The following is a 70,562-nucleotide window of genomic DNA, read 5'->3' as shown; positions in this document are numbered from 1 at the left end:
ATTGAAAAAGAAGTTGATGTGGCTGTGCTACCAACCACAACTACAAAAATGAAAAATCTTTAATGCCAACTCTGATTCGAGAAAAAAAATCTTCTGTTGTACACAACATTGTATTTTTTTATGTAAATAACAGGATGAGATTTAAAGCTTGATTTCAATTTGAAAAATATAAAATAACCTTATAGTTTTTTTGCTTTTCTAGCTAGTTATTTGGCATATATGTGCACTGCTGTGTATAGCAAAGAGCTGTGCATAGTAGAAGGTGTTTTTCCTCTGGTCCCGACTCTCGAGGAGGTCTTGTCAAGATTTCAAACTGGATCAGACCCCATACATGGATCAAATGAACCAGAATCACATCTCGGTCTTGCCCAATTTTGGTTTAAATGCTTATGGTTTATGATTTATTATGAGCTACTGGTCTGATGTTCCAATAAGTACCACAATAGTTTAGGAATGACCGTTACGATACATAAAAGATCGTGTAGCAACCTCAGACTAGAGAAGTTGTCTTCCTCTTTCGACTTTTCTTTTAGCTGCGTCATTGATTGGTTTTGCATCATCTTTGTTTTGGCCAACTGCTCCTTTAAACAATTTTTTTTCCTCAAAAAAATTGCTTCAAAATGCAATGGGTTTGAAGGAAAATTTATCCTGTCCATTTCCTTATAGATGTGTGACATGTGTTTCAATATTACATCAAATGATTAAAATCCATTTATAAGTCACATTAAAGAGTTTGAAGTGGTGGTGTGTATGATGCATATATAATAATTCAAAACACCACGTGCATATATAATTAATTTAAGTAAAAAATATTTTTTTCTTTAAAATGATTTGAATAATATTTTGAGTTTTTGAGATTTAATAAAATTCACGCACTAATCAAATAAGATCCCAAATGTTTCATCGTTGTGAGTTTTTTTCGTTGGAAACCCTAGAAAACGGTTGTGGCTAGCAGCTCTGTTGCAAATAAGAATACCCGTTGGTGAATTTGGAAAGTCATCTTAGATTCGAGGAGGTTAGGGATGCAGGTCAGGGCTTCATTGCTAATCTCTTGCAACTGATTAATGAGAGTTAGGGTTAGGTTATGGCAAATTTTCTTTTTTGCTAGGGTTTTGGTGATGTGAAGGTTGTTTTTCGATTTCTCGACCAATTGCTAGGGTTTTGGACTAGAAAATCGTATGGTTTTGAGAGAATTACACACTTTAATATTTCAACTAGAACAAACCAACTTCATTACTAGTTAGCTTTCTGATTTCTCTCTCAATGTTCTCTTGGAACAACCCATGGAATCCAAATAGCTCGATCCACCATGTTCTTCTTCATATTCTATCTTTACCGAACACCAAACTAAAATGGTATGGTTGTTTCTCAAAATGTTTGGCAAAGATTTTTTTAAGTGTGAGTCCCTTTAGTAGACCATAAACTAATGTTAAGTCCCCTTATTGAAATATATTACATGTGGGTTCTAACCAGATTAACACCCGGTTGTTGTTAAGGATATTCAAATTTCAAAAGTGAAGGGACTAAAGTGCATCTTAGATTATTTAATACATTATGTTAATATATGATTTTAAAAAGAGATAATTGATCATTAAGCGTTAATTATATATGGTTAAAAATATATATATTAAAAAAAAATGAGAAAAAAAATATAATAACATAATATATTAAATAATCTAAAGAACACTTTAGTCCCTCCACATTTGAAATTTGAATATACTCAACAACGGCTAACAGTGTTAGTCTGTTGAGATACATATGGCTTAAGTAAATTAATCTCATTGACGTTGAATGAGATTAATTTACTTAAACCGTGATTTTGAATTTCTTTTACTTTCATGCATTTACCTGTGTGTAATGACCACTCTTATCTTTGACATCCATGTTCCCTTATACTCTCATTAATGATTCTGGATCATCTCCCAATTCTCCGACGTATTTTCACCATACATTATGTATGAAGCTCACGTCTAAAATTGATAAAATAATTCAGGGATGGACATTCAGTGGGTCCTATATGGCGTCACACGAACCATATAGTGAAAAAGTGTCACCTGATGGAGAGGTGATCCAGACTCCACATTGACTTATGTAAAGGGTGATGTTGCCTCCCCATAAGATCGAATTTGCCACCGCACTAGGAGTGGAAACAACTTTGTACGACTTATAGGGGGAAGGTCCCACCTCACATAGTCTGATCTAATGAAACTAGTTTGATTTAATGATGTGGAACCCACCCTACTAGTATTAGATGATCCAAATACAAATTCGAATCCTCTACCCTTGAAACTATGTCATGAAAGAACATTTAGGGTTGATAGGATTTATATGCAAGCATGACATTTAAGGTAAGCACCATAAATTTTTGGCATGGGTTGCCGGTCCACTAGAACTACTCCCATTCTAGAGAAAAGCATGGGGCATCTAATGCCAAACCCACCGAAAAGGCAGAATGTCGCTGTCCAATATTTATTTAACTATGCATACGATGCGAGGGTATTCTTGTCATTTCCTATTGAACCGCCAGGTAGCGTGTGGAACTTGTCCACTGGCCATGGATGATGATATGAACACAACACAACCTCTCCTACTATTTGGAGAGAAAGAAAAAAAGAAGAAAAAAAAGAAGAGAGAAATAAATTACAATAATAATCAATGATAATGTAAAAGCAGCGATTGCTGCTCAGTGGAACTCAACCTTTTCTGTCCTTTATGTTGTTAGTTTTTGATTTGATTATTATTATTGTTGTCTTACCAAAAAAAAAAAATTTTATTTATTATTTGCTTCCTTTATCTGTTCTTGTTCTTACTTCAAATTTGGGTGGATGGCTCGAGTTAGTGCCCGCTTGCTAGCAGACATTTCTGATTTCATTTCTCCTTCGATACTCTTCCTGTTCATCCTTTGGTTCACGATTTTTGGGTGTTACAGTGCCATGAATCCTCAGTTATTCTCTTCTTCCTCTTCTACCTCTTCTTCCTCTTCATATACACATATGCTGTTCTTCTCTCGCGTTTCTGCCTCGATCGACCCATCCATTCACAGTTAAAGAGTCAACCCATTTAACCCACATGCTTGCTTTTCATCCTACTTGATTTCAGGAATTTAAAGGACGGTAACTAAATCATCTGATAGATTCTTTTTTGGGTTTATCAATGCTTCCGTTCTGCTTCTGATTTGATAACTAAAATTTGAATCCTGCCTGCTTTTAGGCCTTTTCTCGTTGTGGGTTGTGGGTTTTACAGTTTGGTTGGCTGCTTAAATTGGGAAAGTATTAGTGTTTTACTCTTTATATCTAGGAATTGGTCTCTAGAACAGTCCTCGATTCTTTTGTTGTTTTCCTGGGCACCTGAAGTTTTGAATCACTGCTTTGGCTAGTGGGTTTTTCTTCTTTCCCTTAATCTTGGATTTTAGGGGTGTCGAGTTACAAGTTTGTTGTGTGCTCAGAGATTAGGAACCAGGAAGACTGCCTTTTTCACTTTTGTTGCAGAAAGTAGTGTTTGGTGTTCCAATTCTTCCAATTTTAGAAATTTCTTTTGGAAAAAGTTGGTATTCTTAGTTTAGCTAGATGATTCTCTAGTACAGAGTTGATGTTGGATTGTTTCAGTTTGCTCCCAACTCTTCTCCGAAGTGAAATTAAGAAGCAGTGGAAAACCCACTTCTCTTTTTACCGTTTATGGTTAACTTATTTTGGTTCCTGTCGTGGATGAGCTATCTCAATGCTCTTGGGTTAGATTTGAAGGCAACACATCTGTTTTTGACGCTATGCTGTTGCATTCTCTCTGAGATCCCCATGAGCTGGTTTGTTCACGGTGGTCTAATGAAGAAGAAGATTGGTTTTCTCGGTTATAGAGCTAAGTTATGGCTCAAATTATGGGAGAAGATCCCTGCCAGCGTGTGGAAGCTCCACCATTACTACCAATATATTTGGTCAAAAAAATTCCCAAGAAGGTGGGGGAAAAATCTTTTGATTGTCTGGGTAATTGGTTGGACATTAGTGTCGTTCTGGACCTTTTGGTATCTGAGCTCTCTGGTGACTGAAAGGAGGAAAGAATCCCTTGCAAGCATGTGCGATGAGCGCGCAAGAATGCTACAAGACCAGTTCAATGTCAGTATGAATCATGTTCAAGCTTTGTCCATTCTCATTTCAACCTTTCACCATGGGAAGAATCCATCTTCTATTGATCAGGTACGTCAGATAATCTTTATCTTCATACCTCCAATTCGCATTCAAAACCATTAAACATGTTTAGGTACTTCACTTCAGTGCCATTGCTTTTATGAGAACTTTGTTTCATTGCAGAATTTTGGTTAAAGAATATTTGTTTGCTTTATTTGACGAAAGTCATTCTCAGACTTTGAGTTTTCTCTTATACTTGACTAGCTGTGTTATAAGAATCTTTTTTCATCAACAGGCAACTTTTGCAAGGTATACAGAGCGAACTGCCTTTGAGAGGCCTCTGACCAGTGGTGTGGCTTATGCCGTTAGAGTGCTTCACTCAGAAAGGGAGCAATTTGAGGAACAACAAGGCTGGAGTATTAAAAGGATGCATACAATGGAACAAACCCAGGTTCAGGAGGATGACTATGCTCCTGAAACCCAGGATCCATCTCCTGTTCAAGAAGAATATGCTCCAGTTATCTTTGCACAGGATACGATTTCACATGTGATTTCTATTGACATGCTTTCGGGGAAGGTGATTCGCTGCTTCTTTTGCTTCTTTTTTCCCCTTGGATATTCTGGTGAAGCATCTATTTTCTCTCATGGATTGTGGTACGAGCCTCTTAAGTGACCTTTCTACAGTGTGTTGGCATAGTTTAAAGTTATAATATTCCAAGAAATAGCAACATGAAACTATTGTCTGTCAAATTTAGTATGGGATTCGCCTGCTGTTATGTTGTTGTTCTTTATTCTAAATAAAGGCATATCTGTTATCAAATATTTTTGTCCTCTTCTGTCAGGGTTATGCAAATTCTGATAAATTGTTATTGACCATATTCAAATCATCAATCTGAAAGTGGGGAACCTTGTGTTTGTACAGGAAGATCGCGAGAATGTGTTACGTGCGAGAGCATCAGGAAAAGGGGTGCTTACTGCTCCATTTAGGCTACTCAAATCAAATCGGCTTGGTGTTATACTGACTTTTGCCGTTTACAAGTCAGAGCTCCCATCAAATGCAACTCCAAATGAGCGAATCCAAGCTACTGATGGGTAAGAGTTCTCTCTACTGACACTTTTTCTAATTGTTTGATAGTTCAGAATGTTGAATCAGGACAATCCAATGCTTATATAAGAAGGAAGGGAGTGGGGTTGGGAGGCCACTTGATATCCATCTAGGATTTCCACCCAAGGAAATAATCTTGTTTGTCAACCATGTACTGCCGCTCATTGTCCAATGAAATGTTTGCAAATGTGAGGTTTAATCGAAGAATCTTATTCCATATGGGGAATTGTACCAGCTCAACTGTCAATTTTATCCAGAAGATCTCTTGTTTGTCTGTATCTATGATAAGACCTAAAGTACTAACTTGTGAATGTAGCCAAAATATGCAGTAGGATGTCTCTGTATCTTCAATCATCCTCTAGTTTGAATATTATTTAAGACATGAGTTGTATGTAAACATTTTTGATGTTTTGGATCACCATGATTCTAGATTCTAGGTTATACTCAGTTCTTAGAGATATGGTTAATAAGTGGGCAACCTTATGGAATCCCATCCTCCCCCTACCCCACCAACCTTGAGGTTGGTTATCTTTTGTGTGGGGGGGGGGGGGGGGGTTGTTGGAGGGAAAATCATGTTTTGCTTGTCTGGAATATGTAACCTTTTGTGGCTGTGACTGTGCCACCAGACTTCAACCTCACATGGTTATCCAAGTCACCCCTTGTTTTTTAAATGGCTGTTAGTTGTTTCATGTATAATTTATTTTCGGCAAGAACACAGAGAAGTGATTATGTGTACAACTTTCATGCTGGGTTACTGAGATATCCTGATTCTTATGCTTTTTAAGCCTGCGCTGTTCCAAGAATTGGTTATTTTTCCCTTCCTTTTTTATGTTTGTGTCTGTGTGACAGTATTCCGTGGCCTATCGAAATTAGTGCCAATTTCATACATAACTGTGAGTTCTAGATTTACTAAATGATATATGCCTCTCATTGGAATTCAAATGTCCTGACCACATGTAACAAGACAGAACTATACAACAACAGACTAGGAGGAATACTTAAATATTGCTACACTGCCAAGCAGGTACATAGGTGGAGTCTTTGATGTGGAGTCTCTCGTTGAAAAGTTGCTACACCAGCTTGCAAGCAAGCAAACCATCATTGTGAATGTTTACGACTCCACTAATCTCTCGCATCCAATTAGCATGTATGGTTCAGATGAAGAATTTGGTGATGAGATGTATCACATAAGCACTCTTAATTTTGGTGACCCAGTGAGGAAGCATGAGATGCATTGCAGGTAATCCATTGGATTCCTCTTTAAGAATATTGGTGTTTAGTGAAAGTAGCTGAAATGGATGTTATACGTCCCTCATTGTTGGAACCAGATTCAAGCAGAAGCCACCTTGGCCTTGGTTGGCAATAACTACTTCAATTGGTGTTCTCGTGATTGCATTGCTTTTGGGGCATATAATCCACGCAACAATAAATCGTATTGCCAAAGTGGAGGATGATTACCAAAAGATGATGGGGCTCAAGAAACGGGCTGTGGCTGCGGATATTGCGAAATCTCAGGTGGACAATAATTTTTTCCCCCAATCTAGCTTCTTCTACTCCTTGTTTATTATGACCTAAACATGGTTTTTTGTCTTGTCTAGTTTCTTGCCACTGTTTCCCATGAGATCAGAACCCCAATGAATGGTGTTCTAGGTGAGGGATAGATGATCTTATGAATTGCTACTTTATCCTATGTATATATGAATTTACTTCTGAGGAAGTTTTAAGTATTTTCATTTTCCAGGGATGTTGCAAATGCTCATGGACACAGATCTAGATACAACACAGCAAGATTATGTGAGAACAGCCCAGGCCAGTGGCAAAGCCCTGGTTTCACTTATAAATGAGGTTTTAGATCAGGCCAAGATCGAATCCGGTAAACTCGAACTGGAGGCTGTCCGCTTTGATCTGAGGGCTATTTTGGATGATGTATTGTCACTATTCTCTGGGAAGTCTCAAGACAAGGGGATAGAGGTACTAAATGTTCTATCTTTGATTCTTTTCATGGTTTCTATTCTTTGAAGTCTGATGCTCTAATTAATACTTTTGATCCCTCGACTTGTGGTGTAGTTGGCAGTGTATATCTCTGATCAGATTCCTGAAATTGTTATTGGAGATCCGGGGAGATTTAGGCAGATCATCACTAATCTCATGGGGAATTCAATCAAAGTAAGTGTCGAAATGTTCTTATTTCTTAAACATCATAGAAAATGTGATACAGGCAAATTGACAGGTTTTAAAAGTTTATTGGGTTTGAAATGCTCTATGGACGGGTTAAAAAAATTGTAATTAAAGATTCAATAAGATTCCTTTCCCCCCCCCCCCAATTTAGAACAAAGTTCTAAAAGAGATGAGTTAGAAACTAATTTTTTTATTTTAAATGTTGGATTAGTGCACTTTTCTTTTATATTCGGCTCTTGCACTGTGAACCAAGTTTTTCATGCTAATCACACGATGTCATGTTGAGCTAAAAAATAAAACAAGATAAAAAATAATTTGATCTGGTAGAAAGAATGTCAGTTGACTATAGTTGTTTACTCTTTTTTAACTGTCTCTCCTGGAGGCTGGTTGCTTATTACTAATTAAATAGTAGAATAGAGCCTCATTGTTTCTCTGTCTCACAGTTCACTGAGAAAGGGCACATTTTTGTGACTGTCCATCTGGTTGAGGAGGTTATAGACTCGATTGAAGTACAGACGGAAATGTCGTCAAAGAACACCTTGAGTGGGTTACCCGTGGCAGACAGGCGCCGCAGCTGGGAAACATTCAAGAAGTTTAGTCAAGAAGGACGTATGTGTCCACAGGCTTTCTCGTCAACCTCCTCGGAGCCCATTAATGTAATTGTATCAGTTGAAGATACAGGCGTGGGGATTCCTTTTGAAGCCCAGTCGCGTGTTTTCACCCCTTTTATGCAGGTTGGACCTTCCATTGCCCGTACACATGGGGGAACAGGTATTGGATTAAGCATAAGCAAGTGCTTGGTTGGTCTGATGAATGGGGAGATTGGATTCGTCAGTGAACCCCAGATTGGATCCACTTTTACCTTCACTGCTGTTTTCACCAACGTTAGTTCCAATTTAAATGAGTACAACAACCAGCAGAATAATCAATCCAAGTCTTTATCATCAGAATTTGATGGGTTAACAGCACTGGTTGTGGATCCTAGACCTGTAAGGGCAAAGGTGACAAGATATCATCTGCAAAGGCTTGGGGTTCAAGTTCAGATAACTTCTGATCTGAATGAAGACTTTGATAGCATGGCCTCTAGAACTGCAGTAATCGACATGGTCCTTGTTGAGAAAGAATTGTGGGATGAGGATATGGATATCTCAAAAAACTTTGTTAAGAAGTTGAGGAAGATTGAAGTAATGAATCCCCCAAAACTGTTGCTTCTGGAAAATTCCATTGGTTATACCAAAACCAGCTCCTCTGCAACATCCGTTGGGTATACCCTGACAATTATCTCTAAGCCCCTCAGGGCTAGTATGCTGGCTGCATCTCTGCAACGAGCAATGGGTGCTACAAACAAGATCAACTGCCAAAACAGGGGGGTCCCTGTTCTTTCTCTCCAGAGTCTTCTTCGTGGGAAGCGTATTCTTGTTGTAGATGACAATAATGTCAACCTCAGGGTTGCTGCTGGTGCTTTGAAGAAGTATGGAGCAGAAGTGGAGTGCCAAGACAGTGGGAAAAAGGCCATCGCAATGCTTAGACCACCTCACCACTTTGATGCCTGCTTCATGGATATTCAGATGCCAGAAATGGATGGGTATGTGTCACTCATTTTTTCTAAAGCTCCTGATGGTTGATACACAAGGCATTGATTAATTAGTCTCTTAACTAAGGAATTGATGGGCATACCTATCAAAAGGGGATAGTTGGCCATTAGCATCATAGCTTTAGGTGACTGCTTACTGTGTCATAACTTGTCTTAGTTTCATTCACCATTCTCTGAGAAGTGTGACCTAAGATTCACCGTTCACTGGCCCACTAAAAGCCTTTACCTCTGACAACTAAGGCTTCACCCGCAATCGAGTTCTCGGTCTCACCTAGCATAAAGTAAAAGAGAATCTAATCCCTTTCGTTAACCGTTGGAGAGGAATCATAAATGGAACCTTTGGTGAGATCCTTACCCACACCCGTCGGTAGAAGGTGAAGGTGAGGTTTCGTCCTAAGATCTGGCCACAACAGTCCATGGCTGCTAGAACATGCAGCACCTTATGACTTATGTTAGGAGGCATAGTGGTTGCTCCTTACACATTTGTGTTTCCTTTTCCTATCTGGTAATGATAAATCTGCTGATAGTATACTCACCTGTCTTTATGATTCCTTTTTTAAACTTATCATACTTCTAGTTTCTTTAATGCTTTGTCTAAACTGGTAAGTTCCCCAATTTACCATCTATCAACAAGGTGATTGCCCTTTTACCCAAAAAAAGAAGATTGCCCGTGCTCCTCATCTTGAAATTCGTACTTACATGTGAACATGGTGAATTTCTTCTAGGTTCGAAGCTACCAGAAGGATTCGGGATATGGAACTTGACATCAACAGTCGTATTCAGCATGGAGAAGTATCTTTGGAAGCTTATGGAAACATTTCAAACTGGCATGTACCCATTTTTGCAATGACTGCGGATGTCATTCAGGCTACACATGAGGAGTGCTCAAGGTGTGGTATGGATGGTTATGTATCTAAGCCATTTGAAGGAGAACAACTTTACCAGGAAGTTGCACGCTTTTTTGAATCGAACCCAGACGCACACCCAAGAGCATGCCCTTAAAATTGTTGTGGTGGGGATGCAAACACAATCAGTTATTCTCCTGGATGCGTTGAGATGCATAAATGGGTATTTAGATGTTATGAAGGGTAAGTTTTACACTTGAAATCCCAATTCCTTGATTGTGTCTCTGCTTCAAAGAACAAAGTTTCTTGCATGAAATCTGAGACTGCATGTACTCTACAGATTTAATCCAGCCAAGCTCTTATCCAAACTGTCTGGTTCGAGTACCAGTCCCATAGTCAAATCTCATCCCAAGTCTTGATGGAGGGGAAAAAGCACTTCTCCCTTTCCCTTGCTCAGTAAATTTCATGCTTTGAAGTGGAATCAGATCCCACCTGGGACATTTCCCTAGCAAACATGATTATGATGGATGATCTTACCTTGGATTGTCCTGTCTCTCTGCTGTCTCTCTGCTTGAGTCATCTTCTGTTGGGTATGGTCCAACTCCAAGGATATATATATATATATATATATATATATATATATTTCCCCTTAAAAACAATTTTCTATGGAGTACAAGGGAGGAGGCCCATTCTCCACTGCATGGTCTAATTGGGTCAAATATATGGGGCATCTAGAGACTTCGTTGTTGCTTTGACCATTGAATATGAAGTGTCACTGAGTACTCCTTTTGTCTATTTGCATGTGGAGAAACATTGTGACATAATTACTTGTAAGTGATTCTAGGTAATTGTAACCATTACTTGAGAAAAATCTTAAGTTGCTTGGTATCGTACACTTCTGGTCTTGTCGCAGGCCAAGTTGATGAGTTGTCACTAGAGTGTTAATCCTAATGTGCTTGGCTTGGTTGATCTATTTAAAGTTTCTAACCTTACTTAGCTGCCATAAAAAGAAGAGAGGTGGCTGTGGGGATGAGATGAGAGGGAAGGAAAAGGGAGAGAGAAAAAAAAAAAGGGGGGGGGGGAGAAGGGATGTCTGTTAGTGTTCGGTGACTCTTGTTTAGAACATTTCACTAACATGGTATGGTCTGTACTAATTCCAATAAATTTTTTTTTTTGCTTTGCCTAAAAATGAATAAATCAGCTAATTAAAGCGTTAGACTCACTTGATTACTGTTGCTGTGTTTGGTACTTTCCAGGTTTGAGAAAGAGAAAAAAAAAATGTTCATGTTTTATTTGCTGGAGAGTGTATCTGTGTGCATGGTATGCTCATTATGATGGTGACCATTCGTCATCTCGCATCCTATCTGGAATTGCAGAAGCAACTGTTTGGACTTCCATTGGGTTCAGTGCTTCATTGTCCAGATGTACAGGTGATGACCAGACTAAATCAAAAGATTGTTACTGCGAGAGGCATGTAAATAGAATTTTTTTTTGGCCTGGATCAATCATCCAAGCTTCACAATTTGTCAGACAATGCCCCCTACCCATCTGATAATGAGTTGGGTGCGTCGGGGAGATTCTTTTTGGTTTCCCCCTGAAAGTTGATAGATTTCTTTGCTGGTTTGGTTCATACAGGTATGATACATAACTAGTTTTTCAGGAAAAGAAGAATTGATCAGTGTACATCATGAATTCAATAAAAGATCATTGAGGTTTATTCACTGAACCCTGTGTGTATGTGGTGCATGTGCATGTGTATGTGTATGTGTATATGTATATCCTTCCCTGATATGTTTCTGAGACGAAAAGAAGTAAAACAACAGCTTATGTAACTTTCTGAGTTTTGAATTGAAGTATTCCCTAGGCAGCATTAAGTGTTTATGATTTGTTATTATAGGAACTCTCCCATGGTCAGCAAAGTGAGCCTGCGAGAGGCAATTTTCCATGCAGTCCACCAGATCATGGCAATGACTTTCTTATACCCATCTTTTTAGGCCCTCAGTGATCTAGCTTCTTGCAGTTCTTGAAGAAACCCTTCACTTGTACCTCTTGAGCACTGCACTGCAAGAAATATAGCGTATCTTCTAAAGTAATTTTATTGATGGACGGAAAGGAAAGATGCAGACGGATTGATGAAATTGCCAATCAAATGGAACAAAGCCTGGAGTTTGGATCAGGGTGTCGCACAAGACATTTTGGATATCACGTCAAGGGAAAAGTTGGTGCTGCGATTGATGGCTGAGTTTAAATTTTCAGTGCCAAATGACAATAACTCTAATTTGAACTGCACTGTTGATTAGGGGATCAATTCTTTTATTGATCTCACAAGCTCAGCTGCATGTAAGAAGATTGTTCCCCTCAGACTTTGCTTGTGTGTAAACTTTTGACATCGTTTCCCATTTCTATACAGACTAATCAAATAGCGGGTGACCCATTGCAGGGTTGCTTTACTGGCTGGGGTGTTGAACAATAATTACAATTTTTTTAGTACTAACAAAAAAGAAAAAGATTTTACTTGATAATATATATACATAGTGATTTTTTTTGTCTAAATTAATTTCATAATAGTTATTAGAGAATAAATAAGTAAAAATTTGGATTTTTTTTTTTTTAGTTTTAGAAATAAATTGTTTAAAAAATTCTAAAATTTACAATCAGTTTTAGTTTCAATTTTAATAACGAAATTTTGTGTCCAAGTGGTAAGCAGCTTGGTCCGCATAAGCAAGGTTCCGGTTTCGAGGTATCGAAACCTTTGTGGATGCAAAAAATTCCGGCTGGCAGACTCACCTACCACAGCCAAGTATGGTAAGGTTTCAGTATTAAATTGATGTGAAAAACGATTTAAACACGGTATCTACAATTTTTGTATGATAATAAGAGGAGTAAATGACGAAACGAAAAACTGAAACAGTGAATTACAGATAAGGTATAGTGTTTTAATTTTAAAATTACATTTATATCCCTCAATTTGGGTATGATTTTGATACATACTGACGGTATGAATACCTGAAACCAGAACTGAACCGAAGAAATTCGATTTTGGTATGTACCATACTGAATTTTGAACGATGTGCGGTTTTGGACTGTATGATTCGATATGATTAAATGGCTTTGATATGCAATTGACACCCTTAGGGTGGCCCCATTATAGTTTTGACGCTTGTTGACTGGTAATGACCACTTCTTAGTGAAATGGTCTCAGGTTCATCTTTTACTAAAATGGTAGATACCTTCATTGCGTATACAGAAAAAGTGTTTTATGGGCTGAAAAAGCAAAAAAATAATAATAATGAGCGACAATTATCACTTGAATGGCATGTTTTGAAAATTTTTCTTTACCTGGTAAAGACACTTTTAACCAACAACGTCGATATGTCCGAGTGGTTAAGGAGACAGACTTGAAATCTGTTGGGCTTCGCCCGCGCAGGTTCGAACCCTGCTGTCGACGATTTTATTTTCAGTTTCGCTCGCTCGCTCGCCATGCGATTCCTTAGAACTTTCGCGTGGCTTGTCTTCATTGCAGTTCTTACTTGATTTATCTTTTTACTGCCATTGCCACTGTTTCTGTTGGTAGATTAAAACCCTAGGTATGGCTAAAATTTAAGTTCCCAAAATCTTTAATACAGACAATGGTTATGTAACAGATAGTGAAGGACTTGGTTTCTGCTACTGTCATCCTCATCCAGTGGTGCTTTTACAGTCTATGAACCTCATATATCCCTTATTCCTCACTCAACCAAAGCTGACCTCAAGATTTCCTGATTTAATATAACATTCTAACATTTAAGCAGTCAAGCTGAAAGTGAAAAACTGGAGGAGCTTGTTACCAAACCAAGAAAAGTTGATATGTAAGCTTTGTGAAGTCTTTGAACTTCCAGTTTTACTTGTTGGATGTATGATGTATCTCTTCCTTTATGCTATTCTACACATTCTGATCATGTAAATTATTTTTTCAGTTATCTTTCTGATGGTGTTTTATCACTATAACTGCATGAAGTTTTTATCACCCATCATAGAACCATGACCTGTCTTTCAGGTCTTGATCTGTTCACATGGCTTATTCTTGACCTAAACCCTAAAACATCATGTGTCAGAAAAACTCGAAACTGTCATCTCTGGACTTTCCCTTTTAGTTTCTATCTGAGTGAACTGACAAGCAGCTAGTCCTGTTGCAAGCACCACTCTGTACTAGAAAATATTCAATTCTGATTTTCTGTATCTTTTACTGCATAGAAATGCTTCTTTAATTGGTACACTAGCCAAAAGAAAAATATAATGATAAAGAAGTATCCCAGTGCACTAATGTTCTATTGCAGGGGCTGGGAGTAGCAAATGTACACAGCCTTACCCCCTGTTTTGCTTGAGAGGCTGTTTGTAATTTTAATCCTTAAATTAATATGATTCCATATTTTCATCTCAGATATCAGGTCATGATTGCCTCCCAATTTGGTTGTGATTGTAACAACTAAAATAAATCTCTTCCTGATCAGTGGTATTGGTAATAACCACCGGATTATAACTGTAGGTAGCACGCTTAGATGTGATTTCACTGTTTCACGAGATGTTTTTTTCTGTTGTTTTCCTTGAAAAAAGAATATGAACTGTAGTAAATTTATGTCCAGAGACCATCTCTTTGTTGGAAGGGATATTAGCAAATGATTAGAAGTAGATACTTTTTGTCTTTGGTGTAGGTTCACTGTGCAGCTATTTTGATGGTTGGTCTTTTATTCTGCTGATTACAGGAGCTCACAGATAAGAACAAGCATCTTAATCTTGTCGTAGATCAGCTTTGAGAAATTATCATGGATGTTATCTTCATTACAGAGTCTTTGTTCGCTTTGATACCTCAAAGATCATGTATGCCATGGAAACTGCTTGTCATCTGTTTAGATTTTAGAGGAATTCTAAAGTGGTGGGATATTTCTTATAAAACTAAAGCTGTTGAATTTCTGAGGTGAGTAAAACCCTGGGTCTTATATTTTGGATTTTGTTTTGGTTGGAAGCATGTGAATTTATGATATATAGTTCTCTGGTTGTACTACAATCTTCTGCAATTTGAAAATGATGCAATCTAAGAGTTAATTTTATTATTATATTTCTGAGAATGAAATGGGATTTTTAGGGAATCTGCAGGAAGGGGAGTGTTATGGTTCAGGCTGAATTTGTATTCGTATCTATTTGGGCTTACCTGATACTTTTCTATGAGTGACAGAAGAAACAACGCTCTCATGCCTTTTTAATTCATTATCTCAAAAGTTGGAACGGCTTATGCTTTCTCACATCTAGGAATGGTAGAAACACAAATAATGATGGAGAAAACAATCCTTTGTGTAGATATGCAGAACTTGCTCAGAAAAACATTTAGATTAGAACATCATATGAAACTTGATACTATAAAGAAGAATTGGAGAAGGTGACCTGAACAGTCTTTCTAGACACTGGAATCAAATGTAATTGAAATTCTACCAGAATTCATGATTGGAGAAAAAGTATCTTATAGAATGAACACAATTACCTGTGAGTAAATTATGTAGGCCTTCCTTGAACTTTCTGACAATTACATAAACTTCCCTGCATTTCTGATGTTTATTTAAATCTCCCCTTACTTTACAAACTTCATGTACTCAGCCCTTGCTTGAAAGTGTGTTAGGTTGGATAATGGCATGAAACCTCTCAGCCCAAACTAGACTTGCAAATCCAATTGATCCACCCGCTTCCACTCATCAGTTTGTGCACAAGAAAGAAAATGAGTAACCTTCTCCAGTATAAGACACTAATGAAGCCCTTGGTGCTAGTTTTTCTCTTTTGATATTCTCTGGTGGTAGATTTTTTTCTTCTCTGACCAAAAACCCTAACATAACCCAAAGGAAGCTCTTGGGTTGTAGTCAGGCCAAAAACCTAAGGTTAACCCTTTTGATCTTCTTCAGAACCCTAGTCATAATAGGTCTGCTGTTATTTGGTGATGCTGATCCTTGTAGCTGGACTTTTGATTCAAAAGGACAAAAGAGATGATAAAGTTTGGACAGCTACTCATCCCTGCACCAGGAAACCAAGCTCAGCCCCTCACTGTAAGTCACTGCCACCATCTTTATATCTTTTTATGGAATCAGTCATTAACCCTAGGAAGATATGTACATTCCTTGTAGCTCAAGGATTGTCGAACATTCCACTATTTATTCTTTGTATTTTTTTTTAGTGTAAGTAAAATATTGTTTTAGCAATATGTTAAGAATGTTTATGTGAAGGCATAGAATCATATAATGGGATTTATAATGATTTTTGGTAGGAAATTGTTATTTGGTCGTGTTCATTCTAGTACTTAAAACTTTTGCTAATAATTTTTAGCTGTTCATGCATGTGGATGTGAGATGACTCGTCAGTGTTGTATGGTTTGGCATGTTGGCTATCAATAGTATCACTTCTTGGTTTTAGTTGATGAGGAGTTTTGTATATCTATTAACCATTGCAGGCCACTATTCATTGACAAAATGTCACTGATGTGCAAAATAGTTTACCACTTCTATGGATACACAGGAATAGATGTGTAGATCTTGACAAATATGGATACCTTGATATGATACACGATGTCTACAACTCTGTCCTCAGACATATTAGTGATGGGAAAACACTGATGTTCCAAGTAAAGTTCATATCACCTGATAGGATTCAAGAGATGGAAGTAATGTCTGATACTGATGTTGTAAAAATGTTTGTGGTGGGTGAACAATTGGATTCCATTAATCTATATGGGTACAAAGTCCATGCTAGTGAGGAAATGACACATCCGTATACCATTAACGGATTTCTTAATTCGGTGGTTGGAAGGGATGAAGCAAGCAATTTGCTAGTTAGGAAGGATGACTTTCTTTCCAATGTGGAGAGTCTGGAGACATTCATGACTGATTTTCAAGGGGGTGCTAATACCAGTACTAGAAGGCCTCCATGCTAGTGAGGAAATGACACATCCGTATACCATTAACGGATTTCTTAATTCGGTGGTTGGAAGGGATGAAGCAAACAATTTGCTAGTTAGGAAGGATGACTTTCTTTCCAATGTGGAGAGTCTGGAGACATTCATGACTGATTTTCAAGGGGGTGCTAATACCAGTACTAGAAGGCCTCCAAAGGCCACTGCTAGGAGGAGTGGCATCACTGGTATTGATTTTGATCATGTTGGCACTTCTAGTAAGAATTATGGAAGTGTTGGTGTTGTAATAGTCTGTGTACAACCACTGCAGGGGAAAGTAGTGGTAAAAAGGATGGCCTAGATGCTTTAGGTAGCAAGAGTGCTACCAATGATTATGAGTTCTTTCAGTTGTCTGACTCAGATGATGAAGATTGGAAGAGTGAGGTAGGTGAAGCTGATAATTGTGAGGATAAAACCTCAGGTGAAGGAGATTCTGATCACAGTAAACCAAAGGGTGAACAAATGGATGTGGATAGTAATGATGACTTGTCGGAATGCAACTCAGATGAAGAGGAAGGAATAAATAGACTAAATCAAGAGGGTGAACAAATAAAACTGGATGTTGGACAAGTATTTGTGGATGTTAATGCATTCTGGGCTGCTCTTGCTGATTTTTCCATTCGGGAGGGCTTTGAACTTTTCAGACTGAAAAGTGAGAAGAGAAGGGTCACTGTGATATGTAAAAGCAATGGGTGTACATGGAGGTGCCATGCATCATCTATTGATGATATGATCAGAGCACACTTGTGTCAGAATCTGCTCAAATAACAATGCAACATCCCAGATGGATAGCAAAACAGCTGAGGGCCAGATTGAGGGTTGATCCATAAATGAGAGAATAGGGACTATGCAAGAATTGTTGAAAGAAAGATGGCAAGTTGAGCCAAGCAAAAGACAATGTTATAAAGGTCGGTTGCTTGCAAGGGAAATGAATGAAGAAGTTTGTCTCTCTCAAGAGTTTAGGAAGAGGAATAAAAATGTCAGACGTGATGTCTGCAAGGAAATTGGGCATAAGAAAAGGGGTCGCAGAAGAGCTCCAGTAGCAGAGAAGGCCTTCTCTTCTAGGAAGAGATCTATGGTCCAGGTGTTATTTCTAATCTTTTTAATATATACCTGTAATGAGGTGTTCTTTTTAGTTACTAATGTTGGATATGGTTCTTTTGCAGAGATAGAAAATGAGTAAGATATGGTGAAACCAGCTCAGCTGATATGCTAAGCAGGTCATGAACATCGTTGCAACCTCAATTTGCATTGCACAAGATTTAGAGTCTTTCAAGGAGGCCGTAGCAATATCCTCATGAGCCTGGATGCTGCTGCTGACACTATGTTGATGGTGCTGCTGCTGTTCTGTTGTGTCACTACTATTGACTTCACATTGGTGTCCATGTTCAAAGCTGACTCTAGGATCCTCAATGTAGCTTTTTTCCTCTACTTACATCAGACATTTGATGTTTAAAAACTCAGCTTTTTACTTAATGATACTGAGAGAAATACCAAGTTTTGGGGGGCTCTGTTCTTTATTCTAATGCCCTTGGTAAGGCCAGTTCTTTCTGCTTCTTCATTAACTAAGCTCTAAGCACCTGTGAACATAGGATAAACATCAAAGGAGAAGGGTCTCCCCAGTTTGATTCCTCTGGAAGGGGTTAAAGGAACCTTTGACTATGCCATTCACAAACAAGAAGTAAGAAACAATCTTAATAGTTTCCATCACCAAATCAACCCATCTAGTACAAAAACCAAATTTCAACAAGGCAGCCCTAATAAAATGCCACTCCAGCTTATCATAGGCTTTTTTCATATCTAATTTTTCTTCCCTTCTTTTTTTATGCTTAATATAATGAAACATTTCATCTGCAATGAACACATTAGCAAAGATTAAACGATCAAGCACAAAGGCAGACTGATAGGGGAAATAATTCTTGAGAGAGAAATCTTCAATCTATCAGCGAGAATTCTAGAGATCACTTTAACCACCACACACACAAAAGCTGATGGGCCTATAGTGCTCAGCCAATTCCATATTCTCCACTGTGGGTATGACACAGACAAAGGTTGTGTTAAGTTCCATGGGAAGAACACCAGTCACAAAGAAAATCTGTCACAATGTTGCACCCATCGTCTCCTGTGATGCTCCAAAATTTCTGAAAAACATTGGGGGTATCCATCAGGCCCATATGAGAAAGTGCACCATGAATCTTCTCAGTGGTAGGGACCCTGCATAACTCATTATTTAGCATATCTGGTATATTCGATTGCACAGTAACAAGAGTCTCATCAAGTGCATGTATGCATATTCCCTCAGAAGTAACAGCCTTAGCGAGATGATCAATAAGTAACTTCTCCACCTTCTGCTCCTCTTCAACCCAAATTCCTTCAGATGACTTCAGCTTAAGTATCTTGCTAAAACTCCTCTAAACTGTTGTTGCATGAAAAAATGTAGAGTTTTTATGTCTATCCTATTTCTGTGTTTGTTTAATATGGAAGGGCATGGCATCCCTGAATATTTCTAGATATAAACATTATCCTATACTTGATTATTCTCATTTACTTAAAAAATGAACCTAGAACTAAAATCCATGGATTATCTCTCATGATTTTTAAAAAATTTATTTAGCTTTTATTCAATATATCTCTAACATACATAGTCTTAATTAAATGAAATATTTGGCAGGTAACTTTGTAAAATGAAATTCAATTATGGCTAATCTTATAATTTGCAAAGTAATTATTATCTAATATCCGATAAAGTTCTAGATTTGAATTCGGATGTCTTCTCTGAATTTCTTGTGGATTTAGATTCGGATTCGAATACTGGTGTATCCGAGCCAAATTCGATCCGTGTACAGGTCTACTTGTAATAATCTACAGTAGAGGACCTTTAAGTTAGCGTAAAAGTAAAAAAGAAAATTTTCAGTACCAGTCCCTAAGTTACCCATAATATTAAAGCTATCCCTTGAATTATCCAATTTATCAATCAAATCTTTTATTACTAACACCATAGTTTTCCTCCATTTTTATTTATCTATTTTTAATATTAATTATCCCACATCTTAAGATTAAAAACACTACCTATGAATCATATCTCTCAAACTTTGTGAAAATTTACAATCGAAGAGATGAGGAAGTCATAGACGGTAGTAGAGGAAGACGAGAAAACTAGTCTAGTGTAGGGTTTTCCGTTGAAGGTTATTCTTATGTTTTTGAAAAGTTTTAAATTGGTTATATCAATATTTAAGTATAGTTTTTGGTAATTTTCATCTGACCCCGAGGTTTGGTCTAGGTCACTTTTAGTCGAGTTTAAGTTTTCTTTTGGAGATGGCTCCCTGTAGTTTCAATAAATAATTAAATGAGGACATGTTTAACAAAAATAGTTAGTTTAATAAATTTTGTGACAAAAATACCCTTGTGTCCTTTAGAATAAAGCTTAAAATCAAAGAAAATAAAATATTATGGAATGGGAGAATCTTGGTTGGTATCGTCGGTGTTCACCGTTCAGTTGTATCGGTGTGGTTTCTTCTTCCGTGCCTCATCTGTTGTGTTCTCACACTCTTCAACTATGAAGCTATCAATCCATTGCTATTAGGGTTCTTCTTTGTCTATGACACCTCTAACATCTCTTCCTTTATGTGATTTGATTGGAAAAGAGAAGACGAAATAGGGTTACATTGATAGAAAGAGATGGGTCAAGGGAGCCACACAGCTCAGAAGAGAAGTGGAGGAGCTGGTGGTTCACTTCCCATCAGTAGCACCAGACTCAGCGGCCGGACTTCTTCAGGCTTACCTCATGGTCGTCAGATCAAGAAGACCTTCAATAATCTTAAGGTCACCATTCTTTGTGGGTTCGTCACCATTCTTGTTCTTCGTGGCACCATTGGCGTCGACAACCTTGCCGGAATATCGGATGTTGAGGTAGAGAATTAGAACATCATCAAGGAAACTAATCAAATTATTTTGAGATTCGTTCAGATAGCGATCCTATAGACCCTTTTGAACCTGCTGAGCCTGATTTCAATCCCAATGTTTCCTACACTCTTGGCCCCAAGATCTATCATTGGGACTTGGAGCGCAAGATTTGGCTTCAAAATAATCCCCAAATTTCCCAAGTATGTCAAAGTCCACAAGGGTATTTTTGTCATAAAATTTATTAAACTAACTATTTCTGTTAAACATGTTCTTATTTAATCATTTCTTGAAATTATAGGGGAGCCATCTCTGCAAAGAAAACTTAAATTGGGCTAAAAGTGACCTAAACCAAACTTCAGGGGTCCAAATGAAAATTACCCTATAATTTTTTAACGGCAGGGATTTTTATTAGTATGTTGCACTATATAAGAGTCTGATTGATAAATTAAGTAACCAAGGGGTGATATTGAGATTTGGGGTTAATTCAGGGGGTGACGCTGAAATTTTCCCAAAATAAAGCCTGTGGTTCTCTCTCTACCTGATTTGTCCCCTCCCTCCTTTCTTCTTCGTCTTCTTCTTCTGTTTCAGCCGCGAAGAGAGAAAGAGAGGGTGAAATAGAATGGATCCAGACGCCCTAGCCAAGGCTTTTGTTGAACACTACTATACAACATTCGATGCAAATCGTGCTGGTTTGGCGAATTTGTACCAGGAAGGTTCGATGCTCACCTTCGAGGGTCAGAAGATCCAAGGCTCTCAGAACATCGTTGCCAAGCTCACCACTTTACCTTTCCAGCAGTGCCAGCACAGCATCACCACCGTCGATTGCCAGCCCTCCGGTCCCGCTGGCGGCATGCTTGTATTCGTCAGCGGCAATCTGCAACTTGCCGGAGAACAGCACGCCCTCAAGTTCAGCCAGGTTAGCTTTGGTCCGAGTTCTAGGGTTCTTTACTTTTTCCTTGATCTGTTTGTTGATGGATCGGGCGTTAAACCTGATTAACATGCGTTACTGTTGTTTCTGCTGTTATTGCTTTCCTGACTATAATTTAATGCGTGGTTTGTGATTGAGGGTAAAAGGATTAGTTTTGTTGTTTTCATTATATGGATTGACGCATCAAGTAGGTTATTGAGATCTGAACTCTGTTGTTACCGTTCGACTCGATGGAGAGGCTTTATCTCTACTTGTTATTGATTTAATGAAGATTCACGATTTTTGGCAGGTCATTCCTACCTGAATCATCATTTGTGGTAATTTTTTCTAAAAACTTCGATGGTGGATTTCTTTGCTTTGGTTTCCCCCCTTTTTAACAATTATGTTTGTATCCATACCTAGCTTCTCTTGATTTACATGTTTTTGGTAATCGGATTGGTGATAATTATTTACCAAAAAAAAAAAAGAAAAAAGGATTGGTGATAATTGAGTTGTGAATTTAAATGCACACCATCGTGATCTTATTCCTTCAATTCATCTCTCTGTGGTTCGGCCTAGGTTTATTATGTATATTCTTTCATGATTGTGCTTTTTTTCCCCTTGCCAGTGCTGCGAACTTCACGATTTACATTTCTTACGTTAGGACTTTGTCGTCATTTCTTACATCAAGGTCCTGGCGTTTGTAATTTATAATGATATTGGCGCAACTAAAATCCCCCTATTTTCTATTAATCTTCTTTCGTTTTCTCTTATGTTTTTATGTTATTATTTCTTTTTGGCATAAAAAAGTTAGAAATTCCATTGGTTGTTGAAAATTTCTTCCATCCCTTCCACCTTTCTTCTGGGTTTCCTTTCAAAGCTTCTTGTTCATCTGTATTCTTTTGGCATTCTAGGTGGTTGGAGGCATAATTGCATTTATTGACCTAGTTTCCTCTTATGGGTCTTCTGAGTCCCTTACAATCTTCCCCCTCCAGAAAAAAAAAACTTTAGGGTTTTCTCTCCCTTCACTGTGTCATTGGTAATTTAGTACCCTATATGGAGCCCATAGAAGACTTGATGGTTGTGGTGGATCAATTGGTTGAGATTATCTGGGTTTCCCAGAATGCCGGAACACATTGAAGAAAATGTATGGTAATCTTGTGAGATAGATGAAGCTGCTAACCCCTCCCTTTGAGGAAGTGAAGGATACTGATGCACCCGGTGTGAACTAAATTCCGGCTCTTGGGTCACTCAAAGTTGCTTTGGAATCTGGAAGGGACATATGTCCATCATCCAAGGGTGCAATGGATTGACATAGATTGTGTCAGAAATAGGCATGATAAAATCCCTACTAACACCACCTCCATCACTTCCTTGGTGGATTTTACATGTTTTATTGTTTTCACTATTCTACTTTTTTCACTAAAATTTTATTTTGCTCTTCACGAAAACAACTCTCCCCCTTTGAGGATATAATTGAGATGCGTGCAAGCTGGCCCAGATGAACCTCAGATACCAAAAAAAAAAAAAACTTTATTTCCTTCCTGATTTTTTAAGATATTTCCACCTTTTGTGTGTGTTTTTGCATCATCTTCTTTCCATGTATTGTTTTTTCTCTTTTTGGAATTTAATCTTGTTAAGCTAGTTGCAGGACTTGTAATATTTGGTGCCTCAATACCTCCTTCGTCATTTATTTTCTTGTATTATACTTAGTGCCCCTCGTTGTGGTATTTAATACTGTTCATGATAGAGAAGAAAAAATTGTTTATTTACTTTGCCACCAACATGCTATCAATGTTTGTTCAGCAGGTTTAGTTTAGTTTGTTAGAGGATATTATTTTTTTTTCTCTGTATTTCTCGTTTCTGTAATATCATATTGTTCAGCTGTTACTCCTATAGTTAAACATGCATCTGGTGCAATCCAGATTGGGTAACCATTATTAGATTGCTTATGGGCCTCCTAAACAGTACACAGCCCAAATCATCAGCACAAGTGGCAAGAATGTAAATATTAAATATTTGGAGGTACATTAGACAAGTAATAACCAAAATCTTCAACAGGTGATTTGTTAATGAAACAAGGAATGATACAACTAGAATATTATGTATATTATGGGGTATAGACTGAACTAAAGATAATTCAAGGACAAAGTAGCATAAAGGAACTTAAAAAATGGTACTATAGGATACTCATGAAACGAGAAGGATCAAACTAACTCATGAATGAAGACTTATCTTCAACCTTCAAACTCATTAAAACCAGTGGAGGTTGTGATGATTCTTAGATGAAATTCTCAATTCTCAGGCCTTGGAATGATCTGACACTCTTATGAAGGTCAGAAACTTGATGGTCTCTTGATTCAGCCTGATAGATACCTTGAAGCTACAATTAGATAGGAGCTGGTGGTACAGTAACAAGACCGTACATGACTTTGACTTCATCCTTTTAGCAAGAGGTTTCGTTGGGAAAGATTTTTGAGATTATACTAATCTATGGGAGGACGGTCCAAACCATACCAACAGACCTAACTGATTACCCCTATCATGATGGTGTCTGTAGAAAGGAAATTGTGGGAATATAAGAGATAAAACCTAATAATATTGGTAAACCAACACTAAATCCTAAAAGATATGCATTGTGTTCTTTACCTTCAAATTTCCCCCCTTCTCTAGATAAATAGAATTGCATTCTGTTATGTTGTGTTGTACCTTTAATCTGGTTTGTCATTTACTAAATTGTAGATTCAGTTGAATCCTTAGTGTACAGACTGTTGATTCAGAATGTTTTTTACATGCAAGTGGCCGAGTGGGTATGAATAATGTCACAAGCTCAGAACGGTATCGTTACTTGTGGGGACTTAAGGGTAATGAATATATGAATGGTTTCCAATGTTATTCCCCAACTACCCCCCTTGCCCTGTAGAAAGGGAGTTTAAATTTACAAAGCTGGTCTTTTGAAGAGGCTCCTTGCTATTTCTTCTGTGTAGGTTCCTGGTATTTGTTTCTTTTGTTTTTTCTTTCCTGCTACTCTGATTTTTATGGTTCATTTCTTTGCCTGTAGATGTTTCATTTGATGCCAACTCCACAAGGAAGCTTCTATGTGTTCAATGACATTTTCCGGTTGAATTATGCTTGAGTATGGGAATGAACTACTGGGAACTGCAGGGGACTGACTACATGTGGTTGGATCATCTGGGACAGAAATCAGTTTGCATAAGTCGATTAAGTTATAGACATTAAAATGGAATCCTCTCCCCTCCTCCCTTCTCTTTTTTCTCTTTTGGGATGGTTTACCTGTGTCTTCAGTATTCTGTGACTTTGAAAGCAACAGACTCTGTTGTTGTGATTAGATGATTGGTGAAAATTGGTCTTTGAATGATGTTAAGGTCAGAAATGGAATAGAATTTGAGATTAGTTGTTTGATAGGTTTTCTTTTGGTTTTTGATGAACTAGTCTAGGAGAGATTTTAAATTTTTTCTGTTGTATCATAAAAATACTTGAGGTGGCTTTCTTGGTGTTTTGCACGGTTCGGAGTTGCTGCCTTTTGATTCTATATTAAAGAGGAATGCAGAGCAAGGGCACAAGAAGCTTCAGTTAATGGCACATTTTGAAACTTCTAAGGTGGAGCATATTTTGGTCATGATATGTTCTTATGAGACTAAGAGCCTTGGTAGTCTTTCCTCGATCTTCTGAAGAAACTTCGTTAATGAGAATCTTAGGATAATTGGGTGAACTTCGTCTCTGCCTACACTGTGTCCCTATTGATGAGGGATTCCAGAACATGCAACAGAGTTTTTAACTTTCACCGATTCTGGGGGTTCTGGAACGATCATAATGCGGATTGATCTTTTTAAAGAATATTGAGTTTTCTTAGTATCAACTAGGTGAAAACCACTCTAACACAACGGGGCTTAATGAGATGGCTACGAGTAGTAATGCAGGGATTGTTTTGGTTGATTGCCATTCTCTTCTGGTCCTTTTCAAAGTGCATTCAATTCTCTCATCTTGCCAAAGTGTTGTGGTTTGAATAAGTGGTTGGGTTTCAAACCTCAAATCACCTCTTTCACGATAACATTATAGTACAATTTACAACAAATTATAACTAGTACAATTTACAATTACATCCAAATTATAACTAGTACAATTTACAACGCACCAGAAACTCTATTACATTCACAAGATTCCCAAGTAGCTTGTTGGAAAGATAACGAATTCAAGGGCATATCAGCTCGTCTACCTTCCCTCAGATAAAAAAAATACTTTCTCTGAGCTTTCAATCTGAACATTAACAGAAAAGATCTACTCATCATCGATGTCTAAAGACTCTAACCCCCATTCTCCACGAAGCGAATTGTTTTCAACTCCGTTGAGATTTCTAGATGCAATATTCTCATCTTTCTTTTGACCCGGTAGTATTCCCTTGATTCCACTTCCAATAACTTTGAAAGGGTGACTCATTGTGCTCTTCACTTTCATTATGAGTGAGACCTCAGAGAGTTGCCATACAACAGTGACAAATATCATGGTTGAAAGAAGCCAATGGGTGAGTCTGTTCTGTCTCGTCACCTTCCGAAGCTCTTTTAGGATTGCCTCTTGTCCAGCTTCTCTGCTTCCATCTTTTGGTCCATCTACACACTCATCTTTCACCTCATCTGTTTCTGAGGCTGGTATGGATGACTCCATGGGCACATTTCCCTTTGACGACTCTAACTGCTACACGAGTGAACAAGAGTCAACAAGAGTAAACAGAAGCATAAGCAGTAAGCCAAGCTTCCAACATTGCAGAACTAGGTAAGTTGATGACATCCACATAAAAAAAGAATTCATACCACTAGTTTGTAATGGAGCAGCTTTTAGGTTACAAAGATTGCCCAGAATCAAGAACAGTCATTCTGGTTCCTCAAACCGTGCCCTACAACAGTAATTCTATAAAATTAGCCGTGTACATTAGAAGTTCAGTTCAGAAGATGTGTTTGAAGGAGAGCCAGCTGAGGAAACAGAGAAGGTGCTATTGAATTCCAAATCCTCTCTTCCAAATAACATTAGAGGTGTTCTTGCTCTACCTCACTGATCCACTCATAGTAATTCCTTTATTTATGAATGGAAACGGAAAAAGGCAAAACAAGTGAAAAGCAACAAGAACACTAGGAAAGAAAAACAAATAAAGAGAACAACATTCGAGTTTTGAGCATTTATTCAACAAGGAGAGAAGCTTAGGAGAATTGGAAAGAATGTTGTTCCACTTTCCAATGGAAATCCACTAAGATTATTGTAAGAATGGGAGACCCTTTTGAGAAAAAAGATAAACTGAAACAATAAAGAAAGGTTACCTGCGAAGTTAATCTGGAAAGTAGGACCCGTTCATCGTCTTCGAGGAAGCAATCTCCAGGGCCATTGTTTCTTCGCGCTCTCTTCTCCTCGACGAGCTCTTGGATTGCCTCGTGGAGGAGCTCCGCGTCATTCTCGGCATTCAGAGACAGTTGATGATCCTCCGTCTCTTTCTGCTTCTCCATGTCTCTGGCGATCGATTTGGCAACTTTGAAGCAACAACACCGAAATCAACTTGATTGAAGCTTCGAGTCTGCTATTCACACCTTGAATCCCAACCTTGGAAGAAAGGATAGTGTAGACTGTGCAGTGATCTCTTCGTTTTTGGAACATACGTGGCAATTCGACATCCATAAAATCAAAAGCTATTGGGATCAATTAAAAAAACATAAAATGATGGGATCTTTGAGGGGATTTTTCAAATAAAAAAGGTATTTTTATATATATATTCAGAAAATGGAAAAAAAATTCACTGTTCACAGTTTCTAGTGATCGGTCACAGCTACTTGTTTTTTTTTCTTCTTTTAATGGATGACAGGGATTATTACATATAACCCAGGAGAGAGACGAACTCGTGACAATCTCATTAAAAAGTGCCAGCCATTACCGAGAGAACAACCCTTCAATGGTAAAGTGATTCCTTTCTTCTGTACTGTAATTACTGGTGTCACAAATTGGCAAAACGTCTGCATTGTAACAACGATCTAAGGCAAAAAATAAAAGTGGCCATGAAATTAGCAACTACAATTGGAAAAACCATTTACACAATTACAATCATTCACACCATCAAGAATCCAACAACCATATCTAGATACTAGAGTCACTAGTATCAAATCCTATACCAGCATGGATATATGTACAAATGAATGCAATCACCATCTATAAGCAGAGCTTCAAAGTTGGGTATATTGGCCTCTTGGGGGAACAAAAGCTGGTAGGTTAATTCAGGACTCCCTATGGAAACTGGTACATGCACTCGCTTTCCATGTCATCAGAATTGCATTCAGAAGTTGAAGCCACTTCACTTGCTCCACCAGTTAATTCAGCCTGCAGTTAAGGAAAAAGATCAGAAGAAAGCTCAGAAAAAATGTTGATCTGGAGAACATGGATACTTAGATTTGCCACAAAGCGAAGCTTAAATGGAAGAGTTTTTTCACAGAGAATATTTTCATAATGAACACTGAGCAAAAGGTGGAAAAGAAAAGAAAAAAAGAGCTTCTATTCCAGTTGATTTCCGTGAGAGTTTCTTCCTGATAGATAGTGATCTGCTAAATGACCATTTGGAAAACAGAATCAGCCACTGGAATTGTTAACCGATTGTTACAGGAAGGTCAGAGAAACATGTACATCAATCTAGCTGGAGTTTTTTTCTTTTCTTATTTTTTTTGGGATGAATTCCGGCTGTAGTATTGGTCCTTAGTTCAACTGATTTCTACATTACAGACCGAGTTGATGTAGAGAATCTGTACTTGGAATGAACCAATCAACACATACTGCCATAATACACTAGTCTTACAACTGCTGCACAGGGGGGAGGTAAATTTGTTGCCCTTTTCCTGATGCAGGAGCTACATGCCAGAAAGTGATCCTCCAAACCACAACTAAATTTCGCAAAGTTATAACGTGCAAGATGAAAACCCAGGTAAAGAGAAACTTCGGAAATGTATAAAATTCAAATTTAGAGGTTGTAGTCTATAGAATTAGAAGACGCAGATAAATGCACAATTGTCAAGTCAGTTCACTCACTAACCTTAGCTTGTTGGTATCTTTCAAGCATCCGACTGTACTGCTGACGTGCCTGAGGGGATTCAACCATGGATAGGACTCTAGCTACAGCTTCATCAGTTGCCACATTCACTTTCTGCTTACGAAATACCTTAAGGATGTCCTCATCTTCACTTTCATCAATAGAATTTGATTCAGGACGGAATCCTCGCAAACCTGCTCCTTTCCGACGCCACCTCAAGACAACCTTATCCAGAACACCAACAGCCCACACAATCACCTTATACTTCTTTCTTACTTGATGCCCCCTCACATGAGCCTGACCACAGTGAAAAATAACATAAACCTCATTGTGCATGGTGCAGGTACCTTCTAAGTGAGTATCCAGACATGCACTTAAAACAAGGATGAAGAGAATAACCCAAATTCTGACATTATTCACAACTCCGTTTCCTGAGCAAGCTATTCATGCAGGGGAGCATGTAACAACTTACTTAAAAAGGCTGAAGCAAGGTAAAGAAAAAGTACACTAATATTGTGAAAGGACTTCTACTACCTGTATCTTCACAACTTTTTGGCGCAGTGACAAGAAGTCTTTACGTCCTTTCCAACCACGATACTTCTTCTGAATAGACAAAGCTGCTGTATCTAACTTATGATCACGGAGGTTGCGAAAGGCCAACTTTGACGCAGCTGAAAGCTCAAAAATGTTGTCTGTAGTCAGATCATAATCATCGGTGTTGAGTGCATCTTTTTGTTGTCGCTTTCTGAAAGAATGCGCACGAAAAGCAGATTGTATCCGTGCAGCAGCCTGAGCTGCATTTCGAACTGCAGCAAGGGAATCTCTGAGTGAAAGCTGATCATCTGTGGCACCAAGCCTCTCCTTCAAGATGCTATCCATCGTTCTTTCTGCCTCCACAGCAGCTGCACCTTTAGAAAGCTCAGTTTCTTCAAGTTTCAGTGATGAAAGGTGGCTAGTTAGAGACAACTCTGAGAGATATCCAGCCAGTCCTTTGTGACCATTGGCAGCAGCAATGGATGCTGGAGTTTGACCTGTCGGATCTTGTGAGGTGGGATCTGTCACAGCACCAGCTGATGCACCAGCAGCTACAAGTGCAGCAACCATTTTTTCCCTGCACAGGACAGCATTCAGTCGTATAACTTGAAGATTCTAACTGCTTTTGAATGAAGATTCTAATCTCTAAAAGCTGTATTTCTTGGATATTGGTCTAGAAGCTCAAACTTGATTAAACACAGACTGCATATACCTTTCAACTCCTGGACCTTTTCGCTTATGGTAAAAATGCAACAGAAAAATGATTACAATCATTGAAACATGGCAATATTTGCAGTAACAAAAATCCCTTGAGGGCCTAATCATCTCTATTCAGATTGTAGGAGCTAAGAATATAGGGGGCAAGCATAACTTAACTTTAGAAGAGGTAGCGAGGAATGCTATGCATGGCTTAAGTTAACAAAAAGCAGGGCATCAAAATAGAATTTGATGGGGAAAGGAAGTTTATGTAACCAACACCATATAGTTGTAGTGAGGCTATTTGGAGTTGATTTGTTAAACAGGCACTGCAATATCTCCTGTAGACTACAAGTGGACTCATAGCAGATAATTTGTACTTTTATCCTAGGGATCTTCAAGAAAGAAGAGCATATCCCAACACCAGGACATGATGTGAGACATCTCATCCAACTTCACAAGTTTAAAATTTATTTCAAGTTTTCAACGAAAAGCAAAATGCTATAGTGGGTCCAGTTTTGCTAGATGGAAGGTTTGTGTAGCAATTTCAACCATACAGGTATCTAGAAAATAGTCTAGAAAGTTAATTGTTGACATTTAGACTGAGATTCAAACATAAGACCTATGTTTCCTCAGCTGCCCATTCTTTTATATTAAACCTTCATTGTTTTGACTGGATTTTTAAAGCTTTATTTTGCCACTTGGCCAACTGCATTTGAGCTGAAATTTCACACGACTCAACAAAGGTGGAACTGAAAATAGCATACTAGGAACATCCCACACAAGGGGTTGGCTGACAAGTCCAAGTTTCACTTAACTGGATAACTAAAATAAAGAAATTTATATAGTACATTCTAGCAATGAGACAACAGACAGTAATGCCAATTTGAATTTCAACGTATGAAACACAAAGTACCTCAATTATTAAAATCTCAAAACTTGCGAAGTGCTCATCATGAGCCTTGATCACCAAGGCTGTAAACCTCAATGCTAACCCTTACAGTGTTTAAATTAACCAGACAAACAGATGGTTAAATCAAAATGACAGATTTTTAATTTACCTTCCAAAACGTGCAGCCCAATGAAGAGCAGTCCAACCATTGAAATCACGGAAATCTATATGGATCCCAGAGTTAAGAATTGGGTTTAAAGCCCACTCAAAGCCCAACCCGGCAACCATATGTATTATCCCTTGCTCTTTCTTGGACAGGGAACAACCAGGTGTGTCACCTTCTGCCTGGTATTTGGATGAAAGCCAGCACTGCAACTTGTCTTTTAAAAGTTCTTGGACAAGCCAATCCATGGTACCAAACGGAGTCTCATTACCAACCAAGAGTGTGTCTATGATATGTCCCCATGGATCTTCATCAACTTTCAATTTTCTCAGTACATCTATTCCAGATTCAACACTATCTTCTCTTTGAGCTAGTGGATCACACAGAAGCATCTGTGAAAACCTGACAAGGAGCAGCAGCTCTTCTGTGCTTTTAGTTACTTCCTTTTGTGGCAAATCACAGTGAGAGCAGCTCCCTTTCTTGATATGGTATGTAAATTCCCTGATCTCGCTGCACAATTCTCTATTACCACATGTAATGCATAGACTGACATTTCCAGGACTATGTGGAGGAGCCTTGCAACGAAGAACACCATCCTGAATGATGTCTACAGGAACTTCAGTGTCACCAAACATACACTTCCATGAAACCTCTGATGGATCACAAAGGAAAGACCCAATAATAATGACCTGCAGCAAATAGTTCAAATTTTAGACTATTGACCCCGAACATTTATAAATTTGCGTGTGATTAGAAAGAAAATTGGGAAAGTGGTACTACAGTGCCCATCAGGACTCAATTGAACAAATTTTTTTTCTTCCCAGAACAACAATGGTTGAACCAAACTGTCCTAACCACTTACCACTGTGCTTACATCTGCGCTTTATAATTCCCCGTAAAAAAATTAGGAAATGTCTATTCATGACCTCAATGAAATACGCTTGTCTTAAGGCCCACAGTCAAACCATCTGGACAGCGGATCTAGTCAAATTAAGTGGTAATATACCCTTGGACTAGCAGCAAATTCTGGGACCTATCTCAACCACATCACTCACGTGTTAAACTTACACCCTTGTAATTTTGGCCTTCTAACCATAGTTGACTCCCCAAATCTCAAAGCTCTATGTTTTCCATGGTCAATGTGTTCGATATAAAAACTAAACAGTTGACCAAATTGTAATATTGTAGCTTAGACAATGGGTCCAATAATTTCAGCCCCAACCACGCTGCTGTTTGCTGATACTTAGGACTAATGACACAGCCTCGTCTAAATGGAAGAAAGGGAACTTATATAATTTGAGAGGCCATATATTTTTCAGATCAAATAAACAAGCAATTTAACAAGTGTTTTAGTTTGTTAACTCTCAACCCCACCCCCCCACCCCCTTCAAAAAATGAAAAACCTCCTTTCTCAACCAAAAAAAAGGTAGTCAAGTCATTTTTCCTATGCACACTGAATAAGCAAGTAAGGAAACACTCCTTCCAATCACCCAGAACAATGTAATGGCTAACATTCATCTAGGATTTGACATCGGGCCCTTCATATATGTGTCGGGGTGTCTATCTAAGAATTGGCATGAACAGTAACTCAATCATAAAATCCAAGTTCTGAGTACAAAATTGATCTGTGTCCTGAAGTTTGAAGACAGTTCAGGTTACAACTAAAAAATGAGTGACGTATCATTCAAATTGGAGCATGATATAGGACTTCGTGGAACATACCTTGGTAGCCTCAGAGGCATATCCCCAATCTGGTGATATTTCTTGAATAGTGAATCTCTGTTTCTGAGCAATAGACAAACTTGAATCTCCTCCAAGAGGAACCTCAAGAATGTTTTCATGGTCAGACCACATTGACCAAGAATATGCAGATCCTTTGGAGTTTTCTACTACTTGAGGCAGCGATGTTGAAGTTGGTGAAACAAGAGAACTGTCAGAACCTAATAGAAACTCTCTGGCTGCTGAAAGTTGCATTTGCATGTTTGGATCACTCTCAGTAGTGTCGTAATTCATCATATTTTCTGAACCATTTCCATGGAAATCCACCCACTGAGAAGACCAGGTTTCCTGTTGTACAGCTGGGCTTCCCAAGATCCTACCCCTTTCTGAGGTCACAGGCTTTACATGTTCAAGTTTCTGCATTGGTACAAGCCTCCAAATTAGTTCAGGTTTTGCAAATCCCAACTACTTATTCAGAAAAGTACAAATTGGGTAAAGGAGAAGTGTAATAGTATGTCAATTTACTGAAATATGAATTATGAATTGTTTGGTAAAGTCAATGAGTCAGAGAGATCTGACACAGAAGGAATCAACAGCCAAAACACATAAAATATATTAATATTTGGCATTAACTCACCACATTTACATCTGGTATGTTAAGGAAATTCTCTTGAGAATCAAGCCCAGTTGAAGGAGAAGACAATTCCAGCATCTCTTTCCATGATGGAGAATCCTTCTTCTCAAGCATATATTTCGAACCCAAACGCTTCCTGTCAACTACAGAATATAAAAGTAGTTAGGCACACCTTTTCTTCTCCTTACTTCTCTCTTCTTTGGAAACAAATGGTAAAGTGAATGCCCCCGAGCAACCCCCCCCCCCCCAAAACAAAAAAAAAAGGAAAGAAAAGAAGTAAAAGAAAGCATGCAAACCAACAGAGACCCAAAAAAAAAAAGCAGCTAAAGATGTTAAATATATATATATAGAAAGGGCCAAGCGCTAGTAGAACAAATTGACCTCCCAAGCCAAAAAAGAAGGATTGGGAAGCTACGAATGTGAGGTTATTTTTTACAACGAAGGCAAGGGGTCACAATGTAGACATCCCCTTGAATTAATGGTCACAAAATGTTAGAGATGTCCATCATATTCTCATAGACATGGAGGGATCAACATCTTATAATGGCACTGTATTGAGAAGAACCAAATAGACAGAAATTTCCAGAATTACAATAAAACAACAGTGCATTTCCATGCTCTTAACCAGCAGGCAATCTCATGCATAGTGGGATGGCATGGATATTTATTAATTTTACTATGATGCAAGTGATGTAATGCACCCCCAAATTCATTTAATGGATTAAGTAATAAACAGACATTGAGAGAGATACTGATGTGGGTGCATCTCGAACAACAGTTTTCAGCTTGATATATCAAAGGAATTAATTATGACATGTTTGCACACTTGGCCATAGTTGTCAACATGTTATCATAAAATGATTGGAATGAAACACATAGTTTCCTCAAAGAATGTGTCGTAGGATATTAGTAACTAGGGCTAAGTTATGTTCAGTAACCTCCATCTAAAATCTAGACATCTATTAATTTTTGTTCAGAAGTCTTAAACAAGGCCAGTTAAGGTAGAAATAGGGAAAAAGGTTTTTATGTGGAGATATATAGACACCTTGTAAGCATATTATATCCAGATATGGTCACAGAACACAATATACTTTTGAGAGATTGATCCTTTTGTTTGTAGTGCTGCTGATGAAACCAAATATACAACTCAAGGCAAGTTGTGTTATGTTTTCTCCAACTTTTCTCAATTATCCCCAAACTCTGAAATTCTGATTGTCATATATCCTTGCTGTTTTCAGCTATTGATTCTAATCACCCCACAGTCATGAATCTAGTTGCGTATTCAAGCCTAAACACTAGATCTATAATTATACTTTGCTTCTGAATTTGGTTTCATCTTGAAAAATTCTTTGTATCTGGTTGAGAACCAATTTCTGAATCACATCGGCTGATTAGAACCCTATTTTAAAAATTAAAATATAGCCTAGGTAGGGACCTACAGTTTAGTTTATTATTTGGGTCTCCACCAACAAGGTTTAAGTATCGGTATTGGAACATTGGAAGGCTGATTCTAAGAGTCGTACTGTATTGGAGACACTCGAGATATGCTACATATGTCTTGAAAGGGTAAATAAACACTTAGCATATATGCAAGATATGGTTATGATGTATAAAACATATACACAATAAGTATGATATAGAACAAATGGCATCATGCCATATTATAGAACCCCCCCCCCGGGGGAAAAAATTTTAAATTTAAGAAGCACACAAACCCCAAGTGGGCATAAAAATGACACCCTAGTCCAATCTGTTAGTCATTTTTCTTAAATCATCATTTTATTTTATTCTTTTAACTCCCAAACTACCCTTAGTTGGATGAAAGATTACCCCAATACCTAAATATTCAAAAGAAAGAAAACCTACCTACAACATCTTCTTCTTCTCACTTCGCCTTTTTCTACTTGCTCAGCTATTCCCTATTGAGCCAAATAAACTTAGTGAGACCTTAGAAAGGGTTACAAAGTGCTGAATCGAAATGCTTTGTTGCCGTCTCAAATAGATTTTGTTCCTCACATTGAAGGTTGGTGTTGAAGTTTGAATAAATTATTGCTCAGAAGGTTATTTTTATTCTTAGGCCCCAATGGAGTATTTATGGTTACAATCTGAGTAAATCCTATTCTGCGTAGGATAAGGAAATACCAAGCAAATAGAATAGAAAAACCAATCCTAGATATTCGAAAACCTAGTCTAACACAAAATATGAAACCAATATCATGAATATAAGAAAACAATAGATATAATTAAAAGAATAGTCTACTCCAATTAGGAAACCTTAATCATACTTCCAACACTTCCCCTCAAGTTGAGGCATGGATATTACACATGCTCAACTCGGTCAAAATAGTATAAAACATCTATCCAAGTAAACATCTAAAACTTGATCTTCAAACTTCATTAATAGCTTATAGATTAGACTTTCACTTGCTTTGTCCTCATCTCTACCGCAACTTTTGGTCTCCAAGGAAGAATGCCCAAGAAAAAGGTAGAATCTTCAAATGTTGAGAAAACCAAATTTTTGCGCAAATCTAAGGGAAAATATTTTTTGGGGTAACAACTGCTAGGATACAACAACAAAAGTGAAACTTTAGATTTGTAGAAATGTTGGATCTCTAAAGAGAAAATTTACCAAGGAAAAGGACAATCTCCAAAGGTAAGGGGAAAATTGTCAAGATAAGTGACAATCTCCAAAGGTAATAGAAGTTCTGCAAAGGTCAAACACAAAATCTTTAGCATGGTTGGATCTCCAAAGTGAAAGATGTCAAGAGGTAAGGGGCAAATCTCCAAGGGTAAACAGAGATCAAGTTTTGCACAAATCAAAAAAGTCAAATCTATAGCAATGTTAGATCTCCAAAGTGGAAGATTGCCAAGGTAAGGGACAAATTTTCGAAGGTAACAGAGATTAAATTCTGCATAAAGAAGTCTAAAAGTGACAGAGATCAAATTCTACACAAGGAAGTCTGAAAGAAAGGCATTTGAATAATAACCTGAAAAATGTAGATAATACTCTTAAAGTAAACATTGAATTATAGATATCTCTTTACACGTGGGTAAAACAATGACAAAGGAAATCCCTAAATGATATGGTTTGTGGTCCACCAAGGTAAGATAATGGCCCGAATGTAATTAGAAGAATTCTTAGAAGAGAAAATTTAAACCAATAGGTAAACTTTTTTTTTGAATGAATAAATAAATATATTAAAACAGGAAAATGAGTACAAGGTCTCTAATTAGGAGACCGAAAGAAAAGCTTAGGCCCCAGGAGACAACAATAAGCTTGTTCCTAGGGGTATTATCAACAAGGAGATGGGGCAAAGCCAACAACCTAGAAGATACATCAAAATAGATGGCATTCCAAAACCCTGTCTATAAAGCAGGATTTGGAGGTCCATCTCCGAAGATTGCACTCCCACCAAAGGTGATGGATCAAGGCACAAAACACTAGCTTATCAATTCGATTGCAGACGGAAGAGCCTAAAATGTTTCTCAAAATCCAAGACCAATCTCGTAAGAATCTATGGGATCGCCTCGAATGGGGCAAAATGGAGGCTATGCTTTTTCCCCAGATAGTTCTGGAGAAGGTGCAAGAAAAGAAAAGAAAAGGTGCTCAAGGTTTTCCAAACTGTTCCAAAAAAGGATGCAATTTGGATTAGCAGGGATGTGGCGGCTAATAAGGAAGAATTGGGTGGGAAGGGCTTGGTTAAGGGCTCTTCAAAGAGTAAGGGAATGACGGGGAATGTAACCTTTGAACCAAACCAATGAAGGCCAAGGGGGCTTGGGATTATGGGATCTGAGAAGGTTCCAGGTTGATGAAGTGGTGAAGGATTTGGAGGGGGAAGGGAGCCAAATGATGAAGTTTCTAGTGGAGCTAGTGATAGAGGGAAGAGATTCCCAAACTTGTGAGAATGGGGATGGGGGAAGGAATCCAGGACCCATTTGAGATGAAGTTTGACATGTGGGTGGATTTGGGGATACGGGTGTCATAAACGGAGCGCGGACCAAAGTGGTTATAGAGAATGCCCATCGGATGCCACGGATCAAGCCAAAAGGAGGTGGAAGAGCCAGAGGAGATGGAGGTGGAGATAGAAGAGATGGCGCGGGGTCGGAGCAGGAGAATTTTCCTCCAAACCCATAAAGGGTTGGAGGGCATAGGAACAGTCCAAAGGGAGTCAGACCGGAGATGAAAAGAGTAACCCAAATAGAATCATGCTTTGAGGCAATTTTCCAGATGAGTTTGAGGAGGCAGGCTAGGTTAACATCAGTGATCCATCAGATTCCCAGGCCACCTTCAGAGGTCGGGCGGCAAATGGAAGACCAAATGATCAAGCGAATGAAGCGTGTGGACTGTGGAGTCCTGCCCTTTCCAAAGGAAGGCACAGAATAAGGATTCCATCGCGTGGATGGTAGATTTGGGAATGGAGAAGATCCCACACCAATAGAGATAGGTGGATTGAGCACAAAGCGGATCAGGACCATTCTCCCTACAAAGGATAGAAGCTTATCTTTCCAAAGTTGCAGCTTCTTACGGATATTGTCAAGTATAGGCAGGCAATGGTGACGAGTGAGTCTACCGGGGATGAGCGGGAGACCAAGGAAAACCACAGGGAAGGAGCCGAGCTTGAATCCTGGGAGCTAGAGAAGAGAGGCTTGGAGCTGATTAAGGACACTAGAGAGAAAATTTGTTGACTTGTTGAGATTGATGCAAAGACCCGAGAGGGATTCAAACTGCGAGAGTGATCGATTTTAGAGAAAATCATGAGATCATCAGCAAAAGCAAGATGGGTGAGGTTGAGGGACTTTGTACTAGGGAATGGAGGAAATGAGGAGCTGGTAAGTCTCGGATTGAAGGATACGGGAGAGGACCTCTAAGGCGAGGAAGAAGAGATAAGGAGAAAGGGGCATTCTTGGCGGATCCCAACATGGGAGGGGAAGAAACCCACCGGGGAGCTATTGGCCATGATGGAGAAGCGGGGAGAAGAGATACAGGTTTCGATCCAGTGGATGAAGGGGGGAGGGAAACCCATGGAGAAGAGAACATCACTGATGAAATCCCAGCGAATAGAGTTAAAAGCTTTATGAATATCAACTTTGAGGAGCGCAGCTGAGGAGTGAGAGGATCTATCAAAGCCCCGGACAATCTCCAAACAAAGGAGAATGTTATCCACAATGCTACGACTTGAGATAAAAGTCGATTGATTCGGGCTCACTAGGGACGGAAGCGCCTTTTTAGCCTATTCGCTAGGATTTTGGAGATGAATTTGTCTAGGAGGTTACAGAAGGAGATGGGCCGAAAGTCAAAGAGGGAAGAGGCACTTGGTTTCTTGGGGATCAGACAGAGGAAAGTTTGATTAATGGAGGATAGCTGAGAGGGGTTAAGGAAGAAGCTACGAATGGCATGGACAAGATCATTCTCAATGAAATCCCAATAGGCAAGGAAAAAACCCATACTGAAGCCATCAGGACCCGGGGCCTTATTGGGCTTGTGGGAGCGGATGGCAAGAAGGATTTCTTTAGAGGAGGGAATGGCGCAGAGAGAAGAGATGGAAGAAGGATCAACGAATTTGTTAATGAGGTTGGGGGGAAGGGGGGGGCGAGGAGGCAAAGCAAGGGGTGAAAGAAGGTTGGAGAAGAAGGAGACGATCTCAACCTTGATGCGGCCTTGATTAGAAATGCAGGTGCCATTATTGGTGATGAGAGAGGGGATGGTATTGAAGTTATTTCGAGCTTTGAGGGATCGGTGGAAATAGGCAGTGTTGGAGTCCCCAAGCTCGAGTCATTTGATTCTATCTTTCTGACAAAGGAAGCTTTCTTCCGCGAAAAGCAGGAAAGAAAGCTCAAAGGAGAGGGATTTTTCCTCCTGAGCAAGAGCGGGGTTAGAGGGGTCATTTTGAAGGAGGGATTGGGTGAGGTGAAGGCTATAGCGGCAGGAAGTGACTCTATCCGAGACATTGCCGAAGGTAGAGGAGTTCCAAGAGCGGAGGGCTTCTTTAGTGTTGCGAAGCTTACGAGCGAAAGTGACAAGAGGGAAAGAGTGACGGTGGACAGGCTTAGACCAAGCTTCTAGAACAGTGGGAATGAAAGAGGCGTTCGCCATCCACATATCGAAGAATTTGAAAGGCTTTGAACCAAAGGAGGTGGAAGGAGAGATTTGGACAAAGCAGGGAGAATGGTCAGAAAGATTGGGGTTAAAGAAGGAAGCATGGGAAGAAGGGAAGGATGAAAGCCAAGAATCGTTGGCAAGGAATCGATCAAGCTTAGAGGCAATTCAAGACGGGCCCAAACAACGATTATGCCAAGTGAGGGGGTGGCCCGACCAAAGGAGGTCAACAATCCCGGAGTCATCAATGCAGGCATTGAAGTCATCCATCGTGTTAGGGTCTGGAGAGGAGCCATCGACACGCTCATGGGAAAACCTAGTAATGTTAAAGTCCCCACTAATACCCCAAGGTATATTATGGGAATTAGAGGAGATAGATCTGATATCCTCCCAGAGAGGGCCACAGTTGACGGCACGATTGAAACCATAGATAATGGTGAGGAAAAGGGGGGGGGGGGGGGGGGTTACCTAGGATACTGAGATGCATAAGCTGAGGAGATGCTTGGAGGAGGGAGACTTGAAATCTCGAGGGATCCCAGAGAATCCAGATCCGACCATTGATGGAGGGGGAAGAGTTTGAGATGAAAGACCAAGAAGGGGCAATGGACCGAGCAATCCGATGGGCATTATCCATTTCGACATGAGTTTCAAGAAGGGCACAAAAAGGGACTTTAGCAGATTTTATGGTGTTTCTAACATCAGCTTGTTTTGCAAGGGTGTTGAGACCCCTGACATTCCATATAAAGAAATCAAATATTGTTAACAAGGGAGGGGGGCATCAATATCGTCGTGGGGGAGAGGGTTGGGGGGGAGGAATTCTCACACAGAGGGGAAACAAGCAGCAATGGTGTTTCAAATATATCAGGGTTGATGGAAGAGGAGCTAGAAGAGGGGGAGAAAGGCTCGGGGATGGGGAAAGGGATAACGGAAGTGAAGGGAGGAGTTGGGTCATTGGCAGGAGGGTTTTGGTTTAAAGGGGACAGAGGGTCAAGGAAGATGGGCTGGAGGTCATTTGAAGCCATGTAGAGGGTTGAGTGGGGAGCGGGATGGGTTAAAAGGTGATTTTTATCCTGGGTTTTGGGCTAGGATTTAAGGTCTCGGGTTGGGTGCAGGTTTTTAGATTTAGGCTTTAAGGATTTGGGAGGAGGTGGGTTGGGGGTGGAGGAGATAGGAGGCCCACGAGGGTGAGAGAGGGGAGGCCCAACGTTAATAAGAGCTTTAGGCCCATTGGTAATGGGCTTGGAGAGAGGGGGAGAGTTTAGGCTATGGGTGATGGGCTTGGGCTGACAAGACAAAGGAATGGGGGATGGGCTTGGGCTGGCGGGACAAGGCAATGGGAGGAATTTAGGATTCGCAAGGGGCAAAGAGGCTAGGGGTAAAATGGTATTTTCTGCAAGAGGCGATAAGGCAAGGTTATTTGCGGTGGCGGTGGAGGTTGAAGCAGAAAAGGGTTTTGGGGGTAAACTTGAAAAGGAAGAAATGGCAATGAAAAGATGAAAGTAGCATGAAAATGGATGGATAGAAATCAGAGTAAGAAAAAAATCATTAAATAAGTTACTTGAAAAAGGGAAAAGTTAAAGAAGTACTGTGAGGTGAAAGAAATTTTTTTTAAAAAGTGGGTAAATAGGATTTAAGGATAAAGGACAGCATATTTTTCCTCTTTTTTTTCTTTCAAAGGAGACCCCTTTATATATGGGAAACTACAAAAAGACCCTGGATATATGGGAAATAACAAACAAGCCCCTAAATGTATGTGAATTCACAAAAAAAGACCCTAGACATATGGAAATCACAAATAGACCCCTGTATATATGCAAAGTCACAAAAGAAACCCCTATATATGTGAATTAACAAAAAAGATCCCTGGATATTTGCAAATTCACAAATAGACCCCTGGTCTAGTTTGGTCCATGTCGGTTAAATGGAAGCTGGTCTGGTCTGATTTAGAAGTATAAAATGCCTTCACTTGGAAGGTGATTTTGGTGAATCAATGGCTAAAGAAGTTCTTGCAGACTATGTTTCTTGCAATTTTGAAGATGGCAGAAGTTCTGGTTTTGGTTCGATGGTGATTAGAAGAAGAAAATCAAAAGAGAAGTGACCCTAGCTAATTATAGGTTTGGGTGATGGTATTTATGGGTTGCAGGTTCGATGGAGGTTGCAGGTTGCAGGTTGCAGCAGCAGGTGAAGTTTCGATAGAGGTTTGATGGAGGGTTGCAGGTTGCAGCAGCAGCAAGAGGTGATTCAGGATTCGATGGAAGGTTCTAGGTTGCAAGATGAAGAAGAAGAAGAGGCAATGAGTTTCAGGTTGCATTTAACGGAGAAAAAAAAGTAGAAGGCGATGATTCTGCAAGAATTTTCAAGTTGCAACGATGTGGTTTTGGTGGTACAATGACTCAGGTTGCAATAGTTGGGAAGGGGTAGTAGCAGCGGCAGCAATGAGGGAAAAGAGAGGGACTTGATTCCTCTAGTTCCCTCTCTCTTCCCTAATAGAAATTAAGCTCTGATACCATGTTAGAATTTGAAGAAATTATTGCTTAGAAGGTTATTTTCATTCATAGGCTCCAATGGAGTAGTTACAATTATAATCTAATTAAACCTATTTTGGGTAGGATAAGGAAATACAAAGCAAATAGAATAGAAACCCAATCCTAGATATTAGGAAACCTAGTCTAACAAAAAATATGAAACCAATATAAAGAATATAAGAAAACAAAAGATATAACTAAAAGAAAAGTCTACTCCAATTAGGAAATCTTAATCATACTTCCAACAGTTGGACATATGGAACATGATGGGGTTGATCTTGGTTCAGCCAAGGATGACCAGAAGAGAGATGTAACAGTCAAGGCTGCCTTAACATCCTCCGAACAAGAATTTATCAACCTGAGAAAGCCACCTGCTGCTCAGAGTTCTTATTTAAACCTCTCAATAATTTTTTAGAGTTCACATAATTACCATCACCATAAGATTCAAAATATGTTCCACCTTCATCAGTTTTATTGGTAAATAAACCCTGAAAGAGTTCATTGTAGCATAACCATTTTGTCCCCTGGAAAAAGGGAAATAACAGGAATGATGTAACCAGTCAATGAGGATGAAATCCCAAAAATCCCCATACCGCAAGTCCCCTGGAATGACTTAGGGCTTGTTTGGTTACATGAGTCTGGAGATTTCAAATATCTAGAGATTTCAAATCTATGGAGTTATAATTTATAAAATTAGATGTTTGGTTGTGGAATGAAATCTGAGGATTCATCCTAAAAAACTATTTGATAGACGTGATTTTTGTGAATGTGCAAATGTATAGCTTTTTTGAAATCTCTGGATTTCACCCCTTACCCATAAATCTACAGATTCACGTTTTTAGTGTAAAAAGGTGAATCTCTAGATTTCATGAATCTAGAGATTTTTACAACCAAACGGGTATAATTCTCAGATTCATGAATTCAGAGATTTGAAATCTCTGGATTCATGTAACCAAACAAGCCCTTAATCATTGAAATACAGCTCACAGCAAGAGATTGGCAATTGACATTATGTATTTCACATTTTCACTGGCAGATGAACTCTACAAGAAAACTTAAGGCCTAGGCCAGCATTTTGCATTGAATCTCATGAAAGCAGACTGGTATTTTCTTGCAGCTGGAGGAGCAGAATAAGCATCAGTGACCATATACAGGACATATAGACTGTCATAGAAAACTGACAGTCACTCTGATTGTCATAGTACAACCTAGAGGATTCCAAGAAAGATTACAAATGAAATAGTTTTAATGATGAAAGATCTAAACAATTGAAAGCCCTGAATGGATGAGAAGCCATTACAACAGTGAAAACAAGAGAATCAGGGACAGCAGAGTTGAAATGAACCGTGTAAGGTAGCTAACAACAAGATCAGAAACATAGAAGGGCACATAGGTCTTTGACCTTTATCTTAGTCATATAACGGCCCATTTTCCTTTAGTACTCATGGTTCTAACAGTATTGCAGGCGTGTACTTTTAAAACTTAATTTGGAGTGTGTGTGAATGCTCTAAAAGATATTATGTATTATAAAGAGAACAAAGTACTATGAGAGAAGTGGAAATGCTTAGGATGGATACAAAGTACAGTTTTGAAGTATAAAAGACAATGCATAAATAATACATAAAATATCTCTTGAATGAAAAGGAGATCAACTGATTATATATATAAAGGATGATCTTAGAAGTATGGTTTCTTGCAAGTACTAATACTGAAAAAATTTACTTGTTGATTCGATATAGTATCTTATACAGATAAGATAAGATTTGAATAGACCAGAATCAGCAGATTCTGTTAACAACTTGTCCCCTAGCATCACCATCAACCAAAGAACAAACACGAAATGGGCACTGTTAAGTTGGATCAATTGATGTGGTACAATGGCTAAAGCTCTCCCAGCTACTTGTACTTCTAACATATAAGCATCAAAAGCCCAAGCCAAGGAGCTCTCTTGAACAGAGAAATTTGAAAGCCTATGCACAGTTCCAAACTTCACTTCTAAAGCCAGAAATTCTGCAGCCAGAATATCTATGGAAATCAGGAAAGCTCTTACGCTGAGGAGCACAGTTTCAATTCGAAAGCCGGCCCATTATCACCAGGTATCTAAATTGTTCAATATCAGATTCACAGTTCACAATAAATCTAATATGTTATAATGCAAGCGAACATCAGAGATCAACAAAAATGCAAAAAGGATTACTAAGAAATTGCAGGGGAATGATAAATTTGGTAACGTAGCAAAATTGCCAACACCCAGAATACTATATACAAGATATATGGAGAGGGGAAGCTCCTGTACTACCACCAAGCACCAACATGAATCAGGAAGTGTGATTAAGTCTTTTTTTCTTCATTTTTCCCCCTTCTATTTTCCTTCAATGATGATCCTGGACAGAAACAAACAATATATACCTGAATCTTGCAGCAACTGGCGGTTATTTGAACTCTCCAGCCCCTCAGCATTCCAACTATAATGCTGCTCACCAATTTTGGACCCAGATCCATGCAGTAAAACTTCAAACTTGTCCTGTTCAGAGACCTTTGTTTCAAAGTCTAGGATTCCTGAATTTTTGGTCTTCTCCTCCTGAATGTAATATGAAGAAAGGTCTTCCACTAAGTCATCATCATTCAAACTTAACTGCTCTTGAAGCCTTCGAAGTGCTTTGTTGACCTCAGGCTCGGATGAACTACTAAACTCTCTTGATGTCCCCATTTGATCCAAGTGATCCAGATCAGTCCTGGCAACTGACTCTGAACTGACTTCCACAGATCCTGGACTAAAGCAAGTTCGAGATGATTCATACACTTCACTAGTTCCAGACAAAGAGCCAGGATTCTGAACAGTATAAGAACTAGTACTCTGACTTGGAGTAGAAGATGAGCCTGGTGACTGGTAAGAAAGTGATCCAGCATTGTGCCTTCCCTGTAAACACATCAAAATAAACCTAGTGTTGACATAGCAACTCAGGATTGTACTATTCGCCACTCACTATAAATGAAATAACAGAAAGCATAAAAAGGAGTATATTATGCACCTAATAATTACTATTAGGTAAAATTTCATTGAAATTACAATTCTAGATAGCAAATTGAGAATTAGACCAGCCTTTGTCTTGTAAAATCGTTGTGTGATTTATAAGCATGGTGTAAATCTTGCGAAATTTAAATTTTGGATGTATTAAGGTCAATGAAACGAAACACATGTGAAACAAAATTGCATGGTTGACTGGAATTTCAATGAAATTTCAGTCCGAAATACGAAATATCAAGAATTTTGAAAAACTAAGCATCAATTTAAGTAACTATTTCTACAATATGATCATTTTAAATGTGTTAATATAGCCTAAAATAGGATTTCCATAAATTTGAATTTATGCTTCAAGAATGTTTAGATGTGTGAAAATACATTCAGCTTTGATCAAATAGACACAAACAAGAGTGCTAATCCAAAGACCATTGTGGGTTGTTTGTCTGACCAAACTAACCATGGATATGTGTTTATAGGCCCTAAAATAGGTTCTCCAAAGATAATTAGAAAAATAAATAAAATGCATAAAACTCATCGAAACATACCACTGAAAATTCGTAGAATTTGTGCCAGGTTTTGGCAAGATTTCGGTAACAAAATCTTGAACCTTGCTGTTATAAGCCTTACGTGTACGTGTAACAAAACTCCCATTTCATTGGTTTCTACACAAAAGACCTTCTGCTGAGAAAGACAACACCTACAATCACCCTTAGTAACCATCTATTATTTCTAATCCTACAAGGCTACACCAAACAAGGTTAGAACACTGCATCAAGAAATAACAGTTCTGCAGTGCAGTGCAGACCAGTTGGACTTTTAGAGCTGAAACAAACTCCTGCACTTCAGCAGCAACAAGATATGTGTCATAGAAGACTAAGTCCACTTAATTTTTCTTACATCACTGAATTATTTACCAATCCATGCACATTGCTCAGCATATAGCCATATACCAGCAAATGAACACAGTAGTTTTCACAGGTCAAAGTGTAAAGGGGACAAACCCTTCTGCACAAACTTTAACAATAACACCACAAGGAAAAAGCACGGAAGTGAATAAACAAATGCAATATGCAACAGAGACAAACTTGAACTTAAAATAAAAACTTGAAAAGAAAATATAAAATATGCTGAAGCATTGTTTTCATGAATTCAGATAATTGAACTGTCATGTGATTTCCCTGCCCCTAATCAGCATGAATAGCATACCTCACTGACTTCTCTATAATGAACAAGAACAATGTGCTCATACGCCCTGCAAAGAAAAGACTCTATGAGACCCAACGTGAATATTTAGAATCTGACAGACAGAAACTAGATTGTGTGACAGGATGCTGTTGCTATTGAGCTAACATATTTCACATTTGTAGTTACCAAGTTCATGATATACAATTCCATAGAATTTCAATTAAAAAACAAAATATATTCTAGGTAGAGTTGTTTCAGATGCTACTCAATTCTATCCCCCAAGTGTAGCTTAGAATAGATAAGTAAACTGTTCCTTAACAATTCATTTGGAGGTAAATAAACTGTTAAAGATACACGTAGACATAAACCACGCAACATACATATGTGAATCAGATAGAGTACCTTTAGAACAACAAATCTCAAGCACAGAGACAAACATAAGAAAGCTAACTCAATCCACCATATCATCTAGAGAACATAGTCTAGATGACAAAATCCCTGCCTTGACAATTTATCAACAGTTTAACTGACACCTAACCAGCATCCAGTTGAATTCATTATCCAGCTGCAGATCAAGATCTTGATGGTCCTTATAAGCTGAACATGAGGTTCTTTCGCAGTATTCCTTAACCACCCATTACATTACCACCTTCGCCTGTTGTATACCTGCTTAATCAACAACTGAAACCATGTTTCAAAGGCTTCAATTCTCGACTTCTGGGGTCCTCCCCATCTATTGGACCAGAAAGAACTCCAACAAACTTTCTGTCATTACCAGTCAAATGACAGTCCTATAAAATTTTGAAGGAATGTGTATGTTGATTTATGATAGTCAAGGCTTTGTTCTCTTTCCCACCCCCCTATTGTTGACTCTCCAAGAAATAGGTTGATTATTAATTCTTGGAGTCTCTCATCTTCTCTCCAGTCCCCTCCTTGACTGGAATTCTCCCCATCCCCCTCTTTCCCCTCTATGCATGTGCTCTTGTTTGCTTTCAGCAATTCAATTATTTATTCATCCAAAAAAAAAAAAAAACTATTCAGACAGACATCTCCACTCCATTCATCCTATTTTTATTATCTGCCAAGCATCACATGTTGTATCACTTTCATTTATTATTGAGCCTAGATACTTTAATCACTTGCACCACCTCATTGTCCATGTTAGTGCAACAGAAGTTACACAACATATACTTCTTTATTTTACTTATCTTAAAACCTCCTGATTCCAAGTTTGATCTCCATAACTCCAAGTTGGCACTAATCCCTACTTTTGACTCGTCAGCAAAAAACATAAGCCAAGTACCTGATCATGGATAGCTCAAATTAAATCATCCCTTATAAGCACAATCAAATAAAGGCTAAAAGCTGATCCTTTGTGTAACTAAATTCCAATTGTACCTGGGAACGCACGACCATGATCAATGACCCACCGCAATTCTTACATTAGTTACTACACCATCATGCATATCTCTAATTATGTCCATATATTTACTTGGGAGACTTCTCTTCTATAGCAGTAGCCAAGTTACGGGAGACAGTTAATTGAAACCCACCTGAGACCAAAAAAAAAAAAAAAACCTATTTTTATTGGAAACCAATTTGGTTCTATGCCAAGAAGTTCGATATCTTGTTGCAATCTCCAAATCTTTTCATGTATCTCATAAGTAAATAAATAGCTTATGTCATGGATCTTCCAGGCATAACACCAAATTGATTGTTGGTAATCATAATTTGGGGTTTCAGTTGGGTTTTGACTAGGAAAAACGTATAGAAGACATTTTAAATTCAAATATGAAGAAGATCAAAGAATACAAGCTTGATGTATTAGGATCTGAACTCAAATATTTTCAAAGGTCCAAGTGTCCAACATTATCCCAAGGATTTCTTTAATAGCCATGGGAAATATCCATTATCCCCAGGTCAACCCTATTCCATCTAAGCTTGCATCTTCCTCCTATGTATTAATTGCAAACTCTCCCCTAGAGGTTACATCACCTGCCAGATTTATAGCAACCACCACCCTGTAAAATAGATCAAAACTAAATAAACACACCATGCAGACAAAACAATCAAGATAAAGAGTGTACTCCCAGCCAATGCAAAGCTGTTCTAGTGGTGAAACCAACAAACTCTTAGTGAAGAGGTCGTGGGTTCAACTCTTGTTGAGGCATATTAATATCCTCATCCCCTGGCTTAATAAAGCCCCTTTGTACCCAAAACAACAACAACAACACATACACACACACACACACAGAAGAAGAAGAAGAAGAGAGTGTACTCCCACAAAACTACTCTATCACATTGTCCTTCTCAATACATATCGATGACACAAATGGAAGAAAGCCAGATGGCCACCCTGTTGTGAAATGGACTAAATCTTTGTTTACATGAAAATTATCAAATTATGCCTAACACATTTGCATAAAGGTGAAACTGAAAACCATGTATCAGTTGTCTATGCTAAGAACAAGGAAACTTGATACCCACAAGAAATGGATAGGCAAGGAGGATTTGAAATTATAGCTGAAGAGCTTTACAGTATGACACTTACGGGTCAAGCATCCAGTAGCTTCGCCTCTGAAAATTGGGATTCTGCTCACCATGTGCATAATAACAATTCAAAGCTTCAACATTCCCGACCTTGTCACAAAGACAACACCCAAAAAAAGTTCATTTCACAAGCTAAATGATTTCAATCAAAGAAAATGATTTATCTGCAGAGTAAATTACTAATGCAATTCCTACCATAAAAGTAAGAAAAAACTTTCTAAAATGCACAAAATTTGCTAATGTTAAAACTGAGACCACTTTCCTCATCTAGTAATCAAACACTCAGCCCTCAATGTGAGATAGCCAGATTATGATCAGAACAACAATCAGGTGATGCACAACATCTCTAGTAGCATTTTAATATCATTTTTCAAAGAAATCAATTTGATCAAGATTTCTATAAGGGAGTAACTTGTTACTGCGGGTTGGAATATACCAAATATATGTGTTTTGCCATTTAAGGCAACATTAGTTGATTATGTGAAGTATATGAGGGTTCATAACACAACGTTTTAGGCCGGGCATCTATTATTACCAATCTGATCTGTCATGTAAAAATTGTTTTAGCACTAGAATCAGAGATGAAAAATTCAAACTCCAAGCATTAAGTCCCTCAAGCAAAGGAACTGAGAATCACATAAACAAAATTGAAGCAGATCAAAGCTGAAGCACCTATAGGACACAACTGAAGCTGCCCAGAACAAAATGGTGGAAGAGGTCCTGAACTTCGATCTTCCAGATGCACAAGCAGCCACTTTCAGCCCATGCCCTTCAGATTGAAATCAAACAACCAATTCATTTGGAAACTCATACCAAAATCCATCCATGGAGACCAAGACTTAGAAATTTAAACACAAGTTAATTTCATCAAATGGCCAATTGGCTGGTTATATATCTTGGTTGCCCCCCTCTTATGTTTGAAACAAATGAGACTCAGTGGCATTGGGTTGTAGAGTTGTAGGTTCATTAATAGTTTGTAAAATAGGTCGAAACAGAATGTAGCAGTAGTACTGTTGTAATGTCTCAGTCTGTTAAGATTTTTTAGAATTAAAATTTTATGGACTAATATTCATAGAGTACCAAATTTAATTATTAAGATATTTGAATTGAACTCCCTTCCTTTGAAGCAGTGGAGGGATTGTTCTTAAAATGGTTGTTACCATTGCGAGTGACAGTAATCTTAATCAATAATGCGGTATAGCTTTGCACTCAAAGCATCATAAAACATAAAGGTTCTCCACAATATCAATGTTAACAACTATAACCACATCAACATCTTTGACAAACCTTAAGCCGTTCATGTGCTTCCCCAACAGTTCTTCCATCCCTCTTTTTTCGCCACGCATGACCATCCCTACGAAAAAATCGAAGGACTCTTTTGTTGAAAAGAAACAAAGACCCACCTGTTGAGAAATGTGTCATATAGAGATGCTATAATGTGCGAGACAGGAATCTACACTAAGAATGCCAAGAGCTGAAATTCAAAAGTCTAACAGACAAGGATAAAGTTAAAGCACTATATTGCAACAAAACACAAGGTATATGAAGTTTACTGGATGGTAATTGAGGGGCCTCTTGCATGATCTGATGATTTTCATGATTCTGTAGAATAAATAGTACTTCAGGAGGCTTCAACCAGCGGTGCTGAGCTTCTTGATTTAACTCATTAATATCAAACCCTGAGATAGAAGTTGGAGAAGGATTGTTATGAGATAGAAAAGGATCCAAACACTACAGAATAACTTATTAGTTAACAAACACAACTTGGGAGAGCTATTATCAATTGATCGCCCTTGCCCCCCAAAAAGGAAGAACATACGTAAAGATTAGCCATAATTAAAGATGGTCCTCTTCCAAAAGTCAAAGATAGAACCTTCATTTGATTTTGTATTCACATTAAAACAACCATAACTTGATGTCAGTCACAAACCTTTTAGCTAATCAGCGATCCTCACTGGAATGATGAAAAAAGAACTACTAGTCAAACCTTCTTTCACTGATAAACATGGATATGAACACTCTAAGGAAGAGTTGCTCCATGAAATTTATATCTATTGGTGACAAAAATGTTAATTGTTTCCAAATTGGATGATATCATCTGCAAATGACCAAATTTAATTGTTTTTCTCATAATTAGCTCAATATAATACTGTGAAGTGATGAGAGATCATTGTTCATGGTCTTACAAAGGTCTCAATTTCTGGATCATTGTTAATGGTCTTAACAAGATCTCAATTTCTACCTTGTGTTTTGGTGGTACGGAGTCGAAACCACAGAGAAGTTAAGAATCAAAAAGGTTTTGATCAAAATTTGGGCATCTCGCCAAGACTGAAGTCCAACACCCTGAACCTGTTGAAACTGTTACCATTCACTTTATATAAAAGCCTAACTCAAAGTGACTTGGTCGGAAATTTGAACAGCCTCTTCTGTCCTGATGGGTTTCAAGTGCAGATGCACAACCCCACCACAGGTAGAAACACAACTATGATTGGAACAAGAGGGTTTTTAAATAACAAAGGGTTTTATTTTAATTTAAAGTTCCATTCTTAATGCTCAGTTAATATGTTTTACATGAATTATGTATTCTAATACCAAAGGAAAAGGAATAGGCAGGTGAATTACTCCTATAGTAGCTGATCCCTCCACCACAAATCAAACCTTGAAGTCATTCATATATCATTCTAGCAAAAGGGGATGAAAATTCTGTAGGGATGGGTTTCAATCTACCCATGCCAAAAAAAAAACTAGGATAATGCATTTTCCAAATTAGAGTTCCATCCATCATTTTGCCCACGAGCATTTGGCTTATTAATTAACAAGAATGGGAATAGAGCGTGTTAAACTGCAGACCAATTGATCAGAGTTATCCACCAAGTAAATATTTAAACCGTAGTTCGGTAGTCTTGCAAAACCAAAATAGTTGTTAACAGTTCCACTTATGCTTTCTGGTCGTCCTTTTAATTTTGAAGTGTAGTGGCGTTTGATGGCTTGATATCAGTTTGGGTAAAACCTGCCGAAACCTGGCACATCACTATCCCTTGTTGTTAAATACTAATATGCAATTCATCAAACAAGCATGATTAAGTGATTCTACCTAATATCATGATATAATTAGAAGAAGCCCACAAAGCGAATGATCCCTCTTCACTGAAAATCTTCACGGGTGAAATGGGTTTCAAACATCATCACCATTACAAATAGGGAAAACCTTTTCTTTTTAAGAGAAAAGTAGTGAACCCTGGTTAGTCGTACTTGATAACCCCACAGAGAGCGAGAGATTTGACGAATTATCATAATTACCAGAAGCAAAAATGAAGTAATACAAGGCAACAATTGAGGCACACTACAAGGAAAAATGAAGGACAAAGAAACAGCCCAGTAGTCGGTACATCTACCTGATTTCATGGTTTTTTATTCCAGAAAACCAGAGCGCGACAAATTTCTTCTTTCACTGGCGTTTCTCTTGAACGAAGCACACATGCATCCAACACTAGAATGATGACAGTAATTGAATTGACTATGGAATCACAAAAGAAGCTCCAACGGCAACAACAGCAGTTACCCACTACGGATCGAAGTTCAGTGATGATCACCGGCAAGGAAGAGCCACGACTGTCTGTTAGTCTACAAGATAAAAGGGCGCAAAAGACGGAAACAGGGAGGAGAAAATGAAAATTTTGAAGTCAATAGAAACCAGTGTTTCTGTAGAGCGGGTAAGAGACCAGCGCCGCCTCAGCATGTTTCTATGAGATTTTTTCTTTTTCTTTTTTTGGTAGATTTTTCTTGGGTCAAATAAAACAACTGGGGAAGGAAAATGGTTTTTTTTTTTCTTTTCTTGCTTTTGGTAAGAAGAAAGGCAGAAGATCATGAGCTGTAAAAGAATAAAAGGGAATCATTTTTTTGGCAGAAGAATGAAAGGGAATCACTTCTACAGATTTACAATCTGTTTTTTTGGGTAACTTTCTACACATCTACAGTTGTAACTTGCAAGTAAAGTTTGTCAATTCAAGTTTGATTTATCCAGATTGGTATCTGATTATCTTCAACTTTGACTCTCATACTTAGCTAAGAAGATGTAAAATTAAATAGGAAAACTATTCCTCCATCCCCGTGTTTGAGTCTAGATTTTGTATTCATCAGGGTAAAAGACGGTGCTTCCCTAAGACGGTTCCACTGCACAATACAAGTAAAATCCACCTCTAAATACTGATAAAATGAATGAAAATGAATTCCTCAAACACTACTTATACAAGAACCTTGGACATCTGGGCTGCGTTTATTTGCTGGAATAAATGTGGGGTGAGAAAAAAAAAAGATGGAAAATTTATTTAAAAAAATAAATTTTTTATACTTTTCCTAAAAGTGTATATTGTTTGGTTGTTTGGAGTAGGAAAGTGAAAGAAACTTATTTGATGACGTGACAATCCAACTTTTTCACCTCAAAACTTTTCAAAACCCCATAAATTTGGTAGGATTTGGTAAAAAAATTTGAAAAAGTAAAAAAATGAGACCCACTACATATGGCCCACATATTTATTTTTTTCCCACATACGCAGTTCAAATTTACCATATTCAATTATTCTTATCGTGCTGGGTTGGTAGTAGTATTAAATGACATTGTCATCTTCAATTTTTTTTTTTTTTTTTTTTTTGTCTTTGCAAAATTATCCCTAAGACATTCATCAAACAAATTATTGTCGTACGGCGCTCGATTATTCGCTTGACTAAACATAACAGATAGTCTTTTTTGTTTTTCTGGTAAATGCTTGACTACAAACATATTCAGCACATGGAAAATAAATTTTCTATAAATACATCACGTGTTTAATTAGGGTTGCTTTAACAAAACTGAGACAGTTAGAGACATGAATATGACTCGTGTCGACTGGTCACCGCCGATACGAATTCTCCGTTGTCCTCTCTTATTGAATGGAATCTCTTTTGGGATTTTATAAATATATAACATATGAAGTAGACGTGCTACCAAGAAAATATATATATATATATATGAATGAAGTAGTCAGAGCATTGTCATTCCCAATTATTATTTTATAAAGCCACCATATGGGAGAGGAAGAATGTGTTATTCCACTATCTATTGTCCTGATTTTCATTGCTTGAAGGAAACAATTCATAACTGAGCAATATCATTTACAACTTGTAACAAGAGACATTATAAATAATCTTTAGACCTCCACAACCTGTAATCACCATGAATCCAAATCCACTTTCAAGAAGCACACAGTTCACATAAAGCTGCAGTGGGTCATGCTTTTCTTTACAAATCCTTTCAGAAGAATGTTATGCCATGATCTTGTAAGTTGACCATGCTATGTAGTTAGTCTATGGCATGGGGATCAGCAGATCTATATATTAATGCCCTTTTTTCCCCTGCCGGGTTAAATTATTGGGTAAGTGGGATGTTAATGACTCCAGATTATCTACCATACAGCTGTAGAAACAGAAAAAAAAATATTTCCAGACCCCCAGAAAAAGAAAAAATACCTCCTCAATTTTCAGAAGAAGCCAGGAGGTCATTTGGAAAATGCATCCTTTCTGATCAAATACTGCTTCTCCCAACTTCCTTGGGTGCTCCGGCAATTCATGGTAACCCAGAACATCGGAGGCTAATACTCAACCATATCTGTTCAAATATGTTAGTACACCAAGTCCAGCAACCACTGCAGCCCCTGCTGCAAGAGCACTGTATGCAGAAGCCCATGCATCCTTGTGTGCGTAATCCAATTCTCTACCATGCATCTGACCGTCGTTCCCTGAATATTCTAGATGCAACCTCAGACTCTGTTTTAAAAATTGTCAATCAGTGTTGGAGTATTTGAGGAAAAATGTTAAACCAGGTAACATTAAACAACATCAATAGGATAACACCACAGCACCAAAATTTGACCACTAGAAGTGTGGATACCAAAGCAACTCAATGCTAGACAGTTCCCTTGGATCAAAGTATTTGAACGAATAACAGCATGCTTATATGGGAAGCCTCACAAATAGACAACCCTAGAAGATATGACTACCTCCATTTTCCTACAAAGAAAAGGGGACAAGAATCATCCTACCTTCAAACCAACCTGCCTTGCATGATCCACAGCCGCTACAAGATCATCATCCGATGCAATCACGATTTTATCATGATCTCCATCTACATACTACAAATGTTTACAGAAATATTTAAGCAGATGAAAAACCACCATCATGCAGAATAATTACAATGAACAGAATGTAAAACATGACCTATGGGTTGCAAAATACCAGAATTTGGGGCAAGTGGTTCCGATCAATGTCTCCACCTACCCTCTGGAGGATGGAAGTTAGAAGATTTGTCAAACTACTAGTATCTGACAAAAACCACAACAAGAGGAAATCAATTCCTCAGTATTACAAATAGAACCAAGGAGAAAAGAAAATAACTATGCTAACAAAGAAAAGATCTGCCTGCACCAGTTCATTGATCCATATGACCCTTGGCCAAGAAACAACAGAGTCATCCAATTATTCAATCTACTGACTTATAGGACTATTTGCTATATGAATTTTGAGAAGCAATGAATTGGATGATAATGAAGTCAGGATCACTGAACTCCGTTGATTTCCCAGATGGTTGCAATACTATGACTCATTCATTGAACAAGGTCTGACCTACTCCACTATGTGGCAAAGTTCATAGAGTTGGTCCATCACATCATCTCATGAATCTTATCAGTAGATGTTACAATTTTGTTGAGGGATGAAAGCAGAAATTTACCACAGAAGAATCTATGCATCCGACCCTTTTTATCTTCAATCTTGAAGCCAAAGGCATTAGGCAAACCATATGAACTTAAAGTTACAATCCTCCCAGTCTCTGTTTCTTCAGAGTTCAATTTCAATGATCCCTCACTGCAAATCCACTAAAGACAGTTAGAACAATACTAAAACAATAGATGTATCAGTCCATTTATAAGAAAGTGAAAACCTCCGTGTCTCTTCTTCATCATCCATAGGTTCCAATGCCATGGCAGAATCCCAAAAGTTAACCATTGCTGTTTCATTTCCAATCCCACCACCCGTGCCTTTCACCTTATTTAATAACAGATACCATTAGAACAGATTATTCAATGGGATGTCATTCAAATTAAGAAAGATACCACCTCAAAAAGATGATAAAATTTACAGCAAGTAAAATAGGAAATGAAAAGAAAAGAAGAAGAAAAAAAAGAAATAATAGTATGTAGAAACTTTTGGCTATATCAAGGATCAATTTTAAGCCCATATTTATTTGCACTTGTAATGGATGAATTAACCAAAGACATTCAAGACGAGGTCCCCTGATGTATGCTTTTTTCTGATGATATTGTGTTGATAGATGAGACTCAAGTGGGGATTAATACCAAGTTATAATCATGGAGAGCAGCTTTGGAATCAAGAGGCTTTAAACTAAGTAGAACGAAGACAAAATATCCAATTCGTAACTCTAGTCATGATCGGGCAGACGATGAAGTGGTGAAATTTGACAATAAGGAGATTCCTTGGAGTGATTGTTTAAAGCACCTAGGTTCAGTCATAAACAAAAGAGGTGATATAGAGGAGGATGTTTTCCAAATAATTAAAATAGGGTGGATGAAGTGGAGAGGTGCGTATGAGGTCTTGTGTGATCGATGTATTCCATTAAAGCTTAAAGGAAAATTCTATAGGACCGTCGTTCAACCAGTTAAAATGTACAGTACAGAGTGTTAGGCTATTAAAAAGAATTGTATAGATAAACTCAATGTAGCAGAAATAAAGATACTATGAAGGATGAGTGGCAAAACTATGAAGGATAAGATAATGAATGGTCATATTAGAGTTGGTCTGAGAATTTCTCCAATAAGTGATAAGTTTCAAAAATGTTGTTTAAGGTGGCACGGCCACGTTCGATGGAGACCTATATATGCCCCTGTACAGAAAAGTGCTATAATTCAGATTGAAGAAACTAGAAGAGCTAGGGGCAGACCTAAGATAACCTTAAGAGAAATGGTGAAAAAGGATATGCATAGCTTAGGCCTTGTATGTAACATGACCTCAAATAGAATTGATTGAAAGGCAAGAATCCATGGAGCCAACTCTATTTAGTTGGGATAAGGCTTTTTCTTGTTGTTGTTGTAGAAACTTTTGTCTTTTCTCCACCTCTTTGAGTGATGCAAATAAATCACATAGAAGGTCTTATTTTGGTAGATATAAGACTTCTAATGGGTTTGTATTTTTAGCCATTTGGTCCAATGGTTTTCTATTCTGACAAGCCACTTTAATGGGCCTAAAATAAAAGTTATTGGATGGAGGAGCAAATCAAGTGGTGATAACAGATCATATCTAGTCTTTCCACAATTGCATATCAGTTCTTGTTTAAGAGGCTGACGCAAATATGGCACCAAATTAGCCTATTTTCCTTTGAAATCAACCTAGGGTTCATAGATACGTGTGTTGTCCCTTTGTTTCATGTGTTCATGTAGTCATATGCCTATTATTAAACCTCTAAAAGGATCGGATTCGGCCCGGATACACTAGTATCCGAATCCGAATCCGAATCCGATTAGTAAAACCGCTATCCGAATCCGAATCTAGTAAAAATTAAAGAAGGCATCTGAATTCGAATCCAAAACTTCATCGAATATCCGATTATAATCCGATCCAATAAACTATCCAATTATTGATTGGTGATTTGTGATTGTCCTTTTTTTTTCTTTTTTCTTTTTTCCAATTACCGGTTTCCGAATCTGATTATTAGCCCTTTTTTTAGAGAAAAATGTTTAATACTTTACTTAAACCAGATAATTTCTTATTTCCGATTATTCGGTTACCGTTTACCAGTATCCGAATCTGATTATCAACCCTTTTTAGAGAAAAAAATGTTGAATACTTTACTCTATCCGGATAAATTTTTATCCAGATATTATTCAATCTAATAAGCAATTATCCGAATCCAAATCCGGTTGATTAGCGGATGGATACAGATATTCTCCGGTAAGAAAATTTTCGGATACAGATACCCTTAAACGAATATTAATACGAATTCGAAGGCGGATTTTGGCTATCCATTTACAGGTCTACCTATTATATGAGTCCATTAATTTAGTGTCTACCCATGTATGAAATAGATTATTTATTTGGTTTAATTAAGTAGAGTGATACAGATTAATCAAATAGACTTTATCAAGGACTATACACATTAACTAAATAGACCTTATCAGGACCTGATATACACTAATTAGATAATCTTTATTAGCTAATACCTATAGTTAGAATTATATTTCCATTTCAGTTTTCCATTTGAGTACAACTAGGAATCCAATTGTAATGCTATGAATAAGCCATACGCATGTAACAGTCACAAAATTCAGAATAATAAGTTTTGAGTATTTCAGCCCTTATCTGTTTGGTCTGAGAGGAGTTTTTGCTCCAGCAATGATAAGCTCTAGGTGCTTGACCGACGAGGTTTCTATTCCTTTTCAACTGAAGTTTCAGCCTGCCTATTCTATGCACCTTCATCTCATTCATTACAAGGCTTTTCATCCAAGTAACACTGCAATTTTCATTCCCCTTTCCATCCTTTTATTTTCTACTTTGATTCCAACCCCCATTGAAGCCCTTCTCCATATACATAAGTCTTCCATCCATATCTGCATATTCACCCATTAGAATCTTCCCAAACTACAAATCCGTCATCCTAGGATACACACCAGCACCCCAAGCCAATTCCAGCCCTTATTCCCAATCCAAAGCCTTATCCTTTGATGTCAGAAGATCCCTGAAACCCTAACCCTAAGTCCAGAAATCAAAGGGACTTAATCCCACAGCCATCTGTCAATAATCCCCCAGATTTAGAGAACATAACATAGGCTCTCAACCCCATCTTCAACACCTGTTTTGAGCCAAACAAAAACCCCAAACAGTACTGTGAAATTCTCTACAAACCCTAATTTTCCCTAACAGCTTATTCATCTAAGATCTTAGATCACTGACCATCATTCAATTTATGCTACATCAGAGGCATAAAGATTTTATGCAACCAAATTTTATAGTGTTCTAAGTTCCAAAAGTACATCGCCTCAGAAGGATTCTCGCATTATCCCAAATCCGTTGATCAGAGTCACATCACACTTTAGAGCCTTACATCTACTGCTTGCATTGTTCATTTGGCTGGAATCTCAGATTGATTAAATGTAGTTTTCTCCCCCCCCCCCCCCCCAAAAAAAAAAAAAAACCTGGTTATATGCTATGCCTGCAATTCTGTAAGAAGCTGATCTCCCACTGGATTTCACTGCTTAGGGATTAGGACTACATTGCCGAGAGGTTAAATGAGCCAATGATCTGCTCTTTATATTACAAGTTCCAAAACCACATCCAAAGAATTCTAAATATTATAGAATTCTCTGTTGATAACTTTGTACTTTTTTCTCATAAATTACCCTCATTACTTGCACCTCTTTTTAGCTGCATTGGACAACATGGGCAATCCAGACCATCTGTCAGAAAGCTACTCAAGATCAAACATGCGTTTTTTGGACCAGATAACGTCTGTTGCAATTTGAAAATCCCATAAACACTTGTTTTGGAGCTTTCCCCATCAGAACAGCAACTGATGATTCAAATCCTAAATTAGAAAACATCCATAAAAAATGATTTTCATGTAGTGTGAGGATGCCTCCTCATAAAGCACCTACACTGAGGAACAGGGAAATAGTTGCTAGCAGGAGACTGGAGGCAAGGATAATTTGCCACATGAAGAAAGCAGAAAATATACAATAAAGTTCCTCATTTAGGAGTATTAACACATATCAAAATACCAAGGTTGTGAAGCTACCATCAATGTACCAGAGAGACAGACACACAGACTGCATATAGTTCCTTTGTAACAAGCATTTGTAGAAATAATTGCATAATTAAAAGTCAAAAGGGTAGTATAAACAAAAACTTGGGATGCAGCTTACAGTGGCTATAGCTGCATGAGTTATATGAATTACATCAATAACAGCAACAGTGCATCCATCTGTAGCAAGGAATCCAAATTTACCAGAAATTAGGATTAAATCAGTACTCTTATCACTAAAAAAAGGAATCTGGTGGAAGGCAAAGATACCTTGATCCACAACAGGGAGATGCAAAAATTTCCCATCATGCATAGTATGCAAAGCATCGACAATTGGGGAATCAACTTTAGCACATTCAGGATTTGGGGTCATGACCTGGATAATGGAAGTAAAATATATGATGCTTAGACATTGAGAAAGTGCAGTTCACTAGCGGGAAACAGAAAAATGACACACACTCCTTGATAACTCTTAAAGATATAGAACAGAATTTAATTCTTACTAAAGGTTACAGAATAAGTAACTTCACTTGAGCTGGGAAAAATCATTTGTGTAACAGCATACCTTCTCCACAGGAGTTGACTCCGGTGACAGATTGTGTGCAATTACCCGCATCAGGATATCCTTCGAACTGAAAAAAAGGGTAATTGAAAAATAGGTATTACAGATACATCTTCCTTAAATTACTAAAAAAAAAGGCAAGAGATTGACAAGGCTTCATAATCATGGCACTTCCCTAATGTTTCCGTAACTTCAGAAGTTTAAAACAAAGTTGCCAAAATTTTAGAAGTTGAGCCATGGAGTTAATTCTGGATGTATGTGAGTTTGAAAGAGAAGATTGAGGATGTAAAATGGATTAAATCCAAATAGGAAAAGGTTGACGCATATCTAACTCAATCCATCAGATGCAGCTCAGATTAGATTTCTCTTACAGACAATAAAAGTTGAAATAAGGTTTAGGACTTGGAACCTCTTGAGTTATAAATGAAAACCTCAGACAAGCTAGGCCATTTGGCAATAATTGACACTACTGCGTGTTTAGGAAATTATACGCAAAGAATTAAATGTAAGGTAAGTCAATAAGCATAAGAAGATACTCACGTAAGAATTCCTCGAGGCTTATTCCCAACAGTTACAACTGCGGAGCTCAATCGAAATTCGAGCATCTTTTTGGTTGCAGTTAAGACTGAGTCAGTGGGTGACACTGTCACTATCCTTGTAGTTGACAAATATCAGTCAAAATGGCACAAAGGCATCCAAAATAAAGCATAAACCCAAAAGCAAATGGCTCTGTAAGACAACTAATTTCAATTCCAAGAAACAATATTACCTACTTTGAATTCTCTGGAATAACAGTAGACAATGAAGGTTTAAACACTCGCTCCCTGAGGGTGTCAATGAATGTGTTAGGACCTGCAAAATAACCAATAATATGCTTCAGTACATTAACAAATTCATATTTTGACTGGTCGAACATAGAGTGGTCCAAAAAGGAATGAGAGGGGACCGGAAGAAAAGCAAAACACCAGATGCTTTCCACCAACCAGAGATTGAAGTCCCCCAATGCTTTTCCACTCCTTCAACAGCTGCAGCAATGGCCTTTCCCTTCTCAGCAGCTCTTTCCATGCGTGTGATTGCATCATATAGACACTTTGCTATATCCAGTAAAGCAATAACCTCTCCGTTCTCCACAACAGGCAAATGTCTGAATTTCCCTGAAGAGATGTATTGGGATCTCAACTTCATAAACACAAATAGGGAAAGTGTTCGACATGAAAGCCAGTGCATTCCAAAAAACTGTAAATAGTATACAGACCTTGCACCATCTTCTGCAGAGCTTCCACAGCTAGTGTGTCTGAAAGAACAAAAACTGGATTCCTTGTCATGACTTTGGAGACGGGTGTTTCCTCAAGGTTTAACTCACAAGCAATGACTCTTGTTGCCATATCCTACAAATAAATAAAATGGAAAACCTTCAGAAACATTAACGTAGATGAAATTTCAGATACCTTTTTTTTGGATGAATAAATAATTAATTAACAAAAGAGGAACAAACAAAAGCGGTCTTTAAGAGGAAGACCAGAAAGAAGAGTTAAGACCCCAGGAGACAACAATTGTTCCTTGGGGTATCATCAATCAGGTTAGAAGTTTCAGATACCTTGAACAACACATAATTTAGCCATACCTTGTCAGTTAGAATTCCACAAAGTAGAGCATTTGAGTCTGTGAGCAACAAAGCATCAACTCTACGAGCAGCCATCCGACGACAAGCCTCAATAATGGTAGTAGTTTCAGGTACTGTTAAGGCTCTTGAGAGCCGCAAGTTCTTTACAGTACGCTCACCAGATCGTGTCCTGTCAACAGAAGAAAACAAGAGCAAAAAATGTGCTACTATAATGCCACCACTTTCAATTCAAATGCTTTAGCAACATTATAGTAAACAGAGAGAAGATGTAAGCCAGTGCTGGCCCAGGCCATGGCATAAAAGTCATGTTAATACACTGATTTGCCAAGGAGAACACACAGGAACCGTGGCATTAATGAAAGACTCCACATTTTCTGAACTTGCAACAGTAGTAAATTTGTACCAGGGGAAGGAGCTAAGAAGTTTGAAAGGGAAAATGTATGAATAGACAGCACTGACAAATCATTTTAGGCATCCAGGACAGAATTCATAAAACTGAACTGAACATTTTTAGGTAGCCAGTTGTTGTAACAATTACTATGTTTATAAAAAAGAAGAAAAAAAATAACCTCAGTGGCTACACTAGGCTCTTGACCAATACACCAAAAGCTCTGACCTGATGAAATACATTAAACCAAGACTTTCTACCAATCCCATAGTGGGCCAATACACCAAAAGCTCCAGAGCTGATGGAATACATTAAATCAAGAGTTTTGCTTATCCCAGACTAAGCTTGCCCAACATAATATTCATAAATTAGATCCATAAAACGTTCTATTAAAACAAGCCAAGCTTCAAATGGGAATATCAATCTGCATAACATAAAAAGTTTTCTACTTCCTGCATGGATTCAAAACCATAGCAATCTATTCGTGGAGACTAAAAAAACAACTTAATAAAGAGATTAATTGGGCTGCATTTGATGACAGAAATGTATTGGATACCAAAAATGAAAACAAAAGGAATTTAAAAAATATTCTCATCAATTTCACTAGTTATTAGGATCAGCCATTAGAAAAAAGCCTAAATAGTACGATGCCCTTGCACCAAATCAAACTACCAAACTTATGCTCATTAGAAAAACGAAACAGAGAGAATTTGGAGAGCATTATACTCATGAATCATACATGGAACGAGATGATGTACTCCCATTTTCCAAACCCTTTTTCCTTCCCCGTGAAGACGAGCTAGGAAGAGTCATGCTCTTCCTGAAAGGACCTCCTTGACCATTCATCTTCTCCGCTAAGCGAGTAAGCGACCACCGCCTCTTCTCGAATGCGAAATCCGAAATGTAGAGGATTTCACCTCTCCTTGGCAAGGAGGAACGAAAAAAAAATCGATGTATTAATATCTTTATGACCCTCTTCCCTGCCAAGAAAGTCAGGTAAGGGCGTGCAATTCGAAGTTAGGGAGAACGACCACCGCCGGCAATCTTACCGGATTTCAGTTCCGGTGAAGAAAAACCGATTGGTTGGTCGTTCTTGGGAAGTAATCGATTATTTCGTTGCACCAAATGTTCCAGGTTTGAAATGGCACCCAATGTTCTGTACCGACAACGATCTTAACGGAAATTCGCCATCTTTCACTGCTTTCAATTTATTTATACGTTATCTCCAAGCGAGCAGAATTTCGAACCAAGAGGGTCGCCCGGATACTTAGGAGTTAGGACAAATTCTGGACCGAACTGGTCGAACCTTCGATTGATTTGATTTGACTCTTTAAACCAGGTATAAGTTCAATTTACAGCTTCGAAACAAGAAATTATTCATTAAATAGCTACATTAATAATAGCAAATCAGCTTGCAGGGTTGGTAGAATGATACTTCCTAGTGAAGAGGTTAGAGGTTTACGGATGGTATATGTAATAACCCTCATTCGTATAAAGCTTATTGTTCTTCTTTTTTTTTTCCTTCTCCATTAAATTGTTTTGTTTATTAATCAAACATGTGGCATCATTACTCTATATGGTGTTGTTCGACTCATCGTTACTCTAGATGGTGAAGATGTTATTGACAATGAACCCATATTAGGTTATTTTCACAGAGGAATGGAAAAAATTGCAAAAAATTGGACAATTATACAATATATATCTTTTGTAACACGTTGAGATTATTTAGCTATTATGTTCTCAAAGGCAATAATAGTAAATGGACTAGAACACTTGAGAAACATTCAAGTACCTAAAAGAACTAGCTATATCATATCTATTATGTTAGAGCTAAGTTGTACAGCTTCTCATTTGTTATGGCTTAGACATTTTATGGTAGATATCAATGCATAGACTCCCTTTTTATATATTTTTTAGAAATAAATAGTTGATATATGATCTATTTGAAATTGCCATGAGTATGCGAATGATGCATAATTATTTTCATATCAAAAGAGTACCTGCTGATTTATCTCATGACTAAATAGATAAATGTGCTTGAGGGAGTTGGCAAAAAGGGTTGCTTTCATCATATGGTATATGTGGCTTGCTCGGAATGAACTGATATTTAGAAAGACTGAAGGAACTCCTGAGGAAATGATCCGTAGAGCTAACATTGCTTTTGAGAAATACAAAGTAGTGGAAAGTCCGATGGTGATAAGCAAGCTGAGAAAAGAAAAGGAGAAAAATGTCTAGATTGCTCCTGAAGTAGGATGGGTTAAACTGAGCACCGATGCATCATGGAAGTGCAAGTTGGTTGTTTCAAAGTTGGCTTAGGCTATCTCTGCTCTTGAAGCAGAAGCCATGGCTTTGAGGGATGGCCTGCTTTATATCCTAGGTGAGTGTTATGATAATGTAAAAATTGAGTTTGATTGTCTACAACTTGTTCAAGCTATTGAATGTGGTCAGAGACCACCCAAAATTTCATCAGTGTTAGGAGATATATTTCATTTAATGCCCATGATCATTGGTTATAAGATTGCTCATATTGATAAGGAGATTAATAGCTATACTGACTCTCTAGCTAGGAGGGTCCTATCTTTGACGAGAGAGATAGCTTGACCCATTTCCGATCCTTGAATCCAAGCAATTGTTGCCTTGGATTCCTCGGTTGTATCTGGCTCAATTGCTTAATGAAGACCTTTTCTACAAAAAAAAAAAAAAAAAGATGGATAAATATTTGGATTTCTGTAATTATTTTTTAACAATGGTTGTTGAATAACAAAAGCTTATTAAGCGGAATTCAATTTTTCTGGGGCAGTTGACTGGGTAGGCTCTTGCTTCTTTTTTTTTTTTTTTTTTCTCGCTAAAATGTTTTGTTTATTAACCAAACATGTGGCATATAATAATTACAACAATATATAATACAGATTACGAATGATGTCTATGATTTTTTTTTAAGAATGTTCAAAAGGGGTCCACAATTTGAGGAAATTAATTATTTTTCTTCTAGGGTCCACAATTGGGAAATTAATTTTTTTTTAAGGAATCAAAATAAGTATCACATCGTTTCCGTGCAATAAATACATTAATACTTTCATTAAAAAAAATTATACTTAATACATAGCAACCCATCCATCTGATGAAAGATTCCAATGCTGATAGCATCATACCTAAAATGATCATTTTTTTAATAGAATTGAATAATTTTAAAGTGATAATGATTTGTTATTTTTCATAACCACACATTATTGGATTCAGTATGCAACGGTCAACCAGACTCAAAAAATGATCGAATATTCTAACATAGTATGTAATTTGTTAATGCAGGGTTGGTAGAATGGTAAGATCCATACTTTTCATTGGAGATGTCATAGTTCGACTTTTGGGATCCAAATGAACCTCAGATACCAAAAAATAAAAATTAAAAAAAAAGTCAAATTTACTTTTTTATTATACTAAAATAAAAATAAAAAGAGGAATTCCCCCAAATAAAGTAACAATTCTATTAATCAAAAGCGTATGAGCAAAATTTACTCAAAGGGTAATGATCGACAAATAAAATTCGGTCATTGGATCCACCAAGTCCTGATAGTCTAAAATCTCGAACAAATTTAATTAAAAAATCAACAAACATATGAGAAGATCTAGAAAACTAGCTAAATGCATAGTTATTTATTTTGAATTCGAGAATTATTTCAATGGAGAATTATTTGAAATAATGCACTTTGTTAATTTATCAGTTCAATAAGAAAAAGGGTAAAAATAAATAAATAAAAATTCGGATTCCAGAATTATTTGTTTACTAAAAGAAAAAATCGAGTAAAAAAATTCAAATATTTATGTTAAACAAGTTGTATATAAAATAACATACACACCCAATGGAGATATTAATTAAAAATATATATTATGGTTTTTGATTTTATAAGTTTAAAAAGTGCGAATGAAGAATGGAAGAATCACATGAAAAATGGTGTTTTACCAATTGTAATGTCAAATAAATGAATTGTAGCTCAAACCACCAATAGATAAGAACCTAGGAATGTGCAGAAATCTTTTGTAGTAGGAAGAATGGAAAAATCACGAATGGTTAGAACCATAGACCTTACTATTTGTAAATGTGAAACAAATGAATCATAACCCATGCCACCGAGAGATTAGAGCCTAGAAGTATGTAGAAATTGCTTGTAGAATAATTGCATGGGGGAAATTTATAGAAAAAATATTAATCCTAAAGTGTTTACGGTCGATGGTTTTTACTTTTTACCTCTTTTTATTATTATTATTATTATTATTTTTTTATGTTGTTATTTACTTGGCCAAATTATTCGCATATAATTCAGTTCGACGATAATTTATAGTGAATTTTATTAATATGAGTAAACAACTATGGTTGAACGTCAAAGATCCAATAGCGGTTATAGAAACACTCTCATTATACTCTCGAAATGTCTTTCTGATTGATATGAAGTATGGACCAACCAAGGTGTATTCTAAGAGTGGTAAGTCATACACGTTTAATAGGCTAAAGGAACCCTAGAAGTTGTGATCCAATTATAAGTTGAACTTGAATCCGTCAATTCCAATCCCGATTATTAGGGAGTAAACTTGAATGTTGCGCATTTAATATGCAACATCTGCTACTGATGGTCGATATCAAATCTCAACCGAGATTTTGATCTTGACCATTCATTCCACAGGTAGTGATAATCTGAAACGAATGATCGAAATCTCGGGTCCAAGATTAAATGTGCAACACTGAAGTTGAACATGATTCCTAGAACCCAAAAGGGGTGTCCAAGATTAATTCCAACTATGAATTTAATAAGTCAAGATATGGGCAAGATGGATTCTAACTCTATTCATTTTGCAGGAGGGAACCTAATTCTGTTTGCTTGAACCCTAGAGTTACACCATTCCAAATCCATTTCTTGATAAGGAAAAAAATTTGATTCCAATAATACATGTGAAATAGTGTGAAAAGTGATAAGAGAAGCTTACGTGGTCGTGGTCTTCTTGGGGATGGGGATTGCGTGCCATAAGAAATTATCCAAATCCACAACAAGAAGTTTACTGCCACAAGGCCCCCCGTCAGACCTGACCCGATGCCTTGTTTGTATGGTCCGACACTTTTCAGAAATATATACATTTGAAAAGAAAAAGTAAAGTTATTTGATTTCATTGATACTAATTCTTTAAGTTCAGGGGGGTAATGGTAGCATTTTGGATAGAGAAAAAAAAATATATTTTTTTACTTGGTAAGTGAAAGTAATCTTCTGATTTGGACTTTTGATTTGCATAGATTACAAATATTAATATTATTATTAACTCCAAATGGTAGTTTTCAGTTGGTAAAAAATTAACGTTTTCATGTAGGAGATCAAAGTTTGAATCTCCTCGGGCTAGGAACAAAGCTCGGCTTGTATCATCTAATAAAGATTTCTTGAAATTGTAGTCGAGTTGTGAGTAAGTTAGTCCGGATGAAACTTAGATCCAAAAATTTAGAAGGAAAGATTTTCAATGTGTTAAAAATATTGATATGAGTTTTCCTTTTGTCATCATCAATCCAGTTACAAAGACTAGCGGCCCAATAGGCCCAAGACATGGAAAAGAGAGTGGAAAGAAGTGTGGAGGAATGAAGACTCATACTAGACACTTCATTGGTCTTACTATCTATATAAGGGGCAGCCACTATCCACATATTGATATGACTTACCTATTGCTATACCAATTTTTGTTTGAAGCATTGATTGCAGGAAAAATCGATGATCTAGTCAAATTGAAGTGAATCAAACTGAGGGGCTCAACCACAGGAGGCCATCATGGACTTGAACTTTGGCCATAGCCTTGCTCACAAGCGTAGTTGTCAGCATCCACTGTTGCGCCAGTGTCAGGGCTAGACCTGTCAGAATGGTCATATTTCTACTAGCCATATGTCGACCTTGGAGGAGATCCCAACACACTGGATAATCTAATCGTCTTGAAGAGTCAGGTTCAGTTATAAATACTTTTCATCTACCACCATTTCTAGTAATATTCATTTACTCCTATTTTACTCATTAAACTTTTTAGCACAATAGACCAAACCCTCTAACTTTGTAACAATACTATTCTTAAATCTGACTCAACCTTCGAAAGTGGCTGACCTAAGAGGTTTGATTCGTAACAACACCTACCATGTGGTAAACACCCCCCCGCCTAGTCACCTATTCTTAATATTTATTTATTTTTCCCGTAAAATAAATAAATAGCCACATAAACTAATCAATATTTTATAGGGATAATTACTGTTGCCCCCCTGTACTTTGATTTTATTACTAATAAAACCCCTGTTTTATCATGTTGCCCCCTTCCTTATAACGGTGTTAAGTAGTTGTTTGAATATGTAATGTCCACTTTGTCCTTCATTAAAATTAAGAAATCAAAAAACGAGGAGAGTACCCCATTTATAAAAACCAGATTAAATGTCAATTTTACCCTAACTTCATTTATTTTGAATTAAAAAAATATTGGTTTTCCACCTTCACTAAACTTATTTATTTGAATTAAAGAAATGACAAATTCAAATTCGATTTGGTTTCCCACCTTCTCCCTCGTAGGGAGGCCACAATTTTTTTTGGGCTTAGTTTTTAATATTAGAATTTTAACCGCCTACTAACCCACCATTGGTTGAAACCACAAAATCTTGCCGAGAAGAATTAACGAGAAACCCTCCAATTTGAGTTGAATTCTATCTTCCCTCCTCTTCGGTTTCTATTTTAATTTTATTCAATTATTATTTCTTTATTTTGGTGATTTTTTTAGAGTAAACGATTATGATTATTTTTTTCTACAATTAATTAAAGGGTATTACGAACTTGACAAAAGGGTAAATAAGTAAAGAGATAAGTAAAAGGGTATTTTGGGATTTTTAAAAAATATGGAGATGCCACATCATCAGTAAACTAACGGAACTTAACAGTAGGGGGGCATTAGTAATTATAGACAAAGTTAAAGGTTGGATTAGTAATTTTGCCGTAAAATACGGAGAACATTAGTAATAAAATCAAAGTACAGGGGGGCAATAGTAATTATCCCTATTTTATATTATACACTCATGCCCACATGACGGTAGATTTTGTAGAAGGAAGGGAAGGAGGGAATGGAATCCAGGTTGACTTCATTCCGTAACCTTCGTTTGCCTTCGTTGTCTTGTAGCCTCAAGAAAGAAAAGAAAAAACTCAATTAACCAGAAACGCTTTAAAACCCATCGAATTCTAGTCACAGTAAACACTTTCCAACTACGAAGCACTAATCGATCTATCATCTCCATCTTTTTCATTCTCTTGCATTTTGCCACTAAATTCTCTTCAAAGTGAGTAAAGAGGTAGACGAAGAACAAGGAAGGAAAAGATGTCGGATTGGGGACCAGTGTTCGTGGCTGTTGTTCTGTTCGTGCTGTTATCTCCGGGTTTGCTTTTCCAGGTACCGGGAAAGAATCGTTTCATCGAATTCGGAAACTTTCACACTAGTGGAGTATCGATTCTGGTTCACTCCATTATCTACTTCGCTCTCATCTGCATCTTCTTGCTTGCCGTTGGAGTTCATGTTTACCTTGGTTGACGATGATCAACATGAAACTCCTTCGTTGCCTAGGGTTTTCTGAGTTGCTTCGCTTCCCTTGAATATTGTTGCTTTTACAGTTTTACATCTATCTTGTTGTTTGTCCCATTAATAGAATTCTGGTGTAAGTGACCCTGATATCACAAATGATCTTAATTTTATTGATTTTGTGAAAGTTCCCTCCTTTTTTCTTCCCAATTGCTATTTCAGAGTGGGACTACTTGTGTTTGCATTTCTATGGTCATGGGAACTGATCCCATGTTTTGTTTGAATAAAAACACTGGCGAATAACTTAATGCGTCTATGAATCAGTAGAGAAAAACTGGAAAGATATAATTCTGTCAAAAATAAAAATGGGTCTAACAACCCGCTGGAAATATTGTAATTTCTGGGCAGATAGATTCGTTCTTCATGGCCTTATTTCATTAGTCCATCGACAACAAGAATTTGGAAGTGTGGTCTTGTTTATACCATTACACCGTGTGGTCTTGTTTACTTTTTCCCCCCTGGATTCGGTGGGTAGAGATGTTATAAGCCTCTATTTTCATCAACTTATCTCATCTAAGCTTCATCTCAAGTCTCAACTACTTGAGATTGGAAACATGGTTGCCACGCCGCAAGACTGCAACCAAACTCAAGTTGGATTGACCCTAACATAAATACCTAATGGATTACATAGACTTTTGCCACGAAGCTTTTTCTCAACCAAATGTGTTCAGCTGCATGAATTCTGTCCTGCAGTCCTGCTATTAAACTCCGTGTTTGAGGTCATGCTGGTTGCGAAGCCTAGGCCATTCATATTGTTTGTCATATTGCCACTGAAATTAATATGCTTTGCCATTGCTTACTCAA

The 70,562-nt window shown here is 37.7% G+C and overlaps 6 protein-coding genes, 1 long non-coding RNA gene and 1 other non-coding gene across 11 annotated transcripts in view; 5 read left to right on the top strand and 3 right to left on the bottom strand.

The window, feature by feature from the left end:
• The first annotated feature begins 3,576 nt into the window (after positions 1 to 3,576).
• HK3 (histidine kinase 3) lies at positions 3,577 to 12,316 on the top strand. Of its 2 annotated transcripts, XR_016175002.1 has the most exons (11): positions 3,577 to 4,187; positions 4,414 to 4,695; positions 5,041 to 5,210; positions 6,248 to 6,463; positions 6,552 to 6,738; positions 6,822 to 6,873; positions 6,965 to 7,194; positions 7,291 to 7,389; positions 7,845 to 8,986; positions 9,721 to 10,083; positions 11,097 to 12,316. XR_016175002.1 is itself a non-coding variant. In XM_089165078.1 (10 exons), exons 1-10 carry the CDS (start codon positions 3,675 to 3,677, stop codon positions 9,995 to 9,997), a joined length of 3,168 nt encoding a protein of 1,055 aa, XP_089021204.1. In that variant the 5' UTR covers positions 3,577 to 3,674; the 3' UTR covers positions 9,998 to 10,894. The 2 variants fall into 2 exon arrangements, 1 of the variants encoding a protein (XP_089021204.1); XM_089165078.1 differs by lacking the exon at positions 11,097 to 12,316 and having other exon boundaries at positions 9,721 to 10,894.
• Positions 12,317 to 13,206: 890 nt separating this feature from the next.
• TRNAS-UGA (transfer RNA serine (anticodon UGA)) lies at positions 13,207 to 13,288 on the top strand. Its single transcript has one exon. It is a non-coding gene; the product is annotated as a tRNA-Ser (tRNA).
• A 63-nt stretch (positions 13,289 to 13,351) lies between these two features.
• On the top strand, positions 13,352 to 18,296 carry LOC149006305 (uncharacterized). Of its 2 annotated transcripts, XR_016175133.1 has the most exons (4): positions 13,352 to 13,688; positions 14,532 to 14,794; positions 16,310 to 17,891; positions 17,974 to 18,296. It is a non-coding gene; the product is annotated as an uncharacterized LOC149006305 (long non-coding RNA). The 2 variants fall into 2 exon arrangements; XR_016175132.1 differs by having other exon boundaries at positions 14,532 to 17,891.
• A 2,950-nt stretch (positions 18,297 to 21,246) lies between these two features.
• LOC149006304 (nuclear transport factor 2B) lies at positions 21,247 to 25,178 on the top strand. Its single transcript, XM_089166300.1, has 2 exons — positions 21,247 to 21,626; positions 24,679 to 25,178. The coding sequence occupies exons 1-2, from the start codon at positions 21,330 to 21,332 to the stop codon at positions 24,751 to 24,753; spliced, it is 372 nt and encodes a 123-aa protein (XP_089022426.1). The 5' UTR covers positions 21,247 to 21,329; the 3' UTR covers positions 24,754 to 25,178.
• Positions 25,179 to 25,687: 509 nt separating this feature from the next.
• On the bottom strand, positions 25,688 to 27,271 carry LOC149006303 (uncharacterized). Of its 2 annotated transcripts, none has more exons than XM_089166298.1 (2): positions 26,948 to 27,271; positions 25,688 to 26,330 (listed from the first exon to the last, which is right to left on the bottom strand). In XM_089166298.1, exons 1-2 carry the CDS (start codon positions 27,128 to 27,130, stop codon positions 25,917 to 25,919), a joined length of 597 nt encoding a protein of 198 aa, XP_089022424.1. In that variant the 5' UTR covers positions 27,131 to 27,271; the 3' UTR covers positions 25,688 to 25,916. The 2 variants fall into 2 exon arrangements, with proteins under 2 accessions (XP_089022424.1, XP_089022425.1); XM_089166299.1 differs by having other exon boundaries at positions 25,688 to 26,327; positions 26,948 to 27,270.
• An 83-nt stretch (positions 27,272 to 27,354) lies between these two features.
• Positions 27,355 to 52,492, bottom strand: LOC149006302 (Calmodulin-binding transcription activator protein with CG-1 and Ankyrin domain). Its single transcript, XM_089166297.1, has 12 exons — positions 52,108 to 52,492; positions 50,266 to 50,391; positions 50,000 to 50,115; positions 48,714 to 48,802; positions 46,184 to 46,229; positions 44,362 to 44,872; positions 33,334 to 33,473; positions 32,700 to 33,113; positions 30,984 to 31,666; positions 29,227 to 29,803; positions 28,696 to 28,989; positions 27,355 to 27,992 (listed from the first exon to the last, which is right to left on the bottom strand). The coding sequence occupies exons 1-12, from the start codon at positions 52,115 to 52,117 to the stop codon at positions 27,900 to 27,902; spliced, it is 3,099 nt and encodes a 1,032-aa protein (XP_089022423.1). The 5' UTR covers positions 52,118 to 52,492; the 3' UTR covers positions 27,355 to 27,899.
• Positions 52,493 to 53,764: 1,272 nt separating this feature from the next.
• On the bottom strand, positions 53,765 to 63,282 carry LOC149006301 (CBS domain-containing protein CBSCBSPB5-like). The gene is made up of 14 exons (XM_089166752.1): positions 62,869 to 63,282; positions 61,742 to 61,910; positions 61,373 to 61,505; positions 61,101 to 61,271; positions 60,891 to 60,969; positions 60,658 to 60,771; positions 60,121 to 60,187; positions 59,826 to 59,931; positions 59,677 to 59,735; positions 55,686 to 55,789; positions 55,476 to 55,609; positions 54,983 to 55,068; positions 54,790 to 54,879; positions 53,765 to 54,514 (listed from the first exon to the last, which is right to left on the bottom strand). Exons 1-14 carry the CDS (start codon positions 62,973 to 62,975, stop codon positions 54,347 to 54,349), a joined length of 1,587 nt encoding a protein of 528 aa, XP_089022878.1. The 5' UTR covers positions 62,976 to 63,282; the 3' UTR covers positions 53,765 to 54,346.
• A 5,968-nt stretch (positions 63,283 to 69,250) lies between these two features.
• LOC149006300 (uncharacterized) overlaps positions 69,251 to 70,562 on the top strand; it is a 4,883-nt gene continuing 3,571 nt past the window's right edge. The window contains exon 1 of the mRNA XM_089164693.1: positions 69,251 to 70,562. This exon is cut by the window's right edge and continues 3,571 nt beyond it. Within this exon, the coding sequence (XP_089020819.1) occupies positions 69,501 to 69,710 (210 nt within the window). The 5' untranslated portion in view covers positions 69,251 to 69,500 and the 3' untranslated portion in view covers positions 69,711 to 70,562.

This window comes from Hakea prostrata, chromosome 8 (genome assembly GCF_041222555.1).
Source record: "Hakea prostrata isolate BN-2017 chromosome 8, UWA_Hpros_2, whole genome shotgun sequence".
NCBI classification, from domain to species: domain Eukaryota; kingdom Viridiplantae; phylum Streptophyta; class Magnoliopsida; order Proteales; family Proteaceae; genus Hakea; species Hakea prostrata.
This window is presented reverse-complemented; position numbering and strand designations above follow the sequence as displayed.

Excerpts from the sequence above, each read along its gene's own strand:
- HK3 (XM_089165078.1), top strand. The coding sequence starts at position 3,675 with ATGGTTAACTTATTTTGGTTCCTGTCGTGGATGAGCTATCTCAATGCT. Across the intron at positions 6,464-6,551 it reads AAGCATGAGATGCATTGCAG|ATTCAAGCAGAAGCCACCTT; the intron begins GTAATCCATTGG and ends TGTTGGAACCAG. Across the intron at positions 6,739-6,821 it reads CGGATATTGCGAAATCTCAG|TTTCTTGCCACTGTTTCCCA; the intron begins GTGGACAATAAT and ends TGTCTTGTCTAG.
- LOC149006304 (XM_089166300.1), top strand. The coding sequence starts at position 21,330 with ATGGATCCAGACGCCCTAGCCAAGGCTTTTGTTGAACACTACTATACA. Across the intron at positions 21,627-24,678 it reads ACGCCCTCAAGTTCAGCCAG|ATGTTTCATTTGATGCCAAC; the intron begins GTTAGCTTTGGT and ends CTTTGCCTGTAG.
- LOC149006303 (XM_089166298.1), bottom strand. The coding sequence starts at position 27,130 with ATGGAGAAGCAGAAAGAGACGGAGGATCATCAACTGTCTCTGAATGCC. Across the intron at positions 26,331-26,947 it reads TTTCCAGATTAACTTCGCAG|CAGTTAGAGTCGTCAAAGGG; the intron begins GTAACCTTTCTT and ends TCACTCGTGTAG.
- LOC149006302 (XM_089166297.1), bottom strand. Across the intron at positions 50,116-50,265 it reads GGCCCCTCAATTACCATCCA|GTGGGTCTTTGTTTCTTTTC; the intron begins GTAAACTTCATA and ends ATTTCTCAACAG. Across the intron at positions 33,114-33,333 it reads ACATACCAGATGTAAATGTG|AAACTTGAACATGTAAAGCC; the intron begins GTGAGTTAATGC and ends GTACCAATGCAG.
- LOC149006301 (XM_089166752.1), bottom strand. The coding sequence starts at position 62,975 with ATGAATGGTCAAGGAGGTCCTTTCAGGAAGAGCATGACTCTTCCTAGC. Across the intron at positions 61,911-62,868 it reads AGTACATCATCTCGTTCCAT|GACACGATCTGGTGAGCGTA; the intron begins GTATGATTCATG and ends TTCTGTTGACAG. Across the intron at positions 60,188-60,657 it reads AAGCCTCGAGGAATTCTTAC|TTCGAAGGATATCCTGATGC; the intron begins GTGAGTATCTTC and ends CCTTTTTTTCAG.